Here is a 72,089-nt window from a genome sequence, read left to right as displayed (position 1 = left end):
AGGTTGCCTTCTACTCCAACGCGGATCTCCATGGGTGGCAGAGGGGACATCCTTGCCATCTCACCACTGGATACAGGGGCTCTCTGCTCCAGTGCACCTCCCCCCCTTCATTCTTCTTCCTTCCACTGACCTGGGTGTTCGCATATGTGTCCCTCTCGCAACTCCTCACAAGTCCCAACCCCCTCTCAGGTTCCCCTTCTTAAATACATTATCGCAGAGATGCAGCCACAATCACTAATAGTCTCAGCCTTGGCCAGAGGTGGTTCTGACTTTGAGCCAGGGGAGCTTTTGAGAAGCTTCTCACAGGGGACCATTACTGTTGCCCCCTCTCCCAATATAAAAAACCCTGCCACAGAAACCCAGCACATAACTCTATCAAGAAAATTTTATCTAGCAAAATTCATAACAGCAGAATTCTTGGACTTCAGTTCCATGTTGACTCTTTTTAGCTTTGACTGTTGAAAATGTGCATAGAAATGGCTCCTGTGAAATCAGTGGAGTGACTGATGGCTACTCAGAATAAGAATGGTAAACACTCACAAGAAGCAGGAACTACAAGCAAAGAATTCTCTCATCTAATATAATTGGCTATTTCTAAATATTCATTGCACATTCAGTGCACGCATACTGGACTGGAGATGTCTTTTCTGGGAAACATCAATGCTTACAGTCCTTAATCTGTCAGTCTTCTAGTCCTACCTTCTCCTCCTTGCAGGGCCTGTTCGGAGAACAGGGGCTTGAAGATTTGATAAGAGTATGTCATTGCTTCCTCACAGTCTACCTGCCTATCTTCTCAGAGAGAAGGAAGGTGTGAAGCTATGTTGTCAATCTTTTTAGATGCAGCCCTTTTGTCTTGCCTACTGGAGATTTGTTTTTCTTTATTTACTTTGTAAAAATTTCTTGAATGATCAGAAGAGAGAAGTGAATTTAAGAAGAATTTATTATTTTTTAATTAAAAAAACAACTGATAACTACAATAATAGAATAAATCCACTAGCAAATTGGCAGTTGGATTTTTTAATATTGTGGACACTGAATTTAGAAAAATGTTTTGTGGTATGATTAGATATCAGCTAAATATATTTCCTTAAAATAAATCTCTTTAAAAATTGTTTTATTCTACCTGAAATTAAGATCAGATTTGTTAATTTGTTTCCTCTAAAATAAATAAACTGACTGAAGAAGTATACAGCTGAGGTACATGTGTAAGTTGCTAACATATTTATTGGTGATTTTGCAGGTGATTCTCAAATTCAGCCCTTTCCTACTCAGAGAAATTTAAAACTATATCTCCTACTGGTGTTCTAGGCATCAGGGTAGGCTATATTCTAAGACTGACTAACATTCTTGATCCTGTTTTCGTTGTGCAGGTTTATGTAAATAAATAAATTCTTACTAAATTAAGAACTGGTATCCTTGTTGTTTCCTATAGAGCTAAATAACACAACAACCTAGATCATTGTCTTTCTTTAAGTGGCGCACCCTGGACACATAAAATTAAAGAACACTTCATCTTTAGTCCGCTCCAGGAAGTATATGATGCCTTATTGATGGCATGATGAGACACAGAATAGTTGATGAAGTTGGAAGGTACTTTGGAATCTATCAAGTCCACTTCGCATGCTCAAAGCAGGGTCAGATAGAATGGGTTGTTAAAGGTTGTGTCCAGTCAGACAAGGATGGAGACTCCAGAACCACATTGGGCAACCTGTTCCAGTGTTTGATTACTGCTTTGATTAAAAATAATTTTATGTTTAAATGAAATTTCCTGGTTTTTGTTTGGTATTCATTGCCTATTGTCCTGTCACTGAATACCTCAGAAGAATCTGGCTTCATCTTCTTTACTTTCCCTCACTCCTTCAGGTGATGAGATATTGGAAAAGGTTGCCCAGAGAAGTTGTTACTGATGTGTTCAAGGTTGGGTTGGGCAGGGTTTTGAGCAACCTGATCTAGTGAAAGATGTCACTGATGGTGGAAAAAGGGCTGGACTAGATGATATTTAGAGATCCCTTCTAACTCAAACCAGTCAATGATTCTGATTTATACACACTGATTATAGTCTTTAGATTTAAATTAAAAAATTAGATGAGATCTGTTGCAAACAAGGTATCCAAGCCTAAAATATTCTCTGCTAAAAGGAAATAAAGTAGGAGTAAATGTCAATGTTTGCCTGTAAGCCTGAATTGAAAACAAGATGGCAAAAAATGGACAACTGTTGTAAGAGAAGAATACAGCATTGATCAATATCACTGGTCAGTGTTCAACTTGACATGAGTGAAAACATGAATAACAAATGACACTGATGAACATGAAATAAAACTGTATTTTACAAAAGCATTTCTTAGAGATTTTTCACAGGTAAATATTTACTGACACTAACTGATATTTAAAAACAATTCAGAAAATAAGATTATGAAACAAATATTTTAACATTAACTATATAAATCTTGAAACAGCATATAGTCAGACCCATTGTGCAATAATGATTCAATTAATATCAAGACCACTCTATAAACAGTTACTAGACTTTTAGAATCTCTTCCTTAACTATCAATCACAGCAGAGACACCAAATAATTAATATACAGATATGATCTATAAAATATGTGTCTGATCATCCCTCCATTTCATATTGTTGAATAGAAAAGCAAGTTATGGTCACAAAAATTAAAAAAAAAAAAATAATCACAGCTATAAAATACATCTTCAGGAGACTTATATGTTAGAAAGGACTTTCTGTAATTATGCTGCTGTAGTATAATGTTAACTTTCAATGTTGCATTGACACATGGTGTGTGATAGGGAAATGTCAAGGAGGGTCAAATATAAGAAAGTATGCTTTCTAACTGTTAATTTAAAATTAGTGTATCAAGTAGAATACAACAAGCAAATATCCTATAAAATATCTTAAGGTCCAAACACCTTATTAAAAATGTGAAATAACCTCTAATAGTATAATTTTTAATATAAACTTATGTGTTTCAAAAATAGAATTATTTTTAAAAAGCAAGAAATGTATCCTGCTGAATCTGAGCTGCTTGCTGAACACAACTTCTGCAATCTAGACTTTCTTTTTCTTTTTAATGCTGGCTGCCAGTGAATCCAAGGAGAATGAGTGTTTCAAACAAAATCAAACAGAAAACAGTTGTTATGAAATTAAGTGATGAACCTAATGTCTCTAGATTATTCACTAACAAGCTCTGCCCATTCCCCAGGGCTCCCCCGACTCTGCCCATGACCCAGGACCTCATGTCAGCACCCTGGGGCTGTCAGCCTCTGCCCCCATGACACTGCAGTGTGGTTGGTCCTCAGCTCCCCACAGTCCTGCCCTGTACAGCCATGACCCCCTCCAAGCCAGGCCTGCTTGTGGGCCCATGTCCCAGCCCAACCTTGGCCTCTCCTTGTCACCACGGACGTGCCTGATGCCTAGGGCTGATACTGTCCTTGTGTCCCCTGGCTGCCCCGCTCCTGGCTGGGGTGTGGGACGGGCCCTGGCTTCCAAGCCCTGCCCTGGTGGACCCCATGGGGACCCACCTGACACTCTCAATATCCCATACCACAGGGAGCCTTCAACCTTTGCAGTGTCCTGACACTTCAGTGAAATACTTCAAAGATCCCGCTCTGGTCTAGGGGCTCAGAAAGTCTTCAGTTTCACTTTATTGCCTCACACAAACAGTTTTATGATGGGGGTCACTGGCTTTGGTGCAGGCCTGACAAGATATATCCTTTGCTTGGAGACTCTCAGTCCAGCAGACTCTGTTGGCTTCAAGTATGCCAAACAGCAGGTATGATCAAGACAGTTCCACTGTTGTGCTTAACAAGATTTGTACCAAACCTATTGCTCAGTAAAATTGTACACTACTTTGATTAAAACTTGAATGAAATGGAAAAAAAAACCCAAAACTTTTGTAGTTAAATCTCATAAGAAGCAATTCTGAAGAATGGAAAAGTTCAAACACTGTTTTGAAGAGCCAGAGGAAGAGCTACAGATGTTTTAAAATCCTTTGTTCCTGGATATGGTGAACAAAGAAATACCAGGAATTATTAATAGAACTGAGAAGGAAATTATTCTCATGCCCTAAAAAAGTTTTCTAGGATTCATGATTTCCCATTACACAATGAAACTAAGTATCAATGTCTGAATTATTTTTTTGTGTGCATTTATGAAAACAAAATAAAAAAGAGCCCTTGAAATTGGGATCGTCTTCTGGTGATAGTCACCTACATTGTTTCTTTCAAAGAACTGAGTAGAGATTATTCTTTTTACCTAGAGATGATAGGACCCACTTTTTATGTAACAATTAATTGGTCAGAATACTCACTTGAATGTGGGAGATACAGGTCCCATAAGAATAGATCATTTAATTAGTTGCACACATGGAAATGTTCTGACTGGAGACACAGAAGACAGGATACATTAGCTATCCACTATAGAGTACCCAGTATTTTAAAGAAAACAGGAAAGTGATAAATTTGGAAATAAATATCTTGCATCTTGAGTGCAAAACTAAATATCATATAACAAAAAAGGAACTCATGGAAATAAATGGTGGGTGATTATGATAAGTTTCTGTTTCCCTTCCACATAATAAATCTAAACACTAAAAGCAATATTTTGTTGGTTTATTTGTTTTGAAGTAAAAATTTACAAATCATGCTTAATACTCTCACTGAATCAAGCAAATCAAGTCACATGATGGTCAGGTACTGTCTGGTTTGGTGACAGAAGTGGGATGCTGGTAGCTACTTCTTCCTCCCTCCCTTCCCCTCTTTTTCTCTCCTATGCACATTCTTCTTGATGCAGTGAAGATGTACACAGTCTATGGATCTTGGCATAAAGGATTGTTTATTTTCTTCAATAGTCTTGGGTGCTTTGCTTTTTTTTATATCAATCACTTGTAAGCTTCTGTACCACAGTAAATATGAGTTAGCCAGTACTGTTCAAAGGCTATAGCCTTTGTATGTACCTAACAGTAGAGCATCTGAGGACTGGTCTTGGTTTGCCTTGATTCTGAGCTGGTTTTTGTTTTGTATGAGGTTGCATACTGAGGATGGAGGCAGAGAGAGTGTGTATTGAGCAACCTGAAAACTTCAGGTGGACACCACTAAGAACAAAGCAGAATGTGATAAGAAAACACCTCCAAGTAAACCTTAGCAAGCCCAAGACTGACGGGAAGAAGGAAGACCCTCTTAACCATGACCATCATACTCTTGACAAATACCTCATGGTGCTGATAACTAGCTGTAACTCTCACCCTGGAAGGCTGTTGACCTTTGGCATCAGAACATTGGAAGGATGAGACTAACACAAGAGAAAAATGTATAGATATTAGAAAGTTCTCTTGTAAAACAATTTTTAAAGTATTATGCAAGAGACATTTCTGTATGGATTTGGACAATCAATATGAGCTTTAGTGCAACTGGTCTATTAATACGAAGTAATTGTTCTGTTTCAAATTGACTGTTATAACATTAATTAGACTAAAAATAAATTGTTGTCTTCATATATACAGGGTGTAATTTTTGCCATAACAAGATTTTGACTCTGACAGTGAATGGATCTGACAAGTGGTGATTAATCTTTAATCATAAACATAAGTATTATTTCATATCCATATGACAGACTCACATTTTCTTTGATCATGCTGAAATCTGACAGTGTTGAGCAATGTGACAACATGTTAAAATGGTGGTCTCAAGCAACAGAAGCATTTGCTTTCTCCTAAGTATTTCCAGTCTTTCTACAACATTATATATAAGGAACTAAAGGAATCAATGCTTCAAACACTCCTTGACACAGAAAGTCGCAAGGACAAGTTGTGGCCCTTGTGATTAGACTAAGTAATGCTGCCCAGGGAAACATGGAATGTGTTGAAGGTTGCAGGGCTACACTTCCTTGCTGCTGTAGTGCCAAATTCCTTTTATAAGCCTCAAAGGAAACTATATATTCAGGCCAAAAAGACTGATAAACTAAAGGCTGGACAACAACCCAAGAGGAAAAAATACTGAGGAAAAAGTAAGAGAAGTAGGAGGGAGTAACACCACCTCATCTCTCATTTAAATGAGTTCCTTGAATACCTGCTTCTCTTTGTCTAGGATGCTAATCAGCTGATAAAATGAACTTAAAAGGCAATAGAAAACTTTGTTATGTGTGCACCCACCACCCAAGATAACCAAACCTGAGTCAACGCTGGAACCTTGGTGGTGAAACAGGTTCTATTCCTCTCTCCTCCTCTCCTTTCCTTTTCTTTTCTTTTCTTTTATTTTATTTCCTTTCTTTTCTTTCTTATAGGTTCATCAATAAGAGACCACATTGCTTATTATCTTTTTCCAAGTTTAAGTTCAAATTATGACATTTTGATCCATCATTTGGTGTCATTTCACCTTAATTTAACCTGAGGGGATCACCTTTACGACTCCATGACCTCCCAGGCTGGATCATAACATTATTTCAAAAGATAGATAGAAATTGCTGATTCCCCTCATTACTTTCTGCTTAATTCATGTGTTGTCACCACAGACAGTATGTCCAACAGTTGTACTTACATTACTGCTTGCATAGTTTAACATCACTGCCAGAGAAACTTCACAAGATTTTGCCTAAAGGATGAATATTTTTTAAAGTTGGTTGGATTGGTTGGAGTACAGTGTAGGAGGATAACAATATGCTGCAGATCTGGAGTTCATAAACTGAGTGACATGTGGTCAGGCATCCAAAGGCAGCTTAAGAACTTGTCTACCGGAGTCAAAATCTCATGAGGAGGTAGAGTAGCCCACATCAAGCTTATACTTCCTGATTATGTTAGGAATATCATACTGAAAGGTACAAGAACTCCAAGAGATTTTTTTAATGCTCTGGAGACAGTTCTTTGCTGGTGCTGGAAAGGCTAAGGAGGGCACTCTGTTGGATGTACTGCTCACAAGAAGTGGTTGTGGGTGGGAAGACTGATAGAAACTTTGCTGTAATTGTGATATAATAAAACTCAAGATCCTGAGGGAGATAAGGAAAGCAGCAAACTTAATAAAGCCCCTGTCCTGGTTTAGGCTGGAATAGAGTTCATGTTTATTTTGGTAGCTGGAGGAGTGTTGAAGCACACTGAGATTCCAGAGGCTCTCAAGGTCCGAGAGCCCTTGACTATGTGTGGGGTCAGGGGGAGCACAGCTGGAGTGCTGGGCCCGGATTGGCCGATATTCCATATCATGTGATGTTATGCTCACTATAAAAAGGAAGGAGTGATCTGGGAGGGGCTCTCACTTCCGGGGAGTGTTGCCGCGGGGCCTTTGTGTTCGGGATCGCCAGCCACCGGCTGGGAGCAGGCGGGTGTCGGTCAGCAGGTGGTGAGCAGCTGTATTGTACATTACCCATTGATACTGCTGTCATTGTATTGTTCTGTTACTGTTATTAAACTGTTTTTATCTCAACCCGCGTGTCTCCTTTTGCCCCTCTGATTCCCTCCCTATTCCCAAGTGGGGGGAGGGTGGGTGAGTGACTGCGGGGCGTTTAGCTGCTGACCAGGCTCTAATGACAACAGCTCCTGGTCCTAGTGAATGTGGGCTTCAGCTTACTCAGGGAAGTGCTCGGCTGAACCTCGTGGCATACTGCCCTGAAGAGGCCCAAGAGATGTGGTTGATCTTCCAGGACAACCTCATTAAAGCACTAGAACAGTCTTTCCAATATGCATAAAATTGAGTAAGCATAGCAGGAAGCCATCCTAACTGAGTTAAATGCCAAAAGGAAGTGGAGAAAAGGTACCCAAGAGGAATATATAGGAAAAGCCTGGTAATTCAGGGATAGAATTCAAAAGGACAAAGATCAGCTGAAGTTAAGAGTAGTGAGGGATGTGAAGGGCAACAAGAAAGGCTTCTATATATACATGGAAGCAAAAAAGATCGAGGGAATTGTTGGGCTTCTAAGTGATGAAGAACATGTAAAGTGTTGAGGTGATCAATGTCTTCTTTGCATCAATCTTTACTGGTAGAGTTTGCCAGCTGGTCTCTCAGGCTTCCCTGCCCGATGAGAGAATTCAGATAGAAATCCTACTTACTATAGAGGAGGTTCAAGGTAGGGAACATTTTGACAAATAGGACACACACATATTGTCATTTGAGCTTGGAGGGCAACTGAACACCATGCAGCAGCTCACATACCCTCTTCCCCCCAACACTGGGAAGAAAATAAAGCAAAAGACTCAGGAATCAAGATAAGGAAAGGGAGGAATGAATCACCCATTACAGTCACAGGCAAAAGACAGACTTGCTAGGGGAATTAAAAAAGAACATAAATTTGATATAGACACTAACAACAACAATGCTCAACAGACAGATGTTCTCCCCACCCTGAGATGGAAGAAGTGGCAGGAGGGTGCTGTTGCATCCAAATTTAACATCCATTCTAAAGTCTAAAGCCAACTCTGTTTATGGCAAGTCATGGTTCAACCACAGCTGGCAGTTCAGCCCGACACAGCCACTTGTTCACTCCCAGAGGGATCAGGGAGAGAATCAGAAGGGTGTCTCATCTTACTTGGTGCGTTACGAGGGGGGTGGATCTTTTGAACTCCCCAAGGGCCTGTGTACTCAGGGACAAACCGGTATCAGGTGACAATCTGGTCTCTGCTTGACAGAGCCATGGTGGAGGTCAAATCAGGACAATGACTCAGAGGAACAATTTAGCTGTTAGCTTTATTAACTGACAGTTGTACTGAGTGAGTGGAGACAATTTGGCAATGATCAACTGATAACCTTCAGAGAACAAATAAAAACACTTTGACAGTGAGACTTTTCCTAACAACCCATCTCAATTTGTACAGAACTTACATACCTGAATAAATATATAAGAAGAGAGAGAGATCAGAAAGAGGAAAGAAAAGAGATAAAAGGAGGGGATAGGAAGAGAGGAATCACTACCCTTGGATCCCACCTTGTCATAGAGTAGTGAGCTCCGTAGGTAGTGGGTCAACACACAGCAAAGTTTTTTGTTGTCTTATCAGCTGCTAGCATAATAAACAAAGAGAGGAAGGTATTCCACAAGCTTGTTTCCATAAGAGGCAAGGGAAAGGTGGAGAATGGGTTTTGCACAGTGCGTTGTGAAGGGATGGGGCACACCAACACCCTCGTCCACTTGAGTTGGCAGTCCTGTTCCCCCCTATCACCTTTACTTCTTCTTCAGTTTTTGCTTCTTGGGTAACTGTCCAGCCTTTATCTTATCAGTCTTTTTGGCCCTTCTTCAAGGGTATGGTACATCTGGTTTCACTCAGTCTATGTCTCTCCCCTTTGGGGCTTATCTAAGGAATTTGATAATATAACCACAATAGAGTGAAGACATGCACCCTTCGATACACTCTGTACTTCCTTAGACTAATCAGAAAGGCCATAGCTTGTCCTTTGTGCTTTATGTGTTGATGAATGCTTGAGGCATTAATTCCTTCAGTTCCTTACAAAGGGAAAAGCAAAACAAGGAATTCATTCACCACTTCCCACCAGCAGGCAGGAAAGGAGGGATCCATCATGTGTAATGGTTACTTGATAAGACAAATGCCATCACTCCAAACGTCCCCCCGTTCCTTCTTCTTCCCCCAGTTTTATATGCTGAGCATGACACCATATGGTATGGAATATCCCTTTGGTCAGTTGGGTTCAGCTGTCCCAGTTGTGTTCTATCCCAACTTCTTGTGCACCCCCAACTTACTCGCTGGTGAGGTGGTGTGAGGAGCAGAAAAGGCCTTGACTCTGTGTAAGAACCATTCAACAATAATAAAAATGTCCTTGTGTTATTGACAACATTTCCTGCACCAATCCAGAACGTAGTCCCATACAAGCTACTATGGAAAAAATTAGCTGTACCCTAGTAAAAACTAGCACATGGTATTAGTATCCATTTATATGCATAATGTTTAGCAAAGGATTTAACAGAGGGTCCTGTTTTCTCCTAACTTCCTTCAAGATGCATAGTTTCCTCTAAAAAGACATACCAGATACGCCTTTCCGGAAACATCACTAATGGCTTCATCTACCCAGCTAAGTCATACACATCGCTTTTGTTATGCTCTAAAACCGATTTCTCTCCAGGTTGAATTAAAACTCATCAGTAAATGGCCATCTCTTTTTATAGCTCAAGGGTCTCTTTTTCTGCCTGTGTATTTACTCTGACCCTCATCTATCATACTGTGTCTGTTCATGTTACCTCCTTCAGAGGAGATAAACTCTCAAGTAAGTTTTCAGAGATGTGCTTTTATGACAGCCTCAGGATATTTTAATTGAGTCTGGCACATATTCTTACCATGGTGTACCCAGGTTCATGGCAACTTGTATTATGCATTCACTGTAACATGTACTACAGCAGTGGTAAAAGAATTTATGTAAAATTTCTTTCTACCTGCTTATTATTAACAACTATCTAATTACTGGTGTGCATTTGAATTTAATTCTTTTCATGTCTAACACTTCTGAGAAAGCTGTTTGATATTATTGCAAGCAGTCATTTTGAATGCAGTGACAACCAGGACAATCTCTACTCTCTGTAAAAAGACAAAAATCATGCTGAGCTTCAAGAAGGCAAGAAGGAGACTCCCAAGAACTATGGAACTGGAATCCATATTCAGGTTTAAAGTGATTGGAAACATCCAGCATGGATTTACCACTGTCAAACCATGCTTGACCAGCCTGATTTCTTCTGTGATTAAATTGCTGGCTCTGTGGATGAGGCAAAAGAAGTAGATGTCATTTGCTTTGACTTTATCAAGGCTTTACATGGTATTCTTGTAGCCAAATTCATGAGATATGGTTTGGATAGATAGTCTGTACATAGGAAGGTGAAAAATTGGCTGGACCACCAGCTTTATGTGTTAGCATTTCAAAATCTGTCAGCCCATTATGAGTTGTGTTCTTCAGGGGTCAGTACTAGAGCTGATACTATTTAATGTCCACATTAACAGCCTGGGTGATATGGCATAACTGTGGTACCTACTTATGTGCAACAGGCCCCTTTTATCCTTCCTCTTCTCTATTCTTCTCTTTTTCCCTCCTTATCCTTGCTTTTCTCCACCTTGATCCTTCCCTTACACTCCTTAGTAAGTTTTGCATAGTCTCACAGTCCCCCCTCATATATCCATAATATTAATGTCCCTATAGTTTCCCCCTCTTATCAAAGCACAGCTTGGCCTTCCTTAAAGCTGTGCATGGCATTCCTTAATGGTCCATCAATCAGTAGCTGTAAAGTTTCGGTCTTTGTTATTTTCTTTTTTATCACCTGCTTATCAGATTTGTGTCTGTGTGTTTTTCTTATCTCTTTCTCTTATAAAAGGTCCTTGACCTAAAAACCTTAATGAATCAGATGCTCTCAAGTTCCACACACTGGTCACTGACCCACTAGGGAAGAGCTTTTTAGGAAAGGACTAAGGGATAGTAGTGAACAAGAAAATGAGTATGAGTTAGCAGTACAACTTTGCAACATACTAGCCAGCCATATACTGGGCTACATAAGTAAGAGTGTAGCCTGAAGGTCGAGAGTAGGGATTATTACCCTCTATGCAACACCTGTGTGACCCAAACCCGTCATATTGTCTCAGGTTCTGGGCTTGCCAGTACAAGAAGGACACTGACATGCTGGAGAGAGCCCAGAATAGTCACCAAGAAGGTCAGGGGACACAAGCATATGACATGCAGGAGACATTGAGAGAACTGTTTTTTTTCATCCAGGTGAAAACTAAAGAGGGATGACTTCAAAGAGATGTAAAAACTAAAGAGGAATGTTTTTCAAGACTGTTGTCTTAGAGTACTTAATTGGAGGTCATAGAGAAGACAAAACCACCGGGGTTCACAGTGAAAGGACAAGAGGTCAAGGTCATAAGTTGCAGCAAGAGAAAAATTACTAGGTATCAGAGAAAAATTATCCACAGGGAGTATTTAAGCATTGCAATAAGTTGCTCAGAGAGTCAACTGAACAAGGAACTTAACAGTGAGATCTGACTTCGAAGTTAGCCACGCTTTTTGAAGGGGAATAAACTAGATGACCTCTAGGGGTCCTGACCAATCTAAATTATTCTATGATTCTAATTTAAAGGACAGTATGGATCTGGAATAAAATATTTTAGAGAAAGTTGAGGATATTCAGTTTCATTTGGAAGATCTGAAAAGCAAAGTTTGACTCCGAGTGGAAAACAGTACTCTGATTTAATTTACTTTTTGCAAGAGTTCCGCAGAATTTATATTAGCCCATTACTATATGCTTACAAGGAATGATCTAGGGATCAGTTAGACATGTTCCTTAACTTTACTTGATCTAAGTCTGATTTCAAGTGACTGGATAATAATAAGATATTCATCATCCAAGTATATGTGAATCTATAAACTACATTAGAAACCCTAAGAAGTGCACAAGCTGTCTAGCATGTCCTTTACTGAATCCAAAATATGGAAGTATTCTTTCTGAGTTCTTGTTTCATCTGTCTGGCCCTGAGGTGACAGACAGATGGCATCACAGAGCTCAAGGGAGATAGAAATACTTTCCAATGACTGTTAGTGACCTTGAAGTCTTTCTGGCATGCAGTGATGGGGTAAAAACTTCAACCATAAGACTGAATATTACCCACACATTTAAAAATCTGTTTTTGTAAAAATAAGCATATCAGGATATTGCATTTAAGATCATAAATTAATTTGATAAGAGATGAATTCCCTTGCATTCTAGTCAATACTTAGAGATTAGAGGTGCTAGGGGTGGCAGGACTTACCGCTTAATAGGTATGCCAGTTATTGCTGTGACTATAGGCCTGACACCAGTTGTGTTAAGGACATGTCTATTTTGTAGGGTTTTTTGGTATTTTGCTTTTCCCACACTTCATACAAGCGTAACTCAGACTTCCAAATTATTTCTGTTTCTCAAACTTTGCCTTGCCAAATGCATTTTGTTTCAAAATATATTACTCAGATTTTTTTTTCCAAATCAACCTGTAGCAGGAGTTCTCAGTCTGTGGCCTGTGGTTTACATGCAACTTGTGGTCAGTAAAAATGAGGATTCTTTAACTGGGCTGCATTGCATGCTTTGAAACAAGGAAGCACAAGCATAGGAGGTGATGTAGAATTTCTTCCTGTCTAGGGAGTGGCTGATCAGAAAACCACCAGAATGAGAACATGGCTGAGGTTGGTCCTGCTTGGTCCTTCAGGACTTAGCTACATACTCAGCCCTTGTCCAAACTGGAAACAGTTTGGAGTCCTTGGCTAGTCACTGTTTACTCCCATAGATGAATCATTTTTAGAGCTTGTCTTCTAAGTTCTCTGAGATATATGAAATGTACCTTCCAAAACTAAATCACTTGAAGGTTTAAAAGACATTTCAGAAATCCAAGAAGGTTGTCTACCCATGAGAAGGAAATTTACTATGGGAAACTGTGCCACAAAAGTAATCATTAAATATTCTTTATGAATACATAGACTTGAAAGGTTAACATCTCTTAATTTCCAGGTTTTGGACATTGGCACGTATTTGCCTTCTTCTTGCATGTTTTAATCTATCATTCAGTCTTCTATCTCTGCATCGAAGAGTACATATTTTTAAGGGTAATATTTGGGAAGTCTATATAAAGTAATACCCTCTTCTGATAGTAGAAATTCCTCACATTACTTAACAGATATTAAACAGATAGTTTTTCAAACCTATGTGAATGATTTCAGTCTTAAGCATATACAGAATCACCAGCTATAAAGCTTTAGTTCTCATAGTATCTATGTATAAAGCTGGAACACCTAAGCACACAGCCCTTGAGAGAACTTCATATCTGAGAAAAAGTAGAAGAATCAAATGAGGCTCTTAATGGGGTGTATATACACTGTTATACACTGGGGGAAAGAAAAAAAAGTTTACAATTACTACATTCCTGTAACTTATAGTATAGGCATATGTAGGTGAGTATAGTCACTAGATTAATTTGAAAAGTGTCTATTTTTATCAAAGAAAGTATAAATTTCTCATTTCAGTATCACATCAATGTTTAAGTAACTACATAACTTATGAAAAAAATGGTAAAGGATTATTAGGGAGTTGAACCAGGATTAAAGTTCTATTTAAAGTCTCCTGACCTTCTGTACTATACTCATTGCTGCTTTTTCACAGCAGACCCCCTAGCTGCCACAAGGACTTCCAGTATCACTGTATGAGCTATTAGTTTCAGCTGAAATGCTAAATTTGTCTAAGTGCTTTAAAACAACTCAGATTCTTTCTTCCATTCACGTCTTTCCATTCAATCCTATATTCATGAAAATTATTATAAAAACAGTTAATTTATCTGCAGCAATATGCATGCCCATAAACACAAGAACAGTTTATACAGTTAGCTAAATCACATTTTCACAGTAAATAAATCACATGCTGTCCTTTAGCCCCTAAAAGGTAGTATAAATTAAACTCTTATCTCTTTCTAACTCAGAGCATTGATGCAAATATGTTAGCTTCAGAGTCAACTATGCTCTTTTCTCTATCAGATATACTACCTTTTCCATAGTTCTCAGCTAAATGATAAAACTGATATTGTAAATTGAACATCATACACACTAATTTATGAGAAAATATTGCATCTTACTTGCTTCTAATTAAGTAGAATTATCTGGGAATTAATAGAGAGTAAAAAATCAACCAACCAACCAGAATAAAACAAAAACATTTTAGGAGACAGGATTTAAGAAGGTGTATTTATACTATTCACATATACTAGTACGCAAAAAAATTAATACATAATTTTGAATCATACTTTTCTAGCCACAGCAATGTGTGGTGTTTCATGGAGTTATTTTATGATCAGCAAAATAAAGGCCTGTTTCATCTCTTATATTTGTTTTACTGTAGTATAGCATAACTAATACCTGTTTACTTAGTGATAATTTTCTGCATAAACAGAAACAGTCAGAAGCTTGTTGTTAGGATGTCTTGAATTATTTTATTTTAATATTCCTTTTGGATTAAAAGCATCACATGGAACTCCAGACTTGAGATTTAAGCCAGTGCTTCAGATTTGCATAATGGAAGTACCCCAAAACAAAAGAATATCTATGAACAAGGTACAATTCTTTTGAGGATGGTTCTTTAGAATAGGCACTTCTAGACACTAAAAAAAAATCAGTTTTTTTCTTCACCTGCAAAGATAAATACAAAGTACATATCTATAATCTTGCCTTAAGTAAAATAAGACTATAGAAGGATACATACATTTATGAACTCAGGAGCACTCTCTGTATACTCTTCTAGGACAGAACTTGTGAGACAACTGGAACTAGAGACTGTGATTTGGATGCCTGAGGTATTTTTGAAAAACTAACAGAAACAATGATGATAAAGTGTCAAGAAACTTACAGAGCATAAATTTGTTTAAACAATTATGAGGTTTAGAATTCCTTTAGGCTATTCATTAATAGAAAACTACCCAAAATGACACTGAATGTCAATTAAATTTATAGGCCATTAATAGAAAATCAATCTTTATGGTTTTAATCAAAACAGAGACAAGGGACTAACCAAATATTCTGTGACAGGTGGGAAATGATCACTGAAGTATTAGAAACAATTCTCAGCCCATGTCACTGCAGTGCTTCCCAAATACTGGTGTCACAATAGATATACTCCATTTTTCCTGTATCCTCAGCTATTGGGTTAATCCTGAAAATCTTATGTATCAGTGGTCTGATCTGGTCTAAAAATCCCTTATCCTTTCTTTTAGTAAATCAGAGTATGTCCCCTGAAGTAAGCAGTGTATATATATATATATATATATATATATATATATATATATATAAATATATTTTATTAATATATAATATATATTAATATATTATATATAATCATTATAAGAAATTTAGAAGACCATGTTTGACTTTTAATTCCTGAACATCTGGCCCAATGATTTTATATACTCTATTGAAATGTAGAGATTAATTTCCTTCATTTGTTCCTCTTCCTTTTATTGTCAGTTTTGTTGTGAACTTCTAACAAGCCATGTACACTGATTTAAGGAATATTTTAATGCATATTAGCAATATCTGAAAAAACTACATCATTTTATCACATTATAATTACTGTAGGGACAATAGGAATACTTCAACTATGTAAGTTCTTTACTTAATTTGAACGAAAAAACGTTTATGTTGTTTTTTCTGTCACCATAAAAATCTTTCACCTCTGTGTCCCTTTGTGAAAAAACTCAACAAGTAAAAATGCTTGGAAGGCAGATTTCCTAATCAGAATTTTGTAAAGAGATATCCTTCATTGCTCAACTTAACAGGGCAATTGAATACCAAGTGGTAATTGAAGTCCCTCTGAAGAAAAATAAAATATCAATCACACTTGTCATTAAAAAAATAAGTAAAAAGGTATACAAATGAATGTGGTTTTGTTTTGAGCCAAGGATATTTTTAAACAGAAATACTGATTTATGCAACCATCAGGTTTGAATGCACGCAACACAACCTTCTCAGATTGAATTCTATTGATTTTCTGTAACAATGTCAAGCATTCAATGCATCACAGCAGCTGTGAGACTGAAATAAATAATCCCTTCAGAAAGAAAGTGATTCTTCTCTCCTTAAATACATAGATGAACATCTTGTTCTCCTGCTCCCTTGCTCTGTTGTAGCTTAAGCTGTAAGGTTTTGGAACTTCCTAATTCCCTGTCTTCATTTTCATTTAGGATAACGTGCTTTGTTTTTCTTATGACCTTCTTTATGCTCTTGCCTCTGGGACAAGTTGTTAGAACTCTATGCCATTCTGTTTATGAAATGTGAAGAGATGTAAAGAACAAAATAGAGGCCAGTAAATTCAGCTTTGAATGTAGTTATATGTGATATTGGCAGAAGATGAGTAGCACAAAAATAGCCTTCAAAGATGTTATTTCACATGTACAATTCATACTGGAAAGGTGCAGCAGACTTGTAACACAAACTGCATACACAAATTAATATTTCTAATAAGATCTGCAATGTTTCTGATCACTCTGTCAGTCATAATCACTTTTCTGATATTATTAGTTCTGGTTATGTGAGCTTAATATTCATAGCCTAGGATTGTCATTTGCAAATTTGAGTTTGACAGGTTTTGTACTCCACACTAAATTTATCACTTACTTTGTTATTGATTTGTTAGTCATTTACTATTCTTTTTCATACATATGATTTAAAGTTAGTAAATAATTTAAATTGCACTAGGACATTAATTTTAAGCACCCTTGAATATTATTTGGAACTGCTTACTATGAATGTAAAAAATTACACTCTTGCTTATAAGGAATGTTTTCAGGTGAGTGTTTCCATGCAAAAAGCTACTACAATTACCAGAGTTTAACTGATATGCAACTTGGTTGATTTTAAATATATAACACATACTTTTCAGGTAACTCTAAATAAAACAAAAAAATAAAACAAAACAAAAAAAAACAACTGCTTTTCAAGAAGCAAGAAATATAATATAGAGGATTGGATTATCTTCTCACTTCCTTATTCAAGAAGAAGAGAAAAATTAGTTCTTCATTTTTGCTTTATGTATGTGATTCCCTGTATATTAAGTAGTTCCAATGTCTATTCAGCAGTTTCCACAACTACAAGGATACTTTTTATTTTAATTGACAATAACAGGTCAATACTGATACTCATTTGTAATCACAATGGGTTGATATTTGTACCTAATATTGAATTTGTACAAGCATGGGACTGTTTCCCCTGGTTCTGAACTCTTGTGCCATCTTAACAGCCTCAAACAAGAAAGCCCTATTTGAAAGTGATGACCAGTGAAAATACAGTGTAAGAGTGATTGCTACCTTATTAACACTACCTACTTTAGGCATCTTGATTCTGAGATTTTAATTAGCTCAATGTCATTATTTTTCTTAGACAGGAAAGAATGACGGACATTTTCAGTGGGATACTTGAACAGAGACATAGGCTGGGTGTTTTGATTCATCTCCTACAACACTTGTCTTCACTGATTATAAAGGAAGCCCATGTCAACTATGTTTCTTGATGTCTGAAGTGGGTCAGTTCGAATCCTTTTTACCATCTTTCTTTGACTTTTATAGTGGTTTAGAGTAAGAAAGGAAGATGTTTACTAGGCTGCAAAATCTGATACAATTTAAAACAGCATGCCAATGACCATAAGTTTAATTGAACGTACAATAGATGTCTATCATATCAGTAAGTGATCCTTAGCGTCTGAAGTGGGTGGAGTAATAGGAAGGAAATAAGATTGAAAACTGAAGCAATGCAAGCAGATGAGATTTAAGATAATTATATACATATATCCTGAAAGCCACAAGAAAAAGCTATTTCTGTCTTGCTTCACACACAGATCTCTTTTGCCACAAGGAGATAACTAATGACACAAATCAAGCAGGTTCCCATTATATAGGGAGTAATGACAAGATTATGAATTTTGCATGGTTCACATGGGGTCAGGGTAAGAGTTAGAAGTTCCAAATGGATGTCTAAGATTGGCACTCTGCCCAAGATACCCAGTGCAATTTATAGTGCAATATGGAGGCATGGAAGGTTATCAGAGAATGCCATATGTGTCCAAACTGTGAATAGAAACAAAACACTTCCAGCTAGGAAATCCTCATTGGAATGACCCTCAGTAACATCTGACAGTTTGGTTTAGATACAGATACAGCCTGTGGAGTCTACTTCTTTCACCCTTGAAAAATGTAATAAAAGAACAAAAGTTTTGCTTCATTATTTCTTAATCATTAACATCCAGAGGTTCTCCAAACAAACTGAGGCAAAACATAAATCAGCTAGTATCTTGAGCAGGTCAAGTTTTTCTACTGTTTGTATATTTTGCCAAAATGACTTGATCACTGGTACCTAGAACTCTTTTTTCAGTTTCTAATTAATCAGATGTAGTACAAAAAGAGTATCAGAGAGCAAAAAATAACAGAAATGTACCATCCAATTTACAGTTTGGCTAGTTAACTTTACCAATACTGTATTACAAATCACTACTTTTCTATCAATAGATAAAGAAATAATTATTATGGGGAAAAAAAAAACAACCTTTAAATCATACTACTGGTAGAAAGAAAAAAAATAACAAAACATCTTTTCATGTTTTTATATAATATTCTTTCAAAAATACCTGATTTTTCATAGTCTCCAATTATATATATTAAGATCCAACAGTAGAAACTATCGTTACCAGATATGAACTTTAATCTGTTTCTCTGCACTTTTACCTTTAATACATACTTTATATATGATAGCAATGACATCAATTGTAGTAACATGAAAATTGAAGGAAGTTTGTGTAAAATTAAATAAGAAATATGATTCCATATTTTTAATGGATTTATTTAATAGAAGAAACAACTTTAGAAATCAGTTATGGCATTTATTTTTGATAGCTGACGAACAGGTCTCAGAAAAATCTTTAAGGAACTGCTAAATTATTTCAGGAGAATGCAGATTATCTGTCCTTGACTTAGGCACTGATGAAAGAGCTTTTAAAAATAGGTCCTTATTTATACAGTGATGGTCAGCTATAGACATAAAACTGTTTCATGGAAAAGTACAAGCACTTTAAAAATCTGTGACTCTCTCATATTAAAAAAACAGAAATGGCTTCCTAATATTGTTAATGTCTCTAATGCAATATGATCAAGATGAAGAGTGACATGTTTTCAGGACTTTATTCCAAGGGATAATTTTATTTTAAGGAATCATTGAATAAAAAAGAAAAATAATTCAAGCATAAGAGACTAGTACTCAGCTCCCAGAGTGATCTAATCACTAGGCTGGACAATCAGGGTCCCCTTTTGTTTCCTAGTCTGTGAATCTGCAAGAGTTCAGTACTAGAGAATGAAGCAATCTGAAATTCCTGAATTCCCATACTTGTACAATTAGGCATTCTTCTAGAATATACACCATCATCATCACTGGAACTGCTTATCTTGATTCTGTTTACAAGGAAGAACAAAAATAAGCATGCATAGAACAAAATTTTTTACATCTACCTTAGGGTGAGGTGAATAGCACCCAAAAGTAAACATTACTTTCTACTAATTATAAATATTTCAAATTAGTGGAGATGAATTTCATTACTGTTTCAAGTTCCCACCAAAATATGGAATGTAAAATGCTAGAATACTCCATTTTGTTCAAGCAGAATGTAGACTTTAATATATTTCATGTGGTCAAGTCAGTGGAAAATAATGTCCATGCTATCAAGTCTGCTGAATCCAGTAGTAAAGTTCTAAGAATGAATGTTGGTTCCACTGCAAAGAAGAGAATTGAGGAATGCCTGATTTGTTGTCCTTAATGGGGCTTAATTATGAGCAAGGGGCGTACTTCTTCAGCAGTGTCTAAGACCCATATGACTCTCAGTATGCCCAGAAAGACAGTTCCAGAGAATGATGGAATCCTGGGATGACTGCAATTAGCAAGGTGAGATATTTTGAATGATGCAGATAGATGACCAGGTAACTTTACCAATACAGCTTTTCACAGACTATCCTGCTCCATCCTTCATTCTACTGAGTTAATGTTTCTTTATTCATAAAAGTAATTAACACCAGGTAGGAGCATCACAAATCAGTTGCCAGCAGGCAAAGACACTCCTCTAACACCATTTCTTTCCAAAGTAGAGTTGTGATGACTGATATCTAGCAAAAAACCAATGAAGGGATAAGTTGAAATTAGAAACCACTTCTTTACCTTCATGAAAGTGTATACATATGCAATGCCTATGCAAGTGAGACATCAACCTGACTTCAAATATCCAGTGCTTGATAAGTGGACATATGTGCCCTGGCCTCTTTTCACTTCTTACTCTGTTAGTAATACAGAGCAACTGTGACCCTAAATTTAAGATAGGATTATGACTGGCATATTTTGACAAATTTGTTCACAATTCTTCAGACATTTTTTATGATTCAACACCACTTAAAATTGGAATAAATCCAGATCTCTGAAGAGACTGCAGTTATGCTGAGCTTGTGAAATGTCTTTATTTTGTGCAAAGACAGGGATCTAGATATTACAGCAAACTCCAGTTTAATTTAAAAAACAAGTCAGGATTTGAACGAAAAAAGTGAGATCAGATCCTTCACTACCATAAATCTAGAGTAATTCCACAGATTTACTGGCAATTTAAGGTAGATGCACACCAGGGTAGAAAACACCACCTGACAAATAAAGGTAGAAGGGCCTGATTCTGATTACACATTAAAAATACCTACAGAACTCATCCTTGCAAACTGACACTGATTTTAAACTGTTAGAAGACTAGAATGAAACTTTTCTTTACTATATTTCACTTCAAATAAAGACAGAAAATAAACCAAGATTTGTAGATTTCTCTGGTCTGGAACAAAAATTAAAACTACAATGGCATCATTTTCCTTTGATTTTCCCCTATCTTTTTATGAGTTTTATTGAAACTGAAGTAATTTGAACAACAGCAAAAAAATTCCGTCCTCATTTATATCAATATAAATCAGATTTAATTCATGAAAAAGATTTCTTGGCAATACCTCTGTAGATCTATAGGATCAAACACACTTATGCCTTTCAGATGTACTTCTAATAATTTTAAAATTTGTTGCTTTTTAAATCACTCTGGCCATAGGAACAATAAAATGAGATTCAATAGCAACTTAGCAGCTCAGCAAGTGCAGTATGACATTTTCCTTGGTGCCGCAGGATACCTATGAACATTTGAAAATGTGTTTTGAAATGTGCCAAATAGTTTTATTTAATATGGACACTTCAGAAAAAGAAGAACTGATCAGCATGTGGGCATTATGGGCATTGCATTGCTCTGACATACTCTAGCAGCATGAAGCTTAAAAGATTCTTTTATTAAATTTCTGATTAAATGTCTGAATGCTTGTGGAGAATGAAAAGTAGGACTGCCATAAATAATAGTGGAGCAAACTGAATACATTTAATTCACAAAATTATTTAGAAATCTCTTCTCAACCAGTGCTAATCATAGTCGGCATTTTTGTTAGAGACCCCAAATGCATTTACTTGGAAAGAGCATTTATAAAAATTGTGAAAAATGAACACCCTGTTTTTCATGTTCTGTGTCAAGAATAAACTCGGAGCAGAAAAAGGGGCTAATTTGAACATTTCAAGGAAATGCAGCATCCTTAATGTTCATTTTTCACTGGTAAATGTGGAATGCACCATGTTAAAAATACTACATTTCAGCTTGCTTTTGGGGCTGATACTAGATAACTATACACATATGATTATACCAGATCATTCCAGTTTAATTCACTAGAAGACTATTTTGAATAAAAGCAGAAAGGGAAAGTTGACAGGTCAGCCAGTCCTACCAGTTAGGAATTTTAAAAAGACATTGGTGTGGTTTAACACCAGGAGGCAGCTCATCCTTACACAGCCACTCGCTCACTCCTCTGCAGTGGAATGGGAGAGATAATCAGAAGAGTAAAAGTGAGAAAACTCATAGGCTGAGATAAAAACAGATTAACAGGTAAAACAAAATCCATGCACGTGAGCAAAGCAAAACAAGGAATTCATTCACCACTTCCCACCGGCAGGCAGGCATTCAGCCATCTCCAGGAAATCAGGGCTTCATCATAAATAACGGTTCCTTGGGAAGACAAATACCCTAACTCTGAACATACCCATCCTTCCTTCTTCCCCCAGCTTTATAAGCTGAGCATGACATCATTATGGTATGGGATATCCCTCTGGTCAGTTGGTGTCAGCTGTCCCAGCTGTGTCCCCTCCCAACTTCTTGTGCACTCCTAGCCTACTCCCTGGTGGGGTGCTGTGAGAAGTAGAAAATGCCTTGAGGCTATGTGCTATCAACACTGTTCTTATCAAAAATACAAAACATAGCACCATAGCGGCTGTTCTGAAGAAAATTAACTCTATCCCAGCCAGAACTAGTACAGACAGTGACAGAACTCCTGAATCTGAGTGGTTTGACTCAATGGACAACTGCCTCTGATTTTTGAGACAAGCAAAGCTAGTAACATTTAACAAGCATATTTTCTCAGACAGAAAGATGACCAAACAAGTACAAAACACTGATACAGGAACTGATGAGAGTACCTGAAAATTCCGAACTCCTTAATCTGACTGTGTGTGATAATAGAGCAGCAGGTAAATATTATCTGATTTGTAATGTTTTAAAATGTTTTCACATTTGCAGCTTTATTTCACACATTAGGAAAGATAGAGTGACTAAATCAACAACGGGATTTAGGAACTTGGAGAGAAATTTCAGGTGGGACTTAGAGGTCTAAAATCCAGGATTTAGATCCTAAATGTAGTTGGTTATTTTTTATTTAATTGTATAGAATCTAAATGCTCCAGACACATACTACTTTTTTTTTGGTTTGGGTCGTTTTTTTTTTTTTTTTTTTTTTTTTTTTTTTTTTTTTTTTTAATTAAAATTCACATACTTCCTACAGGTTTCTACTTCTGTAAATACTTACATCCTGACTTTTTTCTTCTGTAAATACCTACATCCCGACTTTTTTTTTTTTTTTTATGTGTCCTGTGTTCTGTCAGATTTCCCTAACTTGTCTGATTTGACACTTTACACTACTTCTAATACCTGCTTTGAGATAAATACATTATATGTAGACCAAGCTACTCACAAATTGTAGCAGTACTAATCATTTTACATGCAAAGCAAACTAATAGATAAAAAATATTTTCAATTTGGAGTTAAATCACTACCCTGCAGTGTAGGAGAGAACTGAGGTATCCAGCTGGGATTTTTCTGCCTTTTAGTTAAATTTAAACTGGCAGATTGACCTTCTATAGTTCTTCAAAGGACTTTGTTTCTTCTTGAACATAAATACTTACATTATGAGGATAGTTTTACTAAATCTGATTTTATAGATCCCACTTAATTTTGGTATACTGGATTTTAGTCTAAATCTCATATTTTAAACAACAATTCTTAACTCTGAGAATAAAAGTTATTCTGGAGTGATGGTGTGTCAGCCCCTCTTGCTGAAGTAGCCTCCTTTATTTTACTATTATTAAAAAGGTTATTTGGGACAAAATTGAATGAGAAAGTCTGTCACTGGGAATGTTTCTCTAGCTTAATATGTTAAGGACTTGCAAAAGTGAAGGAAGAACAATGGTTTCTATTACTACTCCAAAAAATTTTTGAATTATTTAATATTATATTGTCTTGGATATAAATTTATATAAAATATTTGGAAAAATCCCAGCACCTTCCATTTTTAACTGCCTTCCTTATCTATGCCAAGACAAAATTGCATTTAATAGGACACATATGAGCTTTATTTGACCATAATTATGCAGCCTATTAGTCAGTTGATAAATTGTCATTATCAGCAAATGTCTGGTAAATCCTGCTGTGACAGAAAATAAGAGGTTCCTTTCTTGTAGAGTCCTTATTGCTGCCATTCAAATGAATGTGAAGGTGATTGCTTTCTCTTTTTTGTTTATAACACTGTGTAATATTCTGGATATGCTGATTCATTCCCTGATGTTCTATTGCTCTGAATTATTAAATTTGTTAAATGTATGATCATGCCTAATCTGTAGCTTTGTAATCCCCAAAACCAAATCTCATAATATTTACATTTTTTTGGTTTGTTGGCTTTTCTTTTTTCTTTTTTTTTTTTTTTTTCTTTTGATTTCCCTGAAATTATTTGCGTAGTAAATTGGAAGAAGAATTATAAAACTTCTATTCCATCTAGTATAAGTGGGTTTATGACCTGTATTTTTATGGTAACATCAAGGGCATGTGGAGGGTGAGAAGTCTGCTTCATTAATATTATCTGATCAAGGACCTTTTCAATATAAAAAGGGGATAATAAGTAAAGGAGGAAGCAGAACAGAGCTTCACAAACCTGATAGATAAGAGATACAGGGGTAAAAACCGAGTCTTGAGTTACTAATTGAAGGGCCATTAAGAACCCCAGACACATTTTTGGAGATAATCTAGGCTTTCTAAGTGATAAGAAGGGGGAACAAGAGGATTATGAAGATATGGGATATTCGAAGGTGACCTTTGGGATTATGAAAAATTTATTAAATAATTTAAGTGGGGAGAGGAATCAGGGAGGAAAAAAGTGAGGAATAGACAGAAAGTGGTATAAAAGTGTCTGCTTATGTATAATCCAATGTCGGTGGCTGTGTTGTGATGGTAGGTCACCGCCCCAGCATGCCACATTCAAACTGTTTGGGGAGGGTGACTACTTGTTTATTCCCCACAGTGGGTGTCCGTGGGGTATGTGTGTGAAGTCGCTGGCCAATTCCAACCTAGACCAATGAGTGAGTAGGAGGCCCCAGATCTGGGCAGAGGTATCAGGCCCGCAGAGGGTCTGTGCTCGTTTTCTAGGGGAGCCATGAGTGTGGGGTGCCTGTGGGATGAGTGTGTGAGTGCTGTGCGTGTGCACTGATCATCAAGCTGGACCAGCTGGTGAGTTGGGCACCCATGGAGCAGTGGTGCTTGGCAGGCAGAGGGGCTGTGTTGGTGCTCAGGGGATCTGTGGATGTGCGTGTGCTTGTGAACCTTGAGAGCAAGGGGTGTGTGCTGCACTACTGACCTCCTGCTTCTGCCAGCCCAAGAGGAGGAGGGGACGTGGTTGTGTGTGACTGTGCCTTGTGCAAGTCCTGAGTGTGGGAGCTGCTGGGGGCAGTGCCTGGTCTGTGGCTGTCTGTGTGACTGGCTGTGTCCATGTCCTATGTGTATGTGTGTCCATGTGTGTGTGCATGTAGGAAACCAGGACTAGCAGCTGTCTTTGTCTTTCTGGAATGGAGACTTTCAGATATCCAGTGGCTGGGCAGGAAAAATCCCCATGCTATGCGGCTGCTGGAAGCAGTGACAATTTATAAGATCCCTTAACAGACAAAATACATAATCTCAAGTTTTCTTATATTTATGGTCACAGAGATTCTATTGCCAAAATAGGGAATATTTTATTTCTATTTTACATCTATAATACTGAAAGTCAGCTTTGCTTCTTTTGCAGCTTCTTTAGTGGGTGTTTTAATTTTATTCTTCCAGTTATCCTATCAATATACTAATCCTTCTCATGGAAAGACAGCTACATATTTATGTTGGCTAATTGCCCAAACCTGAATAAGAGCCTCAGATGTTAATGTCACTTGGATTTGACTTTCCAGGTAAGATTGTAATAGTAGTAGTAATAATAATAATAATAATAACAACAACGACAATAATAACAACAATAACAATAATAACTTATAATAATGCGAGTTAAACTTTCTTTACTGGGAAGTTCTATTTAAGGAAAAAATATTCAGCATCATTCTGAATTAAGAACAGAAAGGAACTGCCAGCAATTGTAAACCACCAATAAGTGAGTGTCGTGGTTTGAGTCTGGTCGGCAGCCAAACACCAAGCAGCCGCTCACTTCTCCCTTCTCTTCCAGTGATGAGAAGGGACAAATGAGCCAGGCTTGGGATTCGAGATAGGACTGGGAGGGGCAAATCACCCATTATGATCACGGGCAAAAAGCAGACTTGTTAGAGAAAGAAAAAAAGAACATACATTTATTACAGACACTAACAACAACACTTAACAGAGTAGGACAGTGCGAAGCATTGCCACATCTTGAGAACACTTCCCCCCCCACCCCCCCGCCTTCTTCCTGGGCTCAGCTCTGCTCCCAATATCTCTACCTCCTCCTCCCAGCAGCACAGGGTCAGGGAATGGGGGGGTGCAGTCAGTGCTGCTGCTTTTTCCATCTTCAATGGGGGGAGCTTCTGGAACATCTTCCCACTGCTGCATCGTGGTCCCCCTCTCACAGGGGACAGTCCTCCACAAACTTTCTCTGACGTGAGTCCCTCCCATGTGCAGCAGCGTTTTCCTAGCAGCTCCAGCATGTGACACCAACTTTCTCCAACTGGAGTCACTCCCACGGACTGCAGCCCTTCCCGAGCTGCTCCAGCGTGGGACACCCCCGCATGCTGCAATCCTCCTAGCACTGAACTACAACAGTGGGGTCTATCTTTTCCCACAAGACCCCGGCCTTCTTCGGGAACAGCATCTTGATCAACCATGTGAAAAACACAGGCCATAAATCAATGTCTGCTTCACCGCAGATCTTCATTGGTAGCAGCTGGGGGGCGCCCTGCTGTCTCACCACAGGATACAGGGGGGTCTCTGCTCCAGCACACCTCCCCCCTCCTTTCTTCCTCTGATCCTCCACTGACCTTGGTGTTCACACAGCTGCCACAACTCCTCCTCACAAATCCCACTGCTTGACACCACATCCCTTCTTAAATATGTTATTGCAGAGGCACAACCGATTGGCTCAGTTTTGGTGCAGAATTGGAGATGACTTGGAGCTGAGGGAGCTTTGAGAAGTTTTTCACAGGGGGCCACCTCTATAACTCCCTCCTCTGCTACCAAAAAAACCCATCCTTCACTCAATCCCAGGACAGTGAGCCAATTTAAATTTTCATTATCCCTACTTAGGTTCAAACTAACGAAAGGGTCTTTACATTGTACTTCAGTCTGCCAGTGTAACAGTCATGTAAATTCAATTTTTTCATGACTCATTAAAGAAGAGACTAGAAGTCAGTCATTCATTCTGTAAAAAAAAACAAAACAAAACAAAACAAAACAAAAAACAACCCACATTTAAAAACTAAAACATAAGAATATATAGCACAAAGTCAAATGGTCAAATGTTGAATTCTGTTAAATCTTTTCCACGTGCTGTGTGTCCACTTCAGTAACCTGTCTTGGTTAGAGTAACTTGGTTTGTAGTGACTCAAATTAGCCTCTGGGTTTAATACACACTAAAGGCTAAAGCAATGAAAAATCCTGGATGCATCATATTCCTAACTGTGATTATATATATCTAAGAATAAAATATAAATTCTTAAATTAATTCTGAGTAGTTTCTTTGCAGTTCATAAAAGTCTTATTCCACAGATGCTAATGCCATTATCCAAGATCAATTCAACAATGGTATTTAGGTGTTTAATTCCTCCGTGCAAGCAATGTGATATAAAGAATTAAACAACTAGATACCTATGTAGATCTGGTTCCAGGATGATAAAATTCTGTTGCTAAATGACATCTTGTTGTAACCTTACATTTAAGCACCTGAAAACTAGGTTCAAAGTTTCTTAGACAACATTATCTAAATATGAATTACTCCAACAGAGCTGAAGGTAGTATCTCTACTCTTTTCTTAGACAGTCATTTATTACTCAGTCAAGCTGCAGTAGGCTCAGAGGATTTAAATTAACATCACTGACTTCTCATCTGGATACACAGGGATGAAGTAAACTATATAATATTCTGATGCATTCATTTTTCAGGCCACTTATAACTACTAAAATAATAAGAACATGGCTAAAGCATCCAACACATTAGGAAGAAAATAATTTCCTTTCTCAGTCTAAAATAATTCAATATAGACCTACTAAACAAGAATCATACTCTCTTTAGTGCACCCAAACAGATAATCAATCCATAGAACATAAAATAAGTTCAAGAATAGATACTGAGACTCTTCAGGCAGTCAAGCACTCCATTACTTGACAGAACTTATAGACAATTGACGCTAGCTCTGTTGAATCCTCATCTAGTGTTCTTCCATTACAGGGACATATGTAAAGCAACAGATTTCAGAAAACTCTATCTCCATTTCCAGTTATTGCATTTTCAGTCTTTTGCCCTATAAGTGTTCTTTATCTCAAGAGCTCGTGTTTTCAATAATTAACCTTCAAATTTGCTTTTTAACTTTATGGGAAAAAAAACAAAAAAAAAAAAACAAAAAAAAACAACAACCTATTCTTCTTTAAGCAATTTTAGAAATTACCATTTCAATGAGCAAACATTTTATGTATTTTTTGTTTGTTTGTTTCTGTCCTTAGATATTTTAATATTCATTGGAAATGAAGACATGGTAATAGCTGAAAAAAATGCATTTCCCTTACTGTTAATTTGACAAAATATAATTTATCAATGTCCCCATGTCCGTCAAATGTAAGACCATTTTGAATGAGGTTAATTATAAATTTATTTCTTAAGTATTTTAGTTTGTTTTCACCTCACATATATTTAGATACATATACTTATTTTTTAATATAAAAAACAAGCAAATAACAGTCCCCAGTACCCAAATATATTTAAAAATTAGCTTTACTCTGTAAGCAGAATAGTCACACTTACATCAACCAACAGACCTAAGAAATAGGTGAGTTTGATAGGGAAAAAACCCTTGAAAATTCACCACCTAGACATTTAGACCTAACAACAACTAGCAAAAGTGCTACAGCTATTGAATGAATCTGTAGTAAGGTAATCAGACAGTAATCTCTCAGATAGCCAGAAGCAAAACTGTATACAAACCACTGTAGATCAATGTGAGGAGATTGGATTTTCTGTGGAAAGGAACAAAAAGCTGGACTATGTTTTTACAGGTCTTATGTATTATCTTTTCTGCACATGTATTGGACATTTGCACCAGCTTCATGAAAACCTGTGGTTCTCTACATCAAAGCCTGCTTCAGCTGTCCGAAGGATTTTATCATCCAATAAAGTAATCTCCATCTAACATTAAAACTCAGATTGAATCAGGTCATTGGAAGTGGTTGGACTTTCTTCAGATTTCCCTATAATTATTTGCGTAAGAAAACTATTCATACTTACAGATGAAGTGCACCAAACACGTGATATGTTTCTTTAGTCCTCTTTATTGTGAACATTATGGAAAGAAAAAATCATCTAGTTAGATACAGATGACCCATGCATTTTTTTTGTCTTCTTTTCACTGCAGGAAGGTATCTGTGAAAGTCTTACTGAGAGGTCTTTGTATATTCACTATTTCTAAAGATAGTCACTGACTAAGACTTGTAGGTTCAGATGATTTAAGATTATCTATTTGAAATTTTTATAGCTATTAATAATAGATGTTGCAGGAATACCTGGAAGTCTTAACAATTAGACAAGATAATAACAAGTCATCTTCATTTCCCTCCAGTATAGATACTACAATAGCTAAACTAGTGACTCTAGGCTCCCCTTACTGTTGATGGAGACGAATAGGCTTCTTCAGGATGTGATTCTTATTTATACCTTATTGTAGGAGTTTACAGTTACATGAACAACCTTTGAAAATAATGTATATCTATCCATTGACTATGAAGCAGTACTGGGATAACTAACTTAGATATGGATGTTGACATGGTAGATATCTGCATACGGTCAGGTGAATATCAGTCATGAAAAAGAATACTCTTTCCCCAATGAATTTGCTATCTAAGTAAGAAAGGAAGAAATGGAGATTCAGAGAAATTAAATAGTTTACACAAAACCAGAATTTAAATTAACACCTCCTGACTCCTATTAAAATGTTTTAAACAGAAGACTGTATCTCCTTTACCTTTCAGTAAGCAGTTTTTCTTTCAGATCTCTTCTTCTTAGCACCCCAGAAAGGTCCTCTTAGTACAGTGTTATGTTGATGACAGATTTTCTTTGTTTTCTTTCCTAACTTATTTCCATTATACTAAAAATCTTGTTTGATTCACTTCTACCTAGGGACCTCATAAAAAATTGAGAAACTTCAATGATTTTAAATCATTCTACAATGCATATAGAGATTTAAATTTCAGAGCTAATTTTTTTATTAGCAATTTGATTTGGAAGATACTAGGCTTCTACAAGATTTAAAATTATTGGAGCATTTCAAATTTTTATAAGCTTTCCAGTAAAGATGTGACTATGGTTCTGGGCTTGTAATGTGTAGCACAATTTAAATTTAATCTAAATTATTTAAGTGATTCAGACTTCAGGGAGATTTTCAATCTTTCAAACTGGGATTCATGTTCAGAGACTAGAGCAATTTTATAATGCAAAGTGCTTTTATCATTTTAAAGACCTGCAGGCAGCATTCAGAACAGGCCTTTTTTATTGTCAGTTTGTTAATTTAAATTATTTGTTTTCACCTCCAGTGTACACAGAAGAACGAAGTAAAATAAGAGCATAAAGGGAAGACACTGTTTCCTCTAGGAAGTTTAAGATAAAAATGAGCATTCCTATTTAGATAGATGATGAGGTAATGTGAAGAATGATATTTTACAACACACATTTTGAAAATTATTATAAGCTGTTGAATGATCTATAGTCTTACACATGCCCATGGGTATTAAACGTACTCAATATATTAAAAGATCAAAGACATATATCTTTAATTTTCACTCTTGCTGAAGACAAGACCTAGAGAGGAACCAAAATGTGTTTAATTATATTTTGTTTAGTTTTAATCTAATGTGAACATACTAACTTCCAGTAAAATCAAAAAGTGATGTCATTTCAATAGTTATCTTTGCCCTGCGATTAAAAAAATAATATGGCACTGAATACATGGATTTCTGATTCATGCAATCATGTGAAACAAATTTTCAAAGTTCATTATTGAATGCCTGGGGAAGAATTCTGCTAACATCACCAGCAATTTTGGAACTTAAAGGTCTAACGCTGAATGTTAGATGGGTCGAAACATTCTAATTCTACATAGCTAATTCTACTGGTCTTTTCCATCGTTCTGACGGGGGGTATTTGTTGTTACAGGAAATCATTTGCCATTCAGATTTCTCAGTCAAAGTAATCTCATTCCTTTTTTTTTGGGTCATTATAAAACTTCTGCAGGCACTAAGCAATTCTTGCAATGTTAATATTAAAATGTGTTGGCACCACTAATTTTGCAGTAATGAGCTTTCAGATTCAGTTTGAGCAAAATTTATATTAAATTTTTGGTACATATGTTTATTAAGATGTGCCACAAACTGTTGAGCAGCAGTCAACTGTGATAGTGAAACATGCATTAGAAACTCTTGAACTAGATCAAATAGGTGGGAAAGTACCCCCTTTGATCTCTTGGTCTGGTGTGTCAGATACAACCAGCTGATAAACAGTCATATAATTTGTATCAACCTAATATAGAAAGAGCTTTAGAGATATATTGATTGAGCCACTAAGGGATTGGAAGATCTAGGACCTTTTATTCTGCAGTGAAATAATTAGTTGACAAAGCTAATATCTGTTCCTTCCATGAAAGTGCTACCAGTACTCTTCCATTTAGATAGTAGGAGTTTATTGTACAATCCCAAGTAAAGCTTATCTGCCACTCACCTGGTTCAGATGAATGTAGGACATACAGAAAATATCTACACCAACGAACCTGTTGATCATGAAGAATGGAAGTTGGTAATTGGTAATATGCAAGGGATTCCCAATCCCTCTCTATTAACAATAGGAAGGGAAAAAGAAAAAGACAAAGTACATTAATTTATGTAGGAGTGTGACTGGGACTTGTCTTTGGAAGCTTGAGGGCCAGATTCACAGATTTACTTCATGTACTTTGTTTTTGTGTACAAAATGGTCATGAATTTGGTTTAATGACAAACATTAAACTGGGTTTACAGCTGTGTTCTGTTCTTAGAGTGGTATAAACCATCTGGAGAATACTACTAAATCTCACCCGTAGAATCAAGACCAGGTTCTCAGATGATTTAAATTTAATTTTGACTAGTAATGCCAGTCTATATCATCATCACTATGTATCAGAATCTCCATTAAGTCATTGTTCTGATTGAAATATACTTAAATGACTACAAGATGACAAACTGTGATAATTTTTCAATACTTACAAGAAATATGCAACAAAATAATTAATTAAAAAAAATCTTCCCAACAAATCCACATAATAAGGGGCAATTTTTGCCCCAGGCATCTTGCACTGGATATGCCTGATGGATCATTAATGATATCTGTACCCAAAGTGAACTAATGGGCTTTTATGAGGGATCAAGAATGTATCTGTAGGGAGTCTACCAATTTTCTACAATACTGAGAGAAAGGAAAATATCAAGTGTTTAAAAAAGAAAGTAGAGAAGATAAGACAGAAGTTAAGAACAGAAGTTATGTTAATTTATACATACTCACAAAACCAGCTGGAATTTATGCTATATGTTCACCTTAAGAGATGTAATATAGATATTTTCAAGATTCTAATAATATCATTAAAGTCATAATAAGCTGAAAAAAATCCAAACGAAGTCCTTGTTTCCTAGCATGTTCTCCATTCAGAAAGGAGATAGGAAAAAGTCCTGTTCCATCACCCTATCAATCTTTTTCCAAAAGTGTGCTCTTTTTTGTAATGTTTTTCCTGCTAACAAGAACTTCCTTCCATCTTCCATCTTTAGCTGTTTCCTGTTAGCCAGAGGACAAAGTTTACAACTGTCATAGCTGTGCTAGGTATTGATAAAATGACGCAGATTACCTATGTATATAAGTATGTAAAAAGTGTTTGTATATATATAAAATATTCCTAATTCTTACATTTATTAATAAATGTTGTCCACTATAGATTGAAGGATAAATAGTTATTTTTTTTTTTTTATTCAGATGTTCATCTAATCTTACTCTTTTCTTCTTGATTTCTATTCATAATCACAATCATTGTTTTAGTCACATCTATAACACTTTATTTTTTTGTAAAAATCTCTTTGATCACATTTGTAATTAAAAATGCCTCTTTGACTAAATAGAAATTGTAATCAACAAATTAAGACATTCTATAAAGCTTTTATTGGACAGATATTTCTCATATTATTATCCAGTAGATGAATTGTTTGAGGATTGGTTCTCACTTTTATATTAAATGTGTATTTAAGAAGACTCTCAATTTTCAGGGAAGAAAAAAAACCTAAACAAATAAATATTAAATATATAGAAATATTTTCTCAATTTTTCATAAAAGCAGAAATAAACCAATCTTCACCTGATTTTTTTTTACTTGAAAATAAAAAACAAACAAACAAACAAACAAACAAAAAAAAAAAAAAAAAAAAAACAAACTCAGAAAACTCTACTACAACAATGAAAGAAAATAATGGGTAAATATTTCCCAGCCGTTTTCATTATAGAGAGTTGTATTGCTATAAAAAATGTCCTTCCTGAAGTCTAATTATCTATTACTCAATCAAGCAAAATGACAACCTCAATCAACATTCATTGTAGTAACTAAAAATTTCAATCAATAATAAACTCAGGGTGGTAATTACAGAAAAGCAGACCTGTAAAACCTTGTAATACACACTGTAAAAGTATTTGTGTGTTGTTAGAATTTCACTCTTCTACACATTTTTAATTCTTTATACTTATTAATTCATCTCTACTGATACATTTGTTCCTTTTTTTCTGAATTTCTGGTAATATTGTAAAACCTAGATATATTACAATGACAACAGATTCTCTCAGAGAGGAAGTTCTGCTGCATAGACTACGATAACATCTGAAGTTTTTCCTTTTGGATTCACTTGAAAGTGTTATAATGCTGAACTTACAGATATTGTCTGGGAATTTGCAATACAAACTATTATCTAAACAGTCTATATTTTGGTTTTCCTTTATTTCCATAATTCTTTCAGTCATGGGATATTTTGTTCTTTCAATTATAAATGTTTTCTATATAGCACTTTTTTATTTTTAATAACAAACTTTTTCACTCTATTAAAATTTTAAAATTTTGCTTTTCTGCTCTTTATATAGTGGTTTAAATCTCTAAGGCCAAATCTACTCTAGCAGTGGTCCTCTGTATACCGTTATGAATACAGCCACAACCTTAGTTTTCCATCTGGATATTTAATATAAGATTAAAATTACTGTAGTTTTCTGGGCCACAGTTCTGCTTTAAACAATCTACCCAGCTATCGGTCTTCCTGCAGCCTGCTTGACAAGATGGGATATCTTCAGTGGGAAGCTCTAAAAATGCAGTCCATCTTGTCTTCAATAAAGAAATCATCCCTCTACATTAATAGTTTTACAGTTCTTTTATACTACAGTCATCATGTCTCTTAGTCCTAGTAAGTTAAATTTAGAAGGCACTCCCTCCAAACATCATGTAGTCCCCAAATGTATTTACCTGATGTGACATCTGATATATCAAGAATTATAAAAAGCTGCAATGACTTTTTCTGTATAAGCAATAGTTTGCTAGAGGCTCGTGTGGTCTCCACCGAAGAGTATCAAGCATACTCCTGAGCACTGTAACTCTGTTGCTTATATACACATATAAATAAATGCTTTAAATTACTTTAATTATTTCCTTGCATGGTTTTGTTTTTTTGCTCACCAGCAATCTTCCAAACAATTTGCATTAAATGCTTGAGAGTTAGCATGGGTTAGCATGGATGTTCCCAACAGACAAATTACAGGAGTCCATACTTTCTCTAGAGTGTATAAGAATTTAATAGTATGAATACCAGCTGTTCAGAGTTAGCTGATGTGACTCAGAGAATGGGCCCCAGTGATTTTAATATATTGGTTTAATTTATCTCAAAGTCCCTCCAGACACATTTTTTTTTTTTAAATTCTTTGAGATGCAATTTTCAGCTTATAAAGAATTATGCACAAACCTTCTCTACAAAACTGAAGGATTTAATTTGTTGGGAAAACTATCTTTTTACTCAGGATTACTGCCCAACCATTTCTCCAGCCATTGTTTTCACCCTTCAAAAATGGTATGTTTACTACTTTCCAAGTGACAAGAGGGTCTAGTAATATCCATAAGACATTGGTGTTCCTAATATACCTTGGCAGGTTAACCATTCTCCGAGACAAGTGTTAAAAGCTAATATTGTGATAATAAATCAAGTTCATGGGTTACATAAAACCCTTAGAGGAAGTTTTGTGCATGACTGTAACCTCTGTAGAAAAGAAGTACATAAGAATAAACCTGTCCTCTGAATAACATCTACTTCAGAGAAAGCAAGCCTGAGGACACATCTTGTTTAGGGATTGCATCCTAGCTGAAAGATCAATCCCCAAATAAGATACACTTTAGTCAAATTTTCAGCTGAAATAAATAGAAAAAGGTGCTTGGAAATCAACTAAATTACCAGCAGTCAGGCATAGTTTAATTTTCTCCTCCCTTTATATTTGTTTTTGAACAGTCACCTCATTAAGATTTGAAAAGTAGTAAAAGTTAGTATGTCTTCATATGTGTTAGGATGTTGGTCTAATGTTAACAATGGTTTCAAAACTCATGATCCTAAGTATGAGCAATTCTGTAAAGTATGCCCAATTTTGTAAAGTCCAAATTCCCCAGTCAAGATTCATGATACCAGAGAGGTTGGGAAGTGCTATAGTGCTAAACTTACAGATCTTATCTCAGTGGTAGCAAACCATTGTTCTGGACAAGATGTGCACAAGCAACCAGAAGACAAAGAGCAGAGTGACTGAAAAAACAGTATTTTCTGAACTATGGTGTTTCTACTGTCCCTTTCCTCTATGAAAAAGGGTCAGAGTAGGGCAAAAGCTCTCTAAATTTAAGTTTTTATTCATTTTATAGTACAAATAATTAAATTCATATTTTGATCATTCAAAATATTTTGGAAACAAGACCTCACTCTTGTCAAACATTTTACTAGCTTCCATATACATCTACAGCAGTTCTTCATAAACTGATTACATTATTATTCAGAATTATTTTGTCATTATTGTTATTTTTATTGTTATTGTTGTTATTATTTTGGCCTGGGAAACTCCATTCTTTAAAGGAGTTTAAATTCTGAAAATTGAGGCTTACTATTTCTCTTTGTTTGCTGCTGTCTGGATGGTTAGGCCCAATTTGTTATAGGCATTTGTATGGATGAACTTTGAATATGCTACTCCAATTAAACACTTGACATTAGTAACTATGTGGTTCTGCTACACAAATGTATGGAAAGTACATTAAATATGATGAGGGGCTGAGCAAGAAAAGGAGCAATATAGTACAGTGAATAAGTGGGACCATGGACATTGAAAACTGCATAAACTCATGCAGATCAGCTACGAGAGTTTCTCACGTATTGGCTCCAGTAACTAGGCAGATGTGAAATGATCTGGAAAGCTTCTCTCACCTTCACTGTCTTGGGAACCTATCCAGAAATTTTCCTGGCCTCTCAACTGTTGTGCATTTGAGCCTAACTTTCTTTCTTAAAACCCAGTACCCTTGTACCATTGTGCTTTGTGAACTCATTATTTCTCTAGATTCAGTTAGTTCATTGTGACTGGTTCCATGTTTCACTATCTCACATTTTCAATCAATTCCTCTCTATTTGCAAGTAGGTCAAGGATGGCTTCTCCTCTAGTTGGTGCATGGTTGGCTGTCTTTGGTTTCTAAGACATAATCCCCCTATAAATGGTGTCTTGTGATTTTGAGTACCTTGAGATTTAGTCCAGGAAAGTTTCATTTCTGCAGGTCTCTAGTCATATACCATCTGTCATTTCTTCTTTGTTTTTAATTCCTTGCAACTTTACCTAAAAACTGAAGTATTACATTTTTTAGTAAGGATTTGTGCAGTTTTCTGATATGTAGATCTAAAGTTTTCAAAGGGCTTAAAGGAACCAAGCATTTATTTTTGTTGGTTTTGTTTTGGTTGTCTTTTTTATTTTTCCTTTTTCTTTTATTATGGGGTTAAATACATCTAGCCAACATTGTTGGGCAATTTAAAATCCTAATAAGAATTAGGCCTCCAGATAACTTTTCTTATATAATATATTGGAATTCTAGTTGTGAGAATCATCAGACATATTTCCAATAAAACACATTATATTACTGTAATACCATCATTTAATATTATTTCTGTCTTTCTGTTGTCTTCTCTGTTGTTTTGAAATTACCAATGTATATATTTCACTACTTACTGCTTTTTCTCAGAACTTTATATTTTCACTTTCTAGTTCATATAAACACTTAGGCAGATTCAGTGTTTTATTAGAAACAATTTGATATTTCAGTATGTAATAGATGAAGTTAAAAGAAAGTTAATTTTCCCTATTCTAACTACCAGCAGTAGTTTAACAGTTTTTACTAGAAATGTACTGATTCCGAACTTAGGTTAACTAGTTGTATGTCAAAATTTATTAAGTCTCAGCTCAGACTACTGCAACATGCAATGCTTGCAGCTGTTAGCATTAATAATACAGAACATGGAGACAATTGTAATATCTGTTATGGTTCTCAATATTATAGATATGATGATAAGCAAATATTTGACACAATTATTTTATCAGTCTATAGTTTGAGAATATTAATAAGATGTACTTTGACACAGGGCATCATGTCTGAACTGAAAAGCCACTACCAAAATTATAATATAAATAAAATGTGGAGTGAAAGGAAAATAAAGAGTAGGCCAGATGTTATCCTCTGAAAGCATAGAATATTTAGGAATTGTTCCAGTCAGGTGTAATGGATTCTCTGGACACATGGAACATTTGAGAAATACAGCTTTGGAATATACGGAATTATAAAGTATGATACAGATGTTTTCCAGGGGATGTTAGTTACTTCATTTCTGAATAAACACTGGAAAAAAACCTGGAGTTTTAGTGATGTGGAAAAGGGGACTTGATGACTGCTGTTTCCCAAAGTCATTGAGGAACCCCAGTCCCATCATATTTAACAGAGAAAAAAAAAAAAAAATAAAAGAAAAAGAAAACCAAAATTCTGGATACCTCTGTGAATCTTGGCCTGAGGCAAAACTGGTTTAAACTACCTCTTTTATTCAATCTGTGAAAGGTTTTGTAATGGACTTATATTACTCTGGAGACAGGTGCTAAGCATCCATTTATAAGACATCTTAATACAGTGCTTTCTCAACTCATTTCTTAAAAATGTTTCACTATGCATGTAACTATCAAACGTTATTTCAGCCCAAGAGAAGACAATTTTCTAGCAGGGATAATGAGGCTGGGGGTTCAAACATGTAGCTGAGAGGTGAAACATCTGGTTTACAGACTTCAATTTAGTGTTTGCTAAATATAAGATAATATATGTATTACAGAAAAGGTTAAATCCAAAAGCATTGTAAGATTGTGTTTCAGAGACTTTTTTTTAAAGCAAAATGTGTTATATGCCCAGACCTTATCAGGAAGGAATAAGAACTGAATTTCCACCACGTCTTAAGATATACTCATTAAAGTTTCCTAACTATTTAATTTTTAAAAATAGGGACAGAAATATAAGTTTAATATCTTCATTTAAACCACCATACTAATTTTTAAACTTAGAGAATTTATTGAATTATTAAAACTGTATTTTCCAGCAAATAAGCAGCTTTCCAAAATACAAAGATTTAGCTCTTTTCCATCTATTAAACTGATATAGCTAGTGAAGTAACAGTACCAGTTTTCTTAAGCCAAGAAAGCTACTGCCTGTCTGGTAAGGCTCGCAATTAAGATTTTATTTGATACAGAGTTGATGAGTTTGAGGTCCACTAGGATTTCTTTGAATTGCCAAATTGTTTAGCATAGATCATTCCAGAGCCAACAGTAGTATAATACGTTTTGACCATTATTAATCTGAGCTAGACTTGAAACAGTCACATAGAGTTAAAAATGCCTGTATGCTATTTCTAAACCCGAGTGAAATATCACCTACAGGGTTCATACTTAGCAACAACTAGAGTTATACTGAGCAGATAAACTGTAAAAGGTTTTTATTTTCTTCTCTCTCTTAAGTAGATTTGTTGCAGCCAGCTTCCATATCCACATCTTACAGGCCTTTTGGTATTAGTGTTTGTGTCAGAAAAATCATATTCAGCAAGTCTAAGAGTTTCTTTGTTCATTTTTTTGTTTGTTTGTTTGGTTGGTTGGTTAGGGTTTTTTTTTACATAATTTTAAAGAGAACATGAGATGAAATATTTTGTGCAAAGCTTGAGACTTCTATAATGTAAATCTCAATATGTTTTCCTTACATAACAATTTACTCTAAAGGTCATTTGTCTAACCCATTAACATGTTTTTTTAATCTAAAAGTGGGTAAAGCAGCTCTACACAGCTGTAAAACAGCTCTATAGTGATATTATTATTTAATAGTTTATGTTTATGAATGGATTCAGCTGGATGAAGAGATGATGTGAGGGGTACTCATGTTACCTGCTGTGAGAATGTTCTTTTAGACTACATATACATGAACATTAAGAGAAGCAAACAGCATCCTTTGTAGCCTGAGCTGCTTGAATTCTGTGGAATGGTGACAATTTACATCAATGTGACCATCCACATAAATACTTTGTAGACCATAGAAGTTTATGGTATACAGAATACTTGAGAGTATACACCAGTTTTTTAACAGCATACAGGGGCACTATGGATGGATGCTTTGGCTCTTATATTTGTATGCAAACTCCGTACAGGTTTACTAACGAAGAATAAACCCAAACTCCCTGTACAAGAGATATTCTTCAACAAAGGACCAGGTTGGCATGTGCCAGAGCAGATGAGTAAGCAAACTCATAGGTATTGTATACATAAAGGGAACTGAGATTTGGGTACAAAATTGGATATGCCTATATCAAGTAATATGCAGCAGTGTGCACTAAGCCTGATTCTGCTAGTTTTAATACTTGTATAAAAACCATACAAGTTAGGCCAATGATTTTTGATATCCATTTTACATTTATGCGCAATTTTCAATTTTGTCTATTTCATTCCCATAGTTCTTTAAGTATCCTGGTGAATATGTATTGAGAGCACAGGACATATTTGCATGCATCTCTTTTAATAGACAATGTTAATTTCATATATTTTTCTATGCATTTCTGTCTGAATAAGTGTCCTGGGGATACAATTCTCTAGAACAAACCTGGCAGAAAAAATAGCTTTATAAGATTGGAGATGAAAAAAAATGCCCAGATATCTCAGATTAGTAAAAGAAGTTAACAGTCATTAAATTGGTATCTAGAAACTGTAGATGCTTTTATTTATATTACACAAATTTTACGGGCACTTAACAGTACAAAGTTGTACTCAAAGTTTTTCTGCATGGTTTCTATTAGTCTGAGGTTTTTTATTAATAGTCTGAGAAGAGATTAAAATAGGACAATTCATCAATTCAGGTACAAACCAGAATACAGAAATTAAGAACATGATTGCCCGAAAATAATTTTGGTACTATTTGATATGCTTAGGGCATTTGAGACATTTACTTGGGACAAACAGGTATGAGATGGTTTTTATGGGAATTCATGCCTGCTTTTCTGCTGCTACAGGGGATGCTATAAGACAGGTGAGAATCCTAGAGCATCTGAAATGGTCCTAGTTACTTAAGTTTAAGTGACTTTATTGGCCACTAATAAACATCAGAAATGCATGTGATTTCAGCCAATAAAGTTTAATCTTTATTTTAAGTCTAATAAAAGTATACAGAAATTTCAGCCTCTTTCTAATTTATACATGCAGTTTGTTTATGCTTTACTGACATTTTCCTACTGCAAAGCAAATATCCTGAATTTGGGATTTTTCCATATTTTGTCATTAACCAGTTTGACTATTTCTAGTTATGTTTTCCTTGTTGTTTGTGTATGCCATTTTGAAAACAAACAGAAAGAAACCCCATGTAGTTTTACATTCAGTTCACAGAGGTATAATCTGTTCCCTTTGCTGGAGGAAATCCTCAGTGATGTGTTGCCAATATTTTAACAAAAGACTCTCACAAATCGTTCTCCCTTTAAGCCTGTGTTAAATCTGTTCATCAGGAGTATGTGTGCTCCAGAGACAAATGGCAACAGACTCATTTGTTTCCAACTTAATGTGAAAATGCATTCTCATAAGCATAACCAAGAAAGATGGGATCTTACTTGGCAAACAAACTGGTATTATCTCCTGAAAATATCTAGACTATGTTCCTTAGCAAAAACAAACTGATGAAAAAGTGTGTGCGGATAGGTTTGTTAGTATAGCACTGTGCTTTGAAACTGCATGTCAGAAATACTGTTACTCATTATATATTGAGATATAATACATCATGAGTTGCTTGTTTTCCTCACTACGATATCTACCATTTAGTAAACATCAAAGAGTTCCCAAATGCAAAATCTTGTAGATATTGTACACAACAAAAAAAAGCCCCACTAAACTATTTTGAATATTCTAAAAACGCTTCCTCCATCTCAAATTAAGACACCCTTACAATATCACATATATATGTGTGTGTGTGTTTCAGTATTTCCCAGGGCAATTACAAGTGTTTAGGAAAGAACTATTGTATGAGGAATATCCTTAAGAGTTATCAGAGAGTGAAGCTAGCACAGTGTTATATTTGTAAGTATCTTCACACGTATAAATGATATGGGGAGAATAAGAACATTCTGCCTAGGTCTTCCCCTGTTAGCGCATGAGGCACTATCAACAGTGTTACAACCTTTAGGCTACAGGGAATATTTGGAAAGTAAACTGCCATTCTTTGCTGTTAGAACTTGATTACATGGATAAATGAAATATTTGTTGACTGAAAAAAGAGGGATGCAATGTTAGAGCTGTTTCACATTACATGGATAAATGAAATATTTATCAGCTGAAAAAAAGAGGGATGCAACAGAAGCAAGTATGACATACCTTGTTTTAATACATACACTAGCAAAACTGTTATAATTTAAAATGGTGGCACACAGCTTTTTTTTTTTAAAGCCTTAAAGTATACTATCTCCTCAACTTTAGTTTTAATCTGTATTTTCATTAAATATTATATTAAGTTTGCTTAACTTAGAATAAAAATGTAAATAATAAAGCTACCCATATCCTAAACATGAATAGTTCCCAGCAATTTGACTTAAGCATTATGCTCATTCTTTCTGATCAACAGGTACATAATGAATTTAATAGAAAGGGAATCACATGTAAGGAGGAAGAAATGTGGGTAATTTATTTATCCCAAGATACTTGAAAGGCTGACTGTGAGTTTATCTCTTAAAAGACACCATTTTTATAAGCAGAGAAAAAAAAAAATACACATTTTTATTCTTCTTTTTCTTTTTTCCTTTTTTCTATTCACAAGCTGAGAGGCTCTATGAGGTGAATTAATAGCTAAAATAATAGTTCTTTGCTGTCTTGCTGAGCAGGGCTTCATGAATAAGTTAGTTCATAGAATGACAGACAGCTGTAGCAATGAATGCCAGGTTTCTGGATCCACATAGATGTAGCCCCCAGAGTATCAGATTCCCCTGAAAGCAGATCCAATTTTGGCCTACTTTTTAGCACTCTAAAGCATAACTGTAAGCCTTAAAATTAATTAAGATAATCAATGTTTGAATATGCACAGAAACAAAAATCTACAGTTTAAATGAACTGAACTGAAACAAAATGCTCTCTACCCACTGTTCCATCAAAAAAACAAACACCTTCAGCCAATATGCGGACACTTACGATCTTTATCATTTTGCATGTGGAAACCTATATTTTTTTAGACCTGATTTCTTTCCTTGCTTTCTTATGAGAGGAAAAAAATTCATCTTACTAGATTGTAGGGAATGAAATTTAATGGTACTGTTCTAGATAATAAGTGGTGTTTCCTCAACAGCTAGGCATTAAAGTCTGAGGTAGAGCTCACACCCATCTGACAGTTGTGCTGATTTCTATTAAATATAATTTACAAACAATATTACAAATACTCTCCTAATTATATGGTAGATTTTCATAGAACAGTTTTATGAAGGACTTTAATAGAGAGATGTAGTGTCTTACTTTTTCCTTCTTATCAGATGTTACCTTTCTGTAATTTATTTTATATGCCAAATTTAAGAGCTTTCTGGATTAAAACACAGCCTCTTTCTGACCACTAGAAAGAACAGATTTTGTTTTACATGTCAAATGTATTACATAGATTACAGGCCAAGGTTTCAGAACTGGAATCCTTGTTTCACATCATTTGTTTCAGTTGTCTAGTACAGACACATCATATGATTTAAGATGAGGATGGCAGATATCACACAAATCCTTGAAGGACATGAATAAAAATTGCCTTTATGCCTAACTACATTGTGGGATTACACCTTCCAGTAATTGGGACAGTGAGGAACTGATACGCTTATCCAAAAATAACTGCCTAGTGCTTTCTGAGATGTCCTGTGATAATTGAGCTGGTGTAAATCCACCACTCCAGCAATGCTCCAGCCTCCTGGACTCTTGGTGTTATGTCATCCAGTCACACATAGATATCTTGATAACCTGTAACATATGCAGATGAATATAGTGGTTTCTGTGAAGGCAATTGAATGAAACCTTTCATGTCAGAACATTAGAGCTATTTATCAATTTGGGGTTTAAGTTGCCATTAGTTTCTATTTTTGGGAGAGAAACATAGTTGCTGTGAAATATCTACATGTTACAATTATGATTTAATAACTTTAAAAATATTGGTTATTAAACTGAGAAATTAGGTGATATCTAGACTACCTAAATCATGGCTAAATTGGGATTTAGACCCTAGAATTCCACTTAAATTCCTGATAGTAAGAAAGTATACCTTACTTTCCAGAACTTTCTAGCCTTATGTGTAACAATTTTAGCTAACATTATAGTGTTTCTCTCTCATAAAAAGGAAGTTGGGAAACTCTTAAAAATTATTCATTCATTTCTAAGATAAATATCCAATATAACTGAGATTCATTATGAGCTGTACAGGCCCTGGCACTGAAAAATATTCCCAAAATGAAAATAGACATACGAAACATGATCAGCAACACCGATGAAACCAGGGAGAGAACAGTGCTCTACTGGTACCCATATAAACATGAATAATAGCTGATCAGGCCTGAAATTCACTTGTAGAATATATACATTTACCTTTTTGATTCTTAAGTCAAACCTTCAAACCACAGACCCGAATTGAGGTTTGTTCAGAATACGTCTTGTCCCTGGGCCCTATTATGCAGTCTCTAACTCCAGTCTTGTGTCCTTCCAGTACTCCTACTCACTGACTAGCCCAACTTGAAGATCTATAGGAGTCCATATTCTCATTCACTCACTTAGTCAACTACCCACCTATTTCATATGCGTAGAGCGTGGGGTTTTATGTGAGAGAATAGATAGCTCCTGTATAGAAGAGAAAATGAGAATAGCATTTAATATAAAGACAGGGCAGACTGGTGATGGAGCAAAGGGCTCAGCCCAACAAGCATATTGACCAGCAGAAACGAGTAGTAAATTAATATTAAATCTTTACTTGAATCCACAAATAAGACTACTGAAACAGTGCAACCAAGAACAGTATAGAAGTATTTTATAACACTATGATGGCATAGCCAGACACAGTATATAAGAGTTTTACATCTGTATGTGACTGACAGGACCACAAAAGAGCAAAGAAAGACATAGTGTGAGTAAGAGACACCCGAAGAATAAAAATAAGAGAAGATTACAAATAGGCAGTTCATTTTCCTTAATACACATGGGCAGTGACTGGGGGGAAAAAAAAAAAAAAAAAAAAAAAAAAGTTGCAAAGCATTGGGAGTAGAGAACTCCTTTTGGGAGCGATGCAAATAATATGAAAATGCCAAGTATGAAAAGAAAGCATGGAGAAGAAGGTAGAAAATTCTCATTCAGTTTTGATTTTCCCTTATAAATAGTTCTGAAGCCTAATTACCTTGACCTCAGAGAGCCACCACAGACCACTGCCTTCAGTGCTAGCTATGCAGCAAATGCTCTGCGGTATTGTATGCTCACAGCTAATTTAGAGCATAAGTGTGAAAGACTAACAGCATCACATATGTAGTGATGATTAATAATGTGCAAGAACTGAGTTAGTACTGTTTGCTGTTAATGAAATGATTTAGTAAGGTTTACTGTTAAAGTTTAAAACTGGAATGATTTTGTCAGATTTTTAAGTACACTATCCCAGCCAGCTCTAATTTCCATAAATATATATATATATATATAAACACATATAAAAATATGTGTACATCTATTATCAGCAATTCCTTCCTATGTGACTCATGACAGTTTATTTGTTTGTATTTCATATCAGTTGCAAAGGTCTGGTTAAATCTCTTCAGTGCTGCACTTGAATGGTTATTTTGGATATTATTATCTCAATAAGCTGATAATGCTGCTCTTTGCTATTGTCTTTGTTATATCCTGTTTATTAGCATTTGCATATCTCTGTGTGTGCTTAATTTACTACTGTTCACATCTCTTGTATTTGTCTTTTATGTTGAATGGCCTTTAACATAGTAATCCGGTAGAACAGATCCATACATTCTAGATATCCTTACAAGGTAGTATGTTGGATAAATTTTGATCCCACTGATGTTAGTGAGCATTTTGACTTGGAAGTCAATGAAACCATCATTTCATTGGTCTCCTATCTTCTCTGAGATATATAACATTAGACATTCAGATTATATATTACAAAATCACACTGATACATAAGATTTGTCCTTCTTTAACTTTCATTCTTTCCTACACCTAGACTACCATGTGCAGTGGTGTATATTCAGTTTCGCTTAATGATCAGCAAATTGATTTGGATTCAAAGAAGGATAGCAAAGTTGATTAAAGGCTTCCAAAAGTTTACTTGAGGACATAAACTTGAAAAACTAAATATGTCTAGCTTGTTTAAGATATAATGGAAAGGTGATCTGATAATGTGTAGGAATATCTGATGCCTGTCAACCTTTCAGATAAAAATGTAACAGACTGTTATAGGAAGAATTGGAAGGAATGGTATGAAAATACCCACATGAAAACAATGTTTTGAACTTGACAGAATAAAATTTAGGCAGTGGATCTGATCAACAACAGACTGAAAGTGACAGAAAGACTCAAATAGTATGCCTCACTTCATCTTTTCATAATACTTTTAGAAGAAATAACAAGATGGCATTGTTTAGTGTGGAGCTCAGAATGGTGAATTCTAATTTGAGCTTGGTTACTGATTCATAAGAGAAAGTGAAGGGATTATTTCCTTCAAGGCAAGAATTTTTAAAGTATAATGTGATAATAAAAGAAAACTTACTTTTAGGAATGTGAGAAAGAGAAAGTGGCTTTAAAATGTGAAGTAAATTCATAAAGGAGAAATGTCATGTGTATTAGGATTTTCTGACTGTTGCCTAAAGCAGTAATTTGATTTCTTAAAGGCATCATAGAATATACATATTGCAACAGAACGTTAAGGATAAAATGAAAGGTTTTAAGTTTTAATCTGGAGCTGATTAGTGTTTCAATGACACTTAAAAAGAAAAAAAAAAAATAATGCATGTAAGGAAGTTTTTAGCTTTGAGTTGTCTCAAAATCAATCTACATATAGTATAAATTATTATTATGTATACGTAAGATCAGAAATGTAATTATTTCTCTATGGATGTACAGAAGGTCCTGTTCACATGCGCTTGTTTGGACTAGGTAAACATGAAAGTATGCAAAGCCAAATTCAGAAAACAAATAATTCACAAACCCTGGAGGTGCAATCATATCGGAACATCTTGTAAAACAATTACTGTGGTCAGTATATTTGGTACAGACAATCATGCAGGTCAGAATGTGTTAATTTTGTCATGTTACATGCTCAGCAGCCCCAAAAGCAGAGTATAATTGAAAGAGGGTGTTTAATCTTTCAAGAAATGGACTATTATAGATTTTATTTAATTAAATTAAATTTGAGTTATGTAGGTTATTCCTTTCTCACATAACTTTCTGAATTCTGAAAAAGTCAAATTATTATATATCATAAAGCCTTTGAGGCTCTATGAATATGACAAGCCTTTAAAATTGATATAAAAATATCTATTGATTACAGGTAATAAAATAGGGGCTGTCATTCTTCCATTCACATGAAAGAAAATATTTGTTAAAACATGCATTGGTCAGATTATGTTTCAGATTATTTGTTATTATGACTTCCTTAAGAGTTTTAAAGGATTAATTACTAGTAAGAAACTTAGTGTCTGTAAATCTCTAAATAACTGTCTACTTTAGTTCAGATAACTATTTCAGAAGAGAGGACACAAGTCCATTTCTCCCAATGGCCACCAGGAATCAGGTTCAGTAAGTCTGGGTGCTTGTATCCTTGTAATTGTGTCCCATATGATGTAGCTTCAGTGAAACAGAAACAATGTTAATTAAGATGAAAAAACAGACTCAAGAGAGTATGGCTAGCAGTGAGTTTAACTTCATAAATCTGACTCTTCAGCTGACTATCAATTATAATTTCTTAATTTCTCCCATGTCCTATTCTATCCTTTTGGCAAATGTAGTGCAGGGGAGTTTGTATGCCCACCTCCTACTTTCTCCTTCCCTTCTAGATAAACTGAGGATAACAGTTTCAACAGAAGTAGTTCTATAAACATCACAGAATCTAAATTCATTTAAACAAGATATGTACTTATGAAATGACAATTGTAAACATTGATATATTTAATCTGGAATATGATGCAAAATATGTTGACTGTCCTGATGTTAAAACCACTGAAAACAATTTGAACTATTTAAAATCAGAATCATTATAAGGTTTATAGCAGCTGAATTATAAATCCCTCATGACTGGGGAAATGGATTTGCTAAAGAAATTGTTAACAATTATGTAGGATTTTTTCCACAAGTGAACACCTTTTGCACACATTTCTGTAACGGCTATCAGAAAATTTATAAGATCCAAAAAGAATAAAAAGAAAGTAAAATGAACTGAAAGGTTTCTGTGCTTCCGTTAAGAAGTTTTTCATTATATCAATGAATTGCGGTCAGATAGAATTAGTTATCAGTTGAAATTACTGAAAGATGAAGTCATAGTATAAAAGGTTAACCAGGATCATCTGATAAGATTATCTCTCCTTCAGTGTATTACAGATCATATTTTTGAATTTTATTCAGTCATCCCAAAGTCAAGATTGCATCAAAATTAATAATGGTGCCTGACCAAAAATGTATTGTATTTAACTAGACTGAAATCATCTTTTTCCAGTGACTAATTACTCCCACTCCTTGGTATCTGTGCCTTATGTCCAAATTGAATTTGTCTGGCTTCATCATCCATTGATTTTTACTTGATTTTCCTTTCTCTTCTGACCTAAAGAGACCTTTATTAATTAGTGTTTTTCTTCTAAGGAATACATAAGCAGTAATCAAGTAATTTCTCAGTCTTCTTTTGCTAGATAGGCTTACTTTTTAGCTATACTTCTCTGAAAAAAGCTTCTTATCAATCGTAAAGAGCAAGCTACACTTGTTTTCTTGCCCAGATTTTCTCCACATGATATGCACAGTCATACAATGCCCCATGTAATAAATTTGGAGAACAGCATTTGGCTGCACTTCCAGAGTTTATTTCTGTAAGATAGGCAAGCAGGACATCTTGAAGACATTCAGAATACCATCGAAAAAGTAATACAGATATCCACTGAATTTCTCACTGTCTTCTGTTTTCAAACAATTCTGTTAGAATTTTTTTTAACCTTTTATAATTTAACAGCTCTAAAAAGGTGGTTGTTAGAAGAAGAAACAATATTTCACTAATAAAAATAATACTATATGAAAGAAAAAATAAAATCCCTTTCCATAATCCCAAATTCCTACTCTGTACGCACTCAATTTATAATGCCATGGATTACAGTAATCTTTTTTTTTTTTTTTTTTTTTTTTTTTTTTTTTTTTTACCACAGTATAGTTGCAGATTGTTATACAGAGATGTACAGGTGCCTGGCCACTATGATCCTTAACACTTTCTCAGAAATACTGAGAAACTGGACTCTCTTCTGTTCTGTCAATTTATGATATGTATAATTATGTGCTAACACTTCTGTTTCTACCGTGTGTTATTTAACTGTGCAGGTTAATGTGGGACCTAGATCCCCAGTATAACTGCCACATTCTGAACACTACTTACTGACATTTATGTCATTTGAAAATATTATTGCCAGAGATTTGGGTTTTATGCTCAGGCTAGTGATTAAAGTTTTGATCACTGTATATATTATATACATATAACATATTAATATAGTCATAATAATATAACATAACATATGCAATGTAATATATTATTTATTATGTATTAATATATAATATGAATCACAATATCAGTCTCGGAGGAATACTATTAGAAACATCAAGACATGATGGTGATTTACATGGATAATCATTTCTGGTAAGACACTTATCCATTTCTCAATTATTTTAATGTAGGTGTTATCTTTATTCTACAGTTTCATTTTTTGATAGAGAGTACAGTTTAGCACTTATCAAATAAAAGAATAAAGTACCTTTATCATCCAACATTCCAATCTGCCTGAAGAATGAACTTTCTAGTAAGTCAAATTGTCAGGGTCTAATTATAGTCTTTTAATTCTTTATCAGTTGTGTCATGTCTGAGTATTCCATTAATATGACAATACTAGATGTCAGATTAACTGTCCTAAAGTTATGCAATTATTGTCTGCCATTTTGTTAAATAATATTTAATGTGCAGTGTTAGTTTCCAAATTCCAAAGGTTTAAGGTATTGTCTGTTTAATCAATAATAAAATTTAAGGATAAAGAAATAGAGTTAAAAAGTAAACTGTGTTATGCCAAGTATGGTCTTCACACATACAGAGCAGTGTATGGCAATAAAAGGCATCAAATAAAGAAAGAGACTATCTTATCTAATAGACCATTCTCTATCATTTAATAAAGGTATATTCCCCCAGATCTGAGTAATAAAACTGTTTTGTAAGTAATAAATAAGGTAAAATAAAGTCTGTCATCTCAAAACTTTCTTCTATGTAATTTAATGGAAAACTTCAGGAAGGAGTCTGAAATTCTCATTAAATTCATCTTTACGTATTTCCTCTTTTTAATATAGACACCTTCACAGACACTTGACAAATCTGGCACTACTTGTCATCTTCATTTCCCTTGAATGAAGGTGGGACAATCACATGTTAAACTGAAAGAAAGATGAAGAGAGGAGGCGTCAGCTCTTTCAGCTATTAACCCCTGTTGCTCTAGAAGTGCTTTCATTGTGCACGTCATAAAGTAACTGTAGAATTTTTTTCTGGAATGATCAGACTTTCAATCTCAGAAATGATTTAACAAGGCTCTACAACCCACGGGCCTGCATCCAGAAATACCCTGCAAAGTGTGTGCCTACTTTTAAGACAATGAAGGGTAGAAGATTATCTGGTTTCTACCTGGCAAGTGAACTCAAAATGAAAATGTACGCATCTTTAATCTTCTCAGTCTTATACCTATTCTTAGGATAATTCTGAATGTTCTCCTCTGTTAATAATGGGGAAATGGACAGAGAAATAGCAACCATTTTATTCTTCTGGTGAAGAAGCACACTTTTTTTTTGCCATCAACAACAGAAGATAGTGCTTGGGAAGCAGCACTGTTGCTGCCACTGAACCTCTTTTGATGGAGCACAAAGCAAAGACACTGCTGGGATCTCTTTCTCTTCCATTCAAGACTGTGATTTTCATTGTTTATCTGTCTGCCATATTCAATATTTTCCTGTTTTGGCTCTTCGAATGCAGGCCTTATTGTCTTCTTTTCCAAGTGTATCTGAGAAGCAGATTTATTTATAAATTAGAAAGATTGGGAAATTATTTTCAGCTACAGCTCAAGTGCATGTGTAAAGACTGTGTAACTTTTACCTAAGAAAGCAAGATGAATCCTTAACTATAGTAAAAAGATTGTCATCATTCTTTTGTATTTGCAAAAGAGGAATTGGAATGGTACTGTATATACCATTGGGCTAATTCTTACATGTTATTCTTCTCTGTACTTTTGTCCACTTTTATATACCTAGCATGCATGGATTACTTCCTATGTGAGCCCTTAGGATTAGGAGATATTGTTTATTCATTAACTAGGAATAAATAATTGAACATCAGCAATTGAGATAACAAACCAAACAGGGTAATGTTAACCTCTATTAACCTCTATTTTACACTTCCTATACCTTGTCTAAATTGCTTTAATCTTTTGGTAATGTTTTATGACAGTCTTTCTGACAATAGGATTTTTTAAATTAGTAAAAGGGTAATAATTTGTTTCTTTGTTTCATTATTGTATACAATGAAGCAAGTATAGATTGTATTTCACAAGACAGAACCCAGAAGTTATTGCTTGCTAATTCTGTAAGTTTGTAATTAACATAAAGCAGTGAACTTTTAACAAGTTAAACATTGTTCTTATAAAATAATCATAAGAAAAACAAAACTGAAGTAGTTTTTAATTATTGTCCATCTGACATGATGAAGTATCACAGAATCTATCAGGTAAAAATAAAATGAAAGCACATTTTATTCTAAAGTTCAGACTTCAGAATAACCCATGATTCTGTGTAATTTTAGCCAAATGGCTTTCTGATAATGTGTTTTAATAGTGTAAAGTTGCATACAACTTCACATACATTCTCAAAAATTATTTGTGCTTTTAGCAGGATGGTTAACATTATTGCCAATGATAATAATAGAAAGGAAAAGACTTACTGAGTCTACAAATAAATGCTCTGGCAAACACACTTAAAGAAAAGATGACATAGGAGATGTCAATAATGCTGAATGAGTACTCTATTCTGCAGCATTTGTAATTTCTAGCTGGACATGTCTGACCAAACCATGTTCCATTTCTGTACAGGCCTAAACCTGGGTATGCATCATCACTTCATCCCATTTCGTAGTTTCAGAATAAAGGTATTTTGGTGTTCCTCTCTGTTGTAAGTTAACACCAGTAGACAGCTCAGCCACACATATCCTATCACTCACTCTCCCCAGTGGGATGGGGGAGAGAATTAGAAAGACAGAAGTGAGAAAACTCGTGAGTTGAGATAAAGATTATTTACTAAATAAAAGAAAACCAAACCGAAACAGAAAAACAAATGCAAAACCCCAGCAAAACAAAGCAAAGAAAAACAAGTGATGTAAAAGCTATTGTTCACCAGTTAATTTAATGCTCATCCAGTTCTTGAGCAATGGCAATCCCTGGCCAGCTTCCCTATAGTTTTATTAATGAGAATGACATTATATAGTATGGAATATCCTTTTGGTCAATTTGGGTCAGCTGTCCCAGCTGTGTTCCCTCCTAGCCTCTTATCCTTTCTCAAAATACTCACTGGGGGCAGAGCGAGAAATGGAAAAAGCTTTGATGCTGTCTAAGCAGTGCTCAAAGATAGCTAAAATATTGGTATGTTATCAACACTGTTTTGATCACAAATGCAAAACATAACACCATACTGGCTGCTAAGAATAAACTAACTCCCTTCCAGCCAATATCAGTATGATTTCATATTGCATCCATGTATGCCTCAGTGAGGTATTAGATTTGTTTCTTAGGACATCAGGAGCTGAAACAAATCCATAGTTCACATCAAAATTAAGTCTAGATACAGTTGTCATTCCAACCTGTCTTTCCTGGATGTTCACCATAGCAGCTGCCCTTCTTGATGAAACTGCATGTGTCATGAAATCTTGTTTTGGTCTCCTGTAGAAGGGAGGGGAGTGTTGTTTTCTGTAGAAGTCTGAACAGATTCCTTCAGGCCTTAAAAATCTAACAGAATTTTCACTGGAAGGCATTTTATTTTCCTTTCAAAGTTCAGCATCTGTCTAAACATGTGTGCTCTCAAAAATAACTGAAGTCTCTATTACTCTGCTTTCCTAGGGCAATTAATGAGCAAAGGGGGAATATGCAAAGAGGGAAAATAAATTAAAGAAATATTTGTGTGATCCCAATAGTACATTTTAAGTCAACAAAATCATGCTGTTGGGATCATTTTAAAGAGAGTTCCAAACTACTTTTTTGATGCACTTAACAGCTGTTTTACCAAAAATATCTTGTCCCTCCAATAAATAATATTTGCACCTATCTTTCTTTGCCAAGTTGAACTTTAACACATTTTTCTTATGTGGTTTTCTTAATTTGGAAAAAAAAAAAAAAAAGAAAAAAAAAAAAAAAAAGTGAGTATTCATGTATCCAAATTGTATTTAAATAAATTTAAATAATTATATTTGTTGTAAAGTCCCTATTCATTTAAGAAAAAAAATAAAAAACAAGCCAACAAACAAAACCTTAATGTTAACTGCTGAAACATATACTGTATAGCATACATTTTCAATAACTTCTGCATGAATCAATCTGCATAGTTGCACGCCAATCCATTTTTAGCTTCATATTATTTTAATGTTTGTTTTCATGTCTCTTTTCAGTGAACGTTTTATCAATATTTCACTTCGGTCAGTATTTGTCACCTTATTAGTTTTTTTTCTTAAAAAATTATGCAGTTACCAGATTTGTCTCACCAGTTCTGCAAAGAACAAACGGATTGAATTTGGGGTCTGATAAACAAAATTCTTAATAAACCTGCATTGTAGGCTAGTCCTCCTACAGCCATTTGCTCACCTCTCTGCCTTGATGGTATGGAGAGAGAAAATTGGGAAGAACGAGAGTGAAAACACTTGTGGATTTAAATAAAGCAAGGGATATGATTTGTCAAGCACCATCATAGAAAAAACATATCTGACTTGGGGAATTTAGCTTCATTTATTGACAATTAACATAAATATTTAATTAGTGATTTAGGTATTGGGAAATTGACACCCTATGCCCTGACTGACATCATCAGTGTAGGTAGGACACTGCCCACATTATCCATGTAAGGTATGAGACTCTCAAATCACCTACCACTGGTGGAGTCAAGGGGTAGAGTGACTCTTACCTGCATACAAAAGTCATTTGCACTATTGGCTGTTGTTGCCAAATCCTGTGTTCCCTATCAGTGATTGGGTGAGTTGCCATATTGGTTTATTGTTGTTCATCTTTCTTACCACCCCAATAAACCTTCATTAATAAGTTGTTGTCAGACTCCATTACTGTTCAGACCACAGAAACAAAGGCAACAAACATTAAAAGACATCTCCTCCCCTTTTTCCAGGCTCAATTTCACTCCAAATTCATTTCCTTCTCCACCCATCTTTTTTTTTTTTTTTTTTTCTTCTTCTTCCTCTTCTCTCTTTCTAATGTTTTTTGACCTTTCTTAAGTATGTTTTCTCAGAGGCACAACAATCTTTGCTCTTGTGCTCAGCTGTGTTCTGTGGTGGGTCCATTGGAGCCAGCTGGGACTAGTTGTGTCCAGCATAGGGCAGAACCTTGTCTCTTACCACAGAGGCTGACCCTGCAGTCCACTGCTACCAAAAGCTTGCCATTAATTACAGAAGTAGACTACAGTGACTATAATTAAAAACAGCATGTAAAATCAAACTGGACAACTATAGAGCCACCAGTCTGACCTCAATGGGAGGCCACAGTCAGTGGAACAAATTATGAAGGAAGCAATAATTAAATAAACTGAGGTGAATGGAAAATTGATAAATTGAAGCAGGGCATTAGCAAAGACAGGTTGTGTCAGACTGATATAATATTTTCTTTAATAAAATAACTGCTTTTATAGACAAGAGAGTTGTGGGAGATCTAATCTATCTTGACTTCTTTACAACACTTGATATGGTACCCCTTGGGAAATTTTCACTTAAGATGGAGGTTAGTGCAAGAATTATTAGTTGAATGAAGATTTATTGTATGATAGTGAAATTACTAGTGGAGTACTCAGTGGATTAATTTTGTGGCTAATCTTTAATACTTCACTTAATAACAGTGATGCAGTTGATGTTAATGGATATTCATGATGACAGAAAGTCTTGAAATGTACAAAGCAATAGGATCACCTGAATGTCTCCTAGGAAGATTGACACAACCTTGAAAAAAGAAACAAAAATGATAACACAAAGTGCAATCCACCTGGGGAATTAAAACCATATATCTGCTCATAGGTAAAGATCTACCAGCTGGATGACAAATTGGATAATGTGTTTTGTTACATTGATTGATGACAAGGTGATTGTAAGTCACCAACATGAAATGAGAAAACATTATCTGGAGGAGTATCAGGCAAAATATTTTGGGTATAACCAAATCAAAATTATTATAAATGCATTCATAAAATCGTCTCACTAATTCTGTCCACTCTTCTGGTGACATATACAGATTATACAGAAGCAGTAATTCAAAGGTAAATAGTATGACTACTAAGAAAACTGAGGATAGAACCCACCTTGTGTAGACCTATATTATGCAAACCCATGTAAAATAAAGAGGTTGTTTAGACAGTCAAAAAAGCTCATAGAATTATTATTATTTTTTTTTAATCTATAGAGACATTTAAAGTAAACATCGAAGACACTGAAGATGGTTATGAAGGTACGGTACCTTGCTAACTACAGAGAGAACATCAGCATCTGTAATTTGGTGAATTATTTATCCAGAAATCTGTTTATAAGCTAGTGGGAATGATAAACACAGATGGACTGGAAAGAAAGTATTCAATTCATCATCTGATTAGATTTAGACTGATCTTCATTGTTCACATTCTTCATTTAAACCAACTTCCAAAAAAGATTTATATCATGGGAAAGATATAACTTGAATACTTTCATAATTGGGATATAGTCTGAAGACAATAAGGGTTGTTTATTATATTTGTCCAGGGTTCTTGGAGGCAAATCTGTGGTTAATAATATCTTCCTTAAGCTGGATCTTGAAAAGTAAAAGGCACCAGTGGGAAAAGAAAATGAATTTATAATAACATATATTAGTGTTTTCCTACTCTTAAAATCATTACCAATAGAACTGTGTCTTTGTGGGACAAGGAGGGGAACAGCGTACTGACAAGTTGTGAGTGGTGATAAGTATCTTGATAATATTACAGACAACAACAAATGTTTAGTTTGATAAAAAGCTTGAGGTTCTATATTACTTTGAAACATAGAGACAATAGACTCATTACATATGGAGACAGTATCTTAATTAACTTTTTTTCTGTTTTGACAAGTTTACTTGTTCCTAAAAGGAGGAGTTCTCTACTACTGTCCTTTTTATGTAGGATAATTATCTTATTTCAGTCTCTATTAAAGTCACCATTCTTCTAATCTATCAGTTTTCTAGTAGGCAGTCTGACTAAGTTAAGAAAATCACTAGTCATTTTTCAAATTTTTTTACAAGTATAAATGTTGGAGAAGTATGAGCAAGATAACAAAAAAATCACTTCCCATTCCTTTAAAAAACAGAGTAGGATGGGGATAAGGAACGTCATCCACTTACCCAAAGATCAGTTTCTGTCAATTAAGGCATGGGTGAAACTGAGAATATGCGTACTAAGTATGAGGATAGCAGGAGAGAAGAACTCGATCACTTTCCTGAAAGAAACTGAATACGAACAGGCTGATTTATGGTGTAATAACAGATGCCACATAAGAATCAACCACTGTTTCATCACTTAAAACAAAAGCTCATGTAAAGATTTTGGAGTTTGAAACAAGTGGGTGGAAACAGTGAATGAGTAGGACTTAGAGTGTGTGAATAAGAGAGAAATTAAAAGGGAAACAGCACTGATTTAGAAAAGAACAAAATAAAGAATGTATAGAGCAGTGGTAATGTGAGCTTCCCAAAGAAGGAAACTTTATGGTTAAATCTGGACTCCAAAATAGGATACAGGAGGTGGAAAAAAGATACTATATGGTTTGGCTACTTTTTGATGAAGTAAAATAAAACTATATTCTTGTAGAGAAAATTCCTGAAAGAGACCTTGCAACTATATCAGTTTCTCTCACTTAGAGACATAGACAAAAAGGCCATGAATTTTGATGGAACAGAGAGGTAAGAACATACTTGGAAGTCAGATGGCTGTTGATAGGGGAAAAGAGTAGAGTAATCATTAGGAATCTTTCTTTCTTGTATTTTGTGAAAGGAGAGCGATACTGTTAATAGAAATATTGTAATAGTGTATAGATATTCCATGTATGGTCAATGATTCCAGTTAAACACAGTAGATGACAAAAAAAAAAAAAAAAAAAACAAAACAAAAAAACCCAGACTTCTATCTTAGGACCTTTGAATCTAAGAGTATCATTTCATGCTGAATAAATTAAATCTACATTTACATGGCTGAATAAGATCTATCTTAGTGAACAATCCATGGTTTTGAGATCAACTAGTTCAGAGTGGCCCTTTTGCATAGATTTTTTTCTTTTTCCTCAGAAGGTTGAACCAGACTTCTCATCTGAAAATGTAGAAAGACAAGTTGATGGCAGTAGGTTGTTTACTTATCTTTAGACATAAAGACATGTATAAACAGGAGAAACATTCTTTAGTTTACTCCAGTTTTCTGTGAGCTATTGTGCAATCTCATGAAAGAGCTGCACTTTTCCCTGCCTGACCCTAAAACATGGCAAGAACAGGGCATCTGATCACACTCTTCACAAAGCAGATAAGAGTGGTGAGAGCTGGGAGCAAGGCAGTTGTGGCTGACATTGTTGCACACAGAGGGCCACTAGTACTCACCAACTGGGACAGCAGATTAAGGGAACACTTTTAATTCATCCTCCAACAGGTTCTTAAAGCAGGTGTGCAAACAAATTCCTTCAGTAAAAGCAATGAGGTATTTTGACTTCTTATGCTACTTCACAGGACATATAGATTCACACACTATGTCACCCATCACCCAGTGTGTGGCCTAAAGAATATGTCAAATTAGCTTAACGTCTATAACAAAGAACCATGGTTCTATAAGAATTGATCAGACCTTAGGAGGCAGCATAGGGCAATGTGCGTTCTTGTTTTGTCTTGTCTTCACTTCACAGTGCTGTTAATTCATGGTACATTTTACCTTTATGTTATTAGATACAGAGTTTTCTTCTGCTCTTTTCTTCTCCTTTCTCTGATACTTTTCAGTTATATTTTATAGGCATCCAGGTGCTATACAGAATTAGGTTCTTTCATTCATAGTCTTTCTTATTCCTGCCCTAATCAGTCACCCTTCAGTTAACATTTCTTCTCAACTGCTATAATCTTCAAAACAATTTGATACAGATTATGTTATCAGTGAGTTAGGTTGTAGGCAACTGTTAAATTTTCTGTTACAAGGTCAGCTATTTCGCAGTTCCTTCCTAGGCAAATGTCTAGCCAAGTAATTTTTGTATCTACAATATTATTTGAATAATAATACTTCTCACTGATTATTGAAAAAAAAAACAATCAGTGCATAGAGTTGTGCTGTGTTTGTGTGAGTGGCAGGGGTTTTGGTAGCAGGGGAGGGTGCTACAGTGGTGGCCTTCTGTGACAAATTTCTCAAAGCTCCCCTGGATCCAAGTCGAACCCACTTTTTCACCAGGGCTGAGCAAATTAGTGATGGTGGCTGAAGCTCTGTGATAATATATTTAAGAAGCGAAACCTGGGAGGAGGAGTTGCGAGGAGGACACCTGTGTAAACACTGATGTCAGTGGATGAAAGGAGGAAGAAGGGTTGAAGGTGTGCTGGAGCAGAGACTCTCTTGTGGCCTGCGGTGAGATGCCAGGGCCACCCTACCCCTGCCACCCATGGAAGTTTATGGTGGAGCAAATGCCAACCTGTGATCTGTGGAGAATCCTACATTAGGGAGTAGGTGACTGCACCTGAAGGAGGCTGGGGCTCTGTGGGAAGAAGTTATTGCTGTTGTAATTTGGCACTACAAGGACTGCAACATATGGGAACAACTCACATCAGAGCAGCTTGGGGACAGCTGTAGCCTGTGGGAAGGACTCATGTCAGAGAAAGTTCATGGAGGCCAGTCTCTTGTGAGAAGGGAACTGCTCTGGAGCAGGGGAAAAATGCAGGGGGTGCATGTGTGTCATTGTTGTCCTGTTCCCCTGCTGCTGCAGAGAAAGAAGCAGCAGGACTGACCACATGCCCTATTCCCTGCCCCCTGCACAACTGGCAAGGGGGAGGTAGAGAAATCAGCAGCAGAGCTGAATCCAGGAAGAAGGGGGAGATGGCAGGAAGGTGGTTTTAAGATGTGGTAATATTTCTCACTGTCCTACTCTGTCTGTTAAGTGGCGTTGTTGTTAGTGTCTAAACTAAAATTATGTTCTTTTTTTTCTTCCCCTAATGAGTCTGTCTTTTGCTCATGATCTTAATGGGTGAGTCATCCCTTCCCGAGTCTTTTATTTCATTTTCTTCTCCCCAGTGCTGGGAGAGAGAGGAGAGTGAACAGCTGTGTGGTGTTCAGTTGCCCTCTGGGCTCATACCATGACAGGAGTGCTGAAAAAACTTTTAGGACTCCCTACTTATAATGCTGTTGCATAGTCGTAAGTTTTCTTAACTTGGTTAGTATCATTTAGGTATGTGAAGATGAACTACAGTAGCTTCTTAAAGTTTGCTATTTGCATGACTTCAGTAAACAGCTACTTAAGTTTTAAGATTTTTTTCTCATAGAAAGAACTTTGTTTATTGTCACCCTTACTTATTTCTAATTTACTGTTGTTTTAATTTACATTGTAAAAAGTCATAGATACCTAGTCACTATGCACTGTGCAGCTCTTTGGATGAAGTTGTTCATCTTTCTCACTTCCTTTTTCTTTAAAGCAGGGACACATAAAGTCATTACAACGAAATATGGTATAGGTTGCAAATAATGTAAGGTATTAACATACCAGATCTTCTATTAATTAATTTATTGTAATTTTTCATAGATTGAGATCTGGCAAAACTGTTTTTTATATAGAAAAAGGAACAGATTTTGGCTAAAATTCATGCCTCTTTCTTTTGGGCACTCAACAGTTTCTTGCAATTTGATTACACATTGTGGATCAATAGAACCCAATTCAAAGATAGAACAAGTAATACAGAGGACCTGATATCTATGCTACATACATTTCTTGGGTTTTACTGCAGTGTAGGTCTTATCTGTTTTGAAGAGCTAAATGCCTCTTTGTAGTTCAGGAGCATTAGGTAAACTTTTACATCATGTACTGCTTCTGAAAGATTTCCAGACTATGGCTTTTCAAGAAGGTTCTATGAAAGACATAAAAGCATCTCAAAGAAAGAGAATCAGATTTGCTTCAGTACAGTATTCCTGATTCAAATTTAAAAAGTAATTCAAATACACCTTTATGTGTGAAGATGAGACATTATTTGCCTTACATGTTATCTAGTGCCAAAAGAAAGACAATTCCAGAAATAATTTTAACCCTGTTAATCATGCTTTTGACATAATAACTAAGATACTATCTCTGAATTCTTTTAAAGTAAAAAGATAATATATTACCTTCATATGTTCTTGTCATATGTCATATAATTGGGCCTTATTGTTTTGGAAGATGCTCATGGCAGTGTCTACTTCAAGGAGGCACAAAAGTTTATTCTTGGAGACAACAACATAAAATCTTCCATACATTGAAGAAATATTTTGAAAAAATCAATGAAGGATTTGAAGAAAATTAAGTAATTCCATAACAAAATATATTAGTGTCTTGGTTTGGGCTGAAATAGAGTTAATATCCCTTTTCAGGGACTAGATGAGTGCTGTGTTTTGGATTTAGCTTGGGTTTGGTATGGGAAAAATGCTGATAGCATTTTCTAATGCTAAACTGATGTTTTCAGCTACTACCGATACTTCAAGGACTCTCTGACTCCCCATGTCCTGCCCATGCGCAAGGGCACAGGGAGCAGGGAGGGAGCACGGCCACAGCACCTGACCCTAATTGGCCAATGAAATATTCCATATCATGGAACGTCATGCTCACTATATAGAGGAGGGGTGGTTGGGAAGGATCTCTCTCGCTTCCAGGATTGTGATTGTGGGATCTTGGTATCTCCGGGTCGCTGGCCAGGAACAGGCTGGGTATTGGTTAACAGGTGGTGAGCAATTACGCTGTAATTGCCTGTTTATATATTTATTTTTGTTTTCCCCCTATCTTCGTTATTGTTCTCGTTTTATTGCCATTATTAAACTGTTCTTATCTCAGCCTGTGAGTCTCCCTTTACCCCTCTAATCCCCTCCCCCATTCCCAGGTGGGGAGGGGGAAGGGAGGGTGACCAGCTGCGGTGGTTGGTTGCCGATCAGGCCCAAACCACGACAATTAGAAATCTTAGGTACATAGATACATACATTTTTCTTGTTCTTAAAAAGAAAGGATTGGTAGAAAACTTATTACTTGTGTCAAATGTATAAAATTAATCATATGAAAACCAGTGGACTTTAAATTATCGATGATTTGTCTCATACAAGACATTAGGTGTCCCAATATTTACTGCTGGAAAGTCTGAGTTATAGATACTGTCAATGATGAGAGTGGAACTTCTCAAGCTAGAATTATTTTAATTTAATGGATAAGAAGAATACATTTTTAATCCTATGTTTATTCTGAAAATTTACCTTGGGATGAGACAAATTTCCTTCCACTAATATCTGTTTTTGTGAATGCAGAGAAAGAGACTACCAAGATCTTCCTTGAACATAAATATGAACCTTGAGTATATCTACATATTTTCAGTTATATTATACCCCTGTTTCTAGCGGAATCCATTCTTGCAGTTTGACACTCATGTTCCCATGAAATTGAGACATACATTTTGCAGAAGGGTCCAAGAGAGAAAGAAATAAAAAGAAGCAGTGTTCTTTACCAGATGCCATTTAAAGAAACATCTGCTTATACTTCTAAAATAACTGCTTAGTTTTATTTCAGAACTCTCAAAAGACTTAGTCGCAGGGTCTATTTTATATTTCTACTCTTGAACTACAAGGAGAAAACAAACCTTTTAAACCACACCTTATTTCAGACCACAGGACAGTGATTTGAACCCTTACATATTTCCTGAAACAGTGCATTTAGAAAAAGGTGCTAATTCAAAATATCCTGCTTAGGTATTGATACATGCAACTTCTTAATGTATCATTTAATATTAGTGGCTGTCGTGGTTTAGGCCTGATTGACAGCCAACCACAATGCAGCACCTCTCTCTCCCCTCCCCTCCGGCAATGAGAAGGGACAGAGAGCCAGGCTTGGGGTTCAAGATAGGACTGGGATGGGGAAAAATCCCCCTTTTATGATCATGAGCAAAAGGCAGACTCGTTAGGGGAAGAAAAAAAGAACATACATTCATTACAGACACTAACAACACATAACAGAGCAGGACAGTGAGAAGCATTGCCACATCTTGAGAACACCTTCCCCCCACCCCTCCCTTCTTCCCGGGCTCAGTTCTGCTCCTGATATCTCTACCTCCTCCCCCAGTGGCGCAGGGGCAGGGAATGGGGGGTGCAGTCAGCGCTGCCACTTCCTTCATCTTCGGTGAGGGGAGTGTCCAAAACTTGTTACCCCCTGCTCCATCGTGGTCCCCCTCTCACAGGAGACAGTCCTCCACAAACTTTCTCTGACTTGAATTCCTCCCATGGGCCGCAGCGTTCCCCACACTGCTCCGTCATGGGTCACTAACTTCCTCTGACTGGATTCTCTCCCACGGCTGCAGCCCTTCCCGAGCTGCTCTGTCATGGGACTCCCCCGCATGCTGCAATCCTCCCAGCACTGAATTACAGCAGCGGGGCTACCTTTTTCCATGAGACCCCGGCCTTCTTCGGGCACAGAACCTTGATTATCCGAGCAGGAACAACAGGCTGTAAATCAATGTCTGCTCCACCGTAGATCTTCATGGGTGGCAGGGGGGGGCCGCCCTGCCGTCTCACCACAGGATACAGGAGGGTCTCTGCTCCGGCACACCTCCCTCCTCCTTTCTTCCTCCGTTCCTCCACTGACCTTGGTGTTCATTCAGCTGCAGCAACTCCTCCTCACAAGTCCGACTGCCCGTCACCACGTCCCTTCTTAAATACGTTATCGCAGAGGCGCAGCCGATTGGCTCAATTTCCCAAACAGAAGTGGAGCTGACGTGGAGCTGGGGGAGCTTCGAGAAGCTTCTCACAGGGGGCCGCCCCGATAGCCCCCTCCCCTGCCACCAAAAAACTCCACCACTCACTCAACCCAGAACAGTGGCTTCATGATCTGAACAAGCTTAGTAGTTTCTAGAATGTGAAGTCCTTAATACCACAATGTCATTATGCCTGTGGGGTTTAAGTCAAGCCGGATTTTGAGTGGAAAATGAGAAACTGAGCTGTGAGGTTATAAGAATGAATTCTGAGGATAATTTTTCAATATAGTATATTTCTTGTATTATATATAGAATAATATATGCTTGCGTATGTAGAAGAAATATATTAATTATGAAGTTTTAAAAATTACACTGTAATTTGGATGCACTATAAGACAACATAGTGAAATTACAGTCTTAAATTAGTAGTGATGATCTCAGAGAAAGAAATAATTATTTGTATGGATACGTACATCTTTAGAAAGAGATCCCATTCAGACAGGATGTTTGCATATCAAGTGTAAAACATTTAACTGTAGAAATCTCAAAGGTGACAGTGAAAGGGTAGGCACTTCATCTCACACCCTGTCACTGTCATAATGAACAGATAAGTTCCAGCTGGTTTGAAATAAAGAATAAGCTCAAGATAATTTTTCTAAAATTTAAATTAATTATCCAGAAATTTTTTTCAATATTTGAACTAGGCAGTGATGAAGATGATGATTTAAGATATTTCATGTATGTTTTTAATTTGAGAAGCAAATTTTAAATTGCAGTTTATATAGATAATCACAGAAGGTTTTGAATGACTTAGGAATCACCTTGATCTACTAAGTGTCCTAATATTGCAGACCTTCAAAATTCACATATTCATATCTTAATTTCAGTCTGCTTTGTGAATCTTTTTGAAATTCAGTAATAAGGAGGAGAATGAAAGGTGAGTTATGAAAAAATATTGCAAGGTGAAGAATCATTGATAGGAGATGAGAGTGAGATGGCTGAAATTAAGAGACTGGCATTGGTAGGAAGTGCACATGAAATGTCTATAATTAAGAGTCCGACTGTCAGGCCTTCCCTGCTGTATCAGTTAAGCACTAATAAAATAATAATACAGTCAAGTGAACTACTCAAATGATGTACCTATGAAATGCTCTATAAAGCTGAGAAAAGGCTAAAAAGATATGTGAAAGAGATGAGACTTAAAGGGACAAAGATATAAACTATGTCTGAACAGAAGGTGTGAAACATAATGGTGTGTGAAATAAATTAAGAAACGTGAAAGTGCTATCTCATTTGTTTCATCTATTTTTCTTTTAGTGAGTGAGCTATAAACCAAGTATAAATAAGTCCATGTAAGATCTCTCCTGTTTTCAAATGAATAAATCAGATTATTTTAACATCCTTAACTTGTATGAAATTAAATCAGATGACAAACAATGAGTTTGTAATCAGTATCTCATGTGAGAATCAACCTATTTATGATACATTATTTGAAGAGCTATTGTATAGCAGATGATAGAGAATGAAACAGGAAGAATTTTATTGGCTAATTAGATTATTTTCAGTGAGAACTCTCTACAATCAATTAATCATGCTGTGACTAAATAATTTTGTAGCACTCAAAGGTAACCATGTAATTATTCATTTTGTTTATAATTGGTGTAAAAAAAATATTGTGCTTACTTTCTCTAGGGGCATCATAAATTATATTTAAACAGGTAGTTTGACTTAAACTTTAACTCCAGAATGTATTTATATAGACATAGTCATTAAATCTTTTTGTAATGGAACTTTTTTTCTCCCTGTTTTTTTTTTTTTTTTTCATATTTTCTTCCTTAAAACTCTTAGAAAATATGAAGTCACTTTCTTTAACAGAAATTAGAATCTATCATCTTTGTATAGCAGGCTTTAAATCTTTTTATCAACAAAATAACATACTTGAAAACACTTGTTCAAGTAGTGCATCTACCACATAAACCAAAGGAGGTCTATTAGATAAATAAATAATAAATTACTACAATAACACTTGTTCTTACACATAAAACTTGTCTTTAAACTGCCATTCTAGAAAGAAAGAAAATTAAATTAAAACTTTACTTTTAGTAGAGATTTTCATTGTCAGTTTGGGGTGAAACTATGAAAGAAATCTTCATAAGTAAACATGCTTGGTTTGGAGCACTTTTATACCTTTGTGTATAATATTTTAACTGGGAGTGATGCGACTGATTTTACATTTCTGAAGAATATCTAATGACATTGGATTCCCTAGCATATCTGGCCTAGACTCCATCTGACTTTCAAGGAGATCCCCCTCTTTTGTAGGATTTGTGCCATGTCATCTGGTCCCTTGCAAATGTCTCAGATACCCTATGACATCTCAAATGAGAACAGGTCTTTATTGTTTAGACAGGTGAACACTATCTATGACATCTTTCATGAATTTTCTCTTATTGTCAGACCTGTTTTGAGAGCAATCATGGATCAAGGTAAAGAGCAAGGCTACACTTCAGTGAGTTTAAATGAAATATAACTGGGCTGAATACAGTCTTGATGTGTATACACTCTGTATGAGCAGAAAGTCTGTAGATTTTGACTTATGAAAGCCTATGTTGCATATGAATACCGGTTGTGAAGTCCCTTTCAAGCTGAAGGCCTTTAGATGTATTATAGCAGATTATGCCTAGGACTGCCTTGCTTTTTCTGAAGAATAACTCTTTAGTTGTAGAGTAAACACTTCAGATGTCAAAGTCCTGCTGTTAAAAATCCTGTAACTCTGAAATGTGAAATTAGAAATTCTGCTTGGGTGATACTGATTAATTCTGTGTTATTATTCTTTTCAGATCTATGTATAAAACTGAGATGGAAATATTGCAACTGAAATTCATATTAAGGATCTGTGTTTGGTTTTCCTCTATGAAATCCCATGTTCTTTGTTCAAATATCTTTTAGGTTTTCCAGAAATAATGTTTTGTTTATCTTTCATCTTGCCTAGAGATGATAAACAAAATCAAACCATCTGATTAAAAAGTTACAATATTTGTTTTACCAGTGTGGTGTTTTGATATGCAGCAAATTATACTATATTGACCCTACCCTGCTCACAAAATTTATTTTTTAATCTGGATTTTGTATTTTGTAACTCTTCTACATTCAAAAGATTTCCACCTGCAAATGCAAATCTTTAATGCAGAGCTTCAATTGTTTTTTGAAGTGAATTTATTCTGTTTGGCAGTCTATCTTTTCATTTGGCCCAAGAGGATCTCACAATACAGCTTGACTAATGACATCTTTATAAAATTTTGGGCCTGTATTCATGTGTTAGAAAGAGAAGAACTAATTATGAAAATGTGTTCCCTAAAAAGGACAGTGAATGAAAGTACCAAATCCTGTCATGACAAGCAGAGATTTGAAACAATACTAAACAAGAATTTACTCCAAATATGCAGCAACAACAATTAGAAGAAGGTATCTCTACTGTGTAATACTAATGGATATTCATTGACACTTAAAATATTTATTCAAAGACAAATTTGGTTAGAATAATAAATTATTTGCCAGAATAATTATAATTCTGTTCCAAGAGAAAAAGCATTGAGCAAAGTGACAACCAGCAGTTTGATTCACTTACAAGGCATAAATCCTTGACAGATAGCTATTCTGATGTATCTCTTACTCACGTATCTTTTATATTGCAGAGGAATGGGGTTTTTTGGTCTGTTTATCATATGTAGAAATTGAAACACATTGTTAAAATAAGTCAAAAACTAAATGAAAATAGTTTCATATTTTCTTTAATTATTTTGTCATTTGAAAATCCTCTATCCTATAATACTGTATCCATATGAAAAGATCAAATATCATCAAGAAAAATGTGTTTGTGTTTTGTTTATTCTTACCCTATGGCCTATGCCCTTGAACAAAGAATATAAAGCAGAAATGTCATAGGAACATTTGTGTAAGGGATGCCTTGTGACAGACCACTATTGGGAAATGTCTGATCAACACAAGTAGATGACAAGGCTATCTTAGAATTTCCTATGCAGGTAACAAAAAGAGAGAACTTTTGATTACATGGGTGTATGGAGTGAGAAACTAATTTGACTTATGATTAAATGATCTCACATTCCTGGCACCATCACCTATATCTCTGCTAAGAGCAAAAATAAATTTGGCCATTATTTTAACTGACATAAAAGGGCAGAATAGAAGGGTTTCAGCTTTCACTAGCTCCTGTAGAGAGTGAAATGGGAAAATGAGTGGCCCCTAGAATTTACAGCCTCTTACTTATTACAGGCTGTGACTGCTGCAAGCACAGAAGGGATAATCAGCTTGTCAAGAGCCTGCCACTGAGAATGCCAACATATAATCATTTCTATTGCTTCAGAAGACTCCTTAGGAAACTGTGGCACTGAATTTGCATTTAAAAAGCCATGTTGTACAATTGTGAAGAAAGTTTATTTCAAAAAATACTGTAAAATAGTCCTTAAAATTATTAATTAATTCTTTCCCATGACTACCGTATAAAGAGGCATAGCAGTTGATATTGTTGTATTAAAATGTTAGGTCAAAATCATTACAATAGTAGATGTTTGGCGAAAATAAAAATCTATTCATTGCTTAGTGTTGTTTCTTGCACAGAGGATGGTCATTGCTATACTTACAGAATAATAAAACACATCTGAATAAAAATTTGTGTATGTCAAGTTTTTCATAACTTCAGAATGCCTAGCATTCTAGAAATTGTTAGTAGCTCAGAATTGTACTTAGGCTTTCTGGTAGTAACGGAACTCCTTAAATTTTAGAGAGCTCTATTTCACAGAGCCAAGTGCTAAATAACAGTTGCCTACCAAGTAGAAACCTTGTAAGCCACACAAAGAAAGAGAAGGCAAAAGGAATTTTATCAGATCCTAAAGTCTGCAAAGAGATAGAAGAAAAGTTTCAGTAAAAAGTTCCAATGGCAACAATTTGTAATTAGATAAAAAGAGAGGCTGCTTTGCAAGTCACTGAAGTTCTACTGAATTGAACCCAGGACAATATTGGAATTCGATACAAGTATAAATTCAGGTAAAATATTGTGGACAAGTGAAAAACAGTGCTACAGCTCATTAAGTAGGAGCCATATACAAACTGCAGAAATCTTCTGGAGCCACCTGGAAAGGGTGCATATAAGCAAAGGAGAGCATTGAGGGATAAAAATATATACAAACAAAATCATATTTCTGAAATAGGACACTAATTTGTTTTAGCTTTGGCTGCTATATCAAGATTAAAATAGGAGATAAAAAGTCTTAAGAGGGACAAACATTATGAAAACTAAAAGGTGTGATCAAATATTAAACCATGAACCATTAACATGGTTGACCTAAACTATTCAAATATGAAAGCTAGGAGTAAAAGAATTATAAGACAATTATAAAAGGAAAAGCCAGATGTTGCATTTCTTGAAGAAAACTTATAGCAGAAAACCAGCAAGCAATTAGTTTGTACAGGTATTATTTTTCAGTGATTAAATTAAAGCAAAAGAGAAAAAGAAAATGAAAAGGAAGAGGAGGAGGAGTAATTTAATATCAAAGAAACTTACAATTATTAAAATAAGAGATTAAATCATATATATATAAAATCTTTATAATACTAAGGAAGCAAACTGTGTTGATCTAGTCCTCTCATTTCAGGTAGGAAATTTTTTAGATTAATTTTGATATAACAACATAAAAAACAACACAAGAAATGAGGCAATAAAATGTTATGAAGGAAATAAAATTTGATTTAAAAGAATAGTCTCTATTACTAAAAATGTTGAGGCACAATTATGTAATGAGTCTCATATACCCATATAAGTACAAGAATGGCTTATAGCAGGTGAGATTCAGTTACTTAGACATAGTTATCTAGTGTGTCTATCAGCTTTTCCAGGATATCCATACCATCTCCATGAGGCTGGCTGCTATGACACAGGATCTACAGGAGACCTTCAACTTTCTCATGTGGCAGCTGGAAGCAAAACAGAATATCCAATTTATCTCAAATTACTTTAAATGTCTATTTTTAAGGGACTGAACTCCAGCCAAAGAGTCAATGGAAAAGAATCATACAAACAATTGATTATATTAAGCACCAATAATCAGAATTTGTCACTTATAAAGAATGAGTTTAAGAAAAAACTATGCAACTAAAGAAAAAGTTTTGAGTGGTCATTAGAAGAATCTTTCAAGGAGTTGCAGTAGTGTCTAAATATATGAACTAGAAAGTTTAGCAAATGACAAACATCACAGTAATTCAGAAAGAGTTTGAGGAACAGCTGACCAAGGTTATAAAAACCATACTAAATCATTTTTCAAGGACATAGAATGTGATGAGCCAATAGGTAACCAAAGTAAAAAGAAGAGTTCTCAGAGTATATTAGAGTACAGTTAGAAAAGTTAAATGTATTTTTTGCATCTGTGCTCACCCTGCAGAAAGTGGAAGCATTTTCCATGCTCTGAGTCTTTTGAGGGTTGTGTTTCAGGATCTGTTGCTAACTGATATTTCTGTAGAGCTTACAGAACAACCAAATGAAGAGTAAGAAATCATACTAAAAACCTAAGAAAAATAAGTAAGATATAGCTGAGCTACCAGCTGTACAATATAACCTGTTCTAAATCATCTGTGGTAACAGGTGAAAAACTGAATATGAGCTAACAATGTGTGCTCGCAACCCAGAAAGCCAATCACATCCTGGGCTGCATCAAGAGAAGTGTAGCTAGCAGGGCAAGGTAGTTCATTTTCTCCCTCTGTTCTGCTCTTGTGAGACCCCACTTGGAGTACTGTGTCTGCCGCTGTGGCCCCCAACATAAGAAAGACATGGATCTGCTCAAGTGTGTCCACAGGAGGCATGATCAGGGATCTGGAGCATCTCCTCTATGAGAACAGGCTGAGAGAGCTGGGGTTGTTCAGCATAGAGGAATGAAGTCTCAGGGAAGACCTTATAGCAGCCTTCCAGTAATTAAAGGGGGCCTACAGGAAAGATAGGGAGGGACACTTTATCAGGGAGTGTAGTGTAGTAACAAGATGAAGGATAATGTCTTTAAACAGAAAGAGGGTAAATTTAGATTAGATATAAGGAAGAAATTCTTTACTGTGAGAATGATGAGGTACTGGAACAGATTTCCCAGAGAAGTTGTGGATTCCCCCTCCCTGGACGTGTTGAAGTCCAGGTTGAATGGGGTTTTGAGCAACCCGGTCTAGTGGAAAGTGTCCTTACCCATGGCAGGGGAATTGGAACTAAATAATCTTTAAGTTCTCTTTCAATCCAAACCATTCTATGATTCTATGAAATAATTTCCTTTGCTTTTCAAAAGACATTCAGTATTTCCATCAACAGAGGGTCTCAAAGTGCCTCATAACAAAAATGCAAAGAAAGAAAGGAAGTCAATGAGAGGCAATATTCTAACACAGAGTAGTTATTTAAAAAAGAAGGAAAACAGAATAGGAACAATATTTAATTTCTGACAAGGAGAGATATCACCAGAATTTCCACAGGAATCCATGTTTTGTACTATTCAACATGCTTATAAATGATCTGAAAAAGTTATTAAGAATGGCATAACAAAGTTTATTGACCTTACTAAGCTATTAAAAGTAGGAAAGACAAAAAATGACTGAAAAGAGCTGCAAAGCACAGTATTTTACTGAATATTTGAGGGAATAAAATTGTAGATGAAACAGTGAAAATAGGTATAGTGATATACATGGGGAAGAAATACCCCAAATTTATTTTCAAACCCCAAATTGTTGTCTGGACTAATATTGCAAAGAAAGATTATTCCGCTATAGTCGTTTCTTCCTTATGTGAAATCATCTCTGCAGTATACTAAATGGTGAAGAAAGTCCAAAACCTAATAGAATATTAGGAATTATTAGGAAAGATAAAGATTAAAAGAAAATCAACAAACCAAACAAAGAAAAACCAACACAACAACCAGAAGAAGCATATACTGCTGAATAGCTCATGCTATACTCACTGCTTTAACATTATATGAAGTTTTATCTTACCATCAGTGAAAGCATAAATGAGGAAAAAGTATAGACAGTACAACTTTACCTTTACTAATAGAAGGAAAAAGGCTTTGTAATGATCCAGCCCTTCAGGATCTCATTTTTTTTTTGGGGGGGGGGGGTATTTAATCTAAGCTGGTTTTAGCTTTCTGTAACTGTTGTCTATTGGTCCAGTGACTATTGTCTGATGTGCTGCAACTGGAAGTACTGCATATAGTAAAGGCTTGTCACCCCCAAGGCAGTGATAGTAGCTGTTTATGTCAGCCGAGGCATGGGAACGTGCTGTGCAACTTTCAAGCTCTAGCTTGGCATACATACAAAGGAAAAAACACTATGATAAGAAATCATAGAAATAAACACATGCCTGTGAAAAACAAGACAGGGAGGAGCTCACACTTGCCAATATTATACTCCTGGCAAAGGAACTCAGGTTAATGACAACTGCTATCCTTCCTCTTGAAGGATACTGAAAGTCTCAGCTTTAGCATCTACAGGAATATGTGAAAGGTGACAGCTAAGACCAGTAGAAAGGGTTGGATGTAGGCAGACATTTTTATATAATGATATTTGTTATTGAAGATTTTTTCTGAATTAATTGGGTAATTTGGAGTATTAGAC

The sequence above is a fragment of the Tyto alba genome, unplaced genomic scaffold (genome assembly GCF_018691265.1).
Source record: "Tyto alba isolate M040663 unplaced genomic scaffold, T.alba_DEE_v4.0 Super-Scaffold_45, whole genome shotgun sequence".
Lineage (NCBI taxonomy): Eukaryota > Metazoa > Chordata > Aves > Strigiformes > Tytonidae > Tyto > Tyto alba.
Note: the sequence above shows the minus strand (reverse complement) of the source record.